Here is a 72,089-nt window from a genome sequence, read left to right on the forward strand (position 1 = left end):
TACAAGAATATAACTACTATAATACTGTCCCCTATGTACAAGAATATAACTACTATAATACTGCCCCCTATGTACAAGAATATAACTAGTATAATACTGCTCCCTATGTACAAGAATATAACTACTATTATACTGCTCCTATGTACAAGAATATAACTACTATTATACTGCTCCTATGTACAAGAATATAACTACTATAATACTGCTCCTATGTACAAGAATATAACTACTATAATACTGCTCCTATGTACAAGAATATAACTACTATTATACTGCTCCTATGTACAAGAATATAACTACTATAATACTGCTATGTACAAGAATATAACTACTATAATACTGCTCATATGTACAAAAATATATAGCAATCCCTGAAATCCTGAAGAAGACATTCAGAGGCAACTTTTATTATATAATATTTATTATAAATTCACATTTTGTGAAATAATGTTTTCCCTTTATCTTTCTTGGTATTTGGTGAAATAATTCCTGGAAATTACTATGTACATCATAACATGTAAGAGATAGTACCTGGGAATATATTTACTAAACATTTTCTGACCATAAATTGTATTAGCTATGTTTAGACTCAACAGATGCCATTTAGGGAGAGGTCATCGGCCAACAGGAGGTAACCATCAAAACCCTTATTATTGGTCCTCCTAATCTGCCCCTTATCTTATAACACAATATGTTACATCTGGCTGCAGACTGGTTATTGCCGGACAAGTCATGACTCTGAACTGAAGAAACCCCAACTCATGTAAATTGGAAATCAAACTCAATGAGGCAGGAGAAATAAAGCCCCAGCACTTAGAACGCATTGAAATATCACACAGACATTGCTGAAATAATTAGCATTTTAGGTAAAGTATATGAAATATTTCTTTCTGGTCAAATGTATATTCTTATCCATAGATGGGCAGTATTATAGTAGTTATATTCTTGTACATAGGAGCAGTATTATAGTAGTTATATTCTTGTACATAGGAGGCAGTATTATAGTAGTTATATTCTTGTACATAGGAGGCAGTATTATAGTAGCTATATTTTTGTAAATAGGAGCAGTATTATAGTAGGTATATTCTTGTACATAGAGGAAGTATTATAGTAGTTATATTCTTGTACATAGGGGGCAGTATTATAGTGGTTATATTCTTGTACATATGAAGCAGTATTATAGTAGTTATATTCTTGTACATAGGGGCAGTATTATAGTAGTTATATTCTTGTACATAGGGGCATTATTATAGTAGTTATATTCTTCTACACAGGGGGCAGTATTATAGTAGTTACACACGTGGTCAAAATTATTGGTACCCCTCGTTTAATAACAGAAAAACCCACAATGGTCAAAGAAATAGCTTGAATCTGATAGTTTAGTGCCAGGGACCAACGCAGAAACGCACAAATAAAAAGAAAACCTGGAGTGTGTGGTTGCGGAGGTGACTAGGGACGTATGCATGAGAAACCCTCTGGCACAGGCCAAGGATGTGGCCAGGGGTCGGGGTAAAATGAATAAAGCTCCCGCTGGACAGTAGCATCGGAAGGCTCGCGTTCGGGTGCGACGTGGTACGGATGTATGCCCAGAGTTGCCGGGTCAGACCTCGGTGTTTCGGCGGGACATAGTCATCGAGGCAAGGGTAATGGTACAGAGGAAATGGTACCAAGGTCACGAAGACAGGCAGGTACTTAGGTGACAGGATGAGCTGCAAGGGTTAGTGTGTAGGGGGGTGGTGCAGTTATGGACAGTAAGGAACACGATGCCACTTTAAGAGACAGCACCCCCTTGTCTGGTGTGATGGAATGTTCTGTTCTCTCCTGCAATAGACTGTGTTAATGAAACTGCCCTGTGCTCAGGGAAGGGGTTGAGCCTTGAGACCGTGTGAGCTGAAGCTGTTGCAGGGGAACGTCTGTGCGTGTAGCTGTGAAAGAGGTCCCACAGCCTGGGACGGAGTGAACTCGTGAAATTGGACAGACTCTTCGGGTGTAGCAAGGGTGGCGGTCCTGTTCTAGTTTGAGAAGCCACGAAGATACTGAGAAAGGGATTTACAGTTTCCATGAGCACCTCCCGGACCCAGAAGCAAGGAGGACCCAGGAAGCAAGGAGAAGACCACGTTTCACAGAGCTGGCAGAGAGCCGTGCGCACCACCATACTAGACTGTTGGGGGCCCCCCGGGACTGGATCTGAGTTCCCAACATCACCGTGAGTTTGTTCCTGTTTTGTGCACATGTCAAGGCCTAGTGTAGGCTTCAACAGACAGAACACAGCATCCGTGTGGCCTGCTTAGTAGAGGCCAGGGAGGCTATACGTAGAGTAGCATCATTCTATGCTATTTGACGGCCCAGCTAAAGAATACAACTCTTGTAAATTATCTTTTGCCATTGCATACCCCTGTTTGCACCTTCCTCATCCACTTCAATCCTTGCCTTCCAATAAATTTACTCTTTGTTGTTTGCAACTCATCTTGTGTACGGTAGTCTCCCTGCACCGTGCTGGTTTCTTGGCCATCACTTCAGTGAACCCTAAATAAACAATGTCAAGACCACCCAAAACTGTCCCAAATCTACTGTTAGTGAGGAAAGTGGGTGTGTCTTCTGCAACGGAGAATGGGGAGGAGGGTGGTCACGTAACTAAGTATAGAGGAAAAAGGCACAGGGGAGGGATGCTTGCGTCAACCAATGGTTCCGATCCCTACTTTGGGTTTCTCAGTAAAGTGTCGGGCGGGGGTGTCACAGGGTCATGCAGATGCCCTCTCACGTGCCCATGTGGGGTGACAAGTGTTCAACACCACAGGTTTCAACAGAGAGAGGGGGTATGTGAGGCAGTGACTGGTGTTAAATGTGAGGGTAACTGTGTGTTCCATACAGGATGTGCCCAGAGGTGTATTGAGGCCATGGGAGTGCACTGCAGTCACAGGTGTAGCAGTGATTGCAATGCGGAATAAAAAGTTGAGTATAGGTCTTGGACATGCTAGTTGTTCAAGGCAGATTTAGAGAAAACCTGCTTTGAGCTTTTGTGTTTTTAAACCGACTACAGAATGGTAGTGGTGCAGTCCGTTTCATTCTCGGCCCAGGTTTTCCATGTGGCCTACGGTCACAGTTTCCAGTTAAAAGCCCTGTAGTAAAGGGTTTGGGTGCGTCAGGGTCAGTGTCAGTTTGGTGTTTGCCAGAGTGCAGAGCAGAAGGCTCTGCAGAGCTCCACTTGTGTGCGGCAACACAGGCAAGCAGAGCCAAACAGCCAAGGGAGCTGAAAGGCCAGGCAACCACAGCGTACACGGTGGTGCAGTCGGCCACGGCAACAGGTCTAGAAGGTGGACTGTCTTGAGCCCAGCTGTGAACCGGAGGTAGACTGTCCTGTGCCCGGTTACGATACAGAGGTGGACTGGCATGTTTATCGAGTGTAATCTGGAGGATATGGTTCCTGGCTGCGATGCGGAGGATAATGTGTGCTGTGTATTGCTGTGAGTCGCGCATTAAAGAGATAGGGACAGTATTAAAGTAGTTATATTCTTGTCCATAGGAGCAGTATTATAGTAGTTATATTCTTGTAGATAGGGGCAGTATTATAATAGTTATATTCTTGTATATAGGGGCAGTATTATAGTAGTTATATCCTTGTACATAGGGGCAGTATTATAGTAGTTATGTTTTTGTACATAGGGACAGGATTATAGTAGTTATATTCTTGTACATATGGAGCAGTGTTGTAGTAGCTATATTTTTGTATATAGGAGTCGTATTAAAGTAGTTATATTCTTGTACATAGGGGTAGTATTATGGCAGTTATATTCTTATACATAGAGACAGGGTTATAGTAGTTATATTCTTGTACCTAGGGACAGATTATAATAGCTATATTCTTGTACATAGGAACAGTATTATAGTAGTTCATTGTAGAGATCCACCACATGAGTGGACGGGGATTTACTCGCTTGGCCGGTCTTTGAGGCATACGCGGGGACACTCTGGGTTAAACAGTTCATTTGGTTAATTAGACATCAGCATAAACCGCTCTTCATGAACATAATAGCATGTAGCTTCCAGTACAACGTCCGTTAAACATGCAGCATTACCACATAAAGCACAAAGTCTCTTAATGACCCCGGTCAGCGTTGCTCACAGTTCATTCATCACGGGATATCAGGGAAGCAGCCGCACTGGGATCACCGTTCCGGACAGAGCCTTGCTCACTAGGCCGTCTACAGTTTCAGACCCGCAGCCGGGCAGTAGCTCCCCTATGCAGAGCCGTCACGGACTCTACCAGGTCTGGGCCTTTCCATGTGCTCTTCCAGGAAGTTCAGTCCCCGACACTTCCAACACACACAGGCCTTCCAGGACCTTGCACTCTGACCACTCAGGATCAAACACACAACCCATGTGACCAGACCTCAGTCACACTATATGGTACGTGACCACACCCACATGTGAGGTATGGATCACATGGTCATGACCTCACTACAGGTCCTATTTCATACAGCCACACATACAGGCTTTATCCTGGGCATTCAGACACACGCCCACATGCATATTCTGAGTAGCATATACAGCGCACCCTAGCTTTAACAGAGGTTACCGCACCACACCTTGTACATAGGGACAGGATTATAGTAGTTATATTCTTGTATATAGGGGCAGTATTATTATAGCAGTTATATTCTTGTACATAAGGGACAGTATTATAGTAGTTATATTCTTGAACATAAGGACCAGTATTATAGTAGTTATGATCTTGAACATAAGGACCAGTATTATAGTAGCTATATTATCCACAGGTGGCAGTATAATAGTAATAGTTCCTTTTTTTTTTTACATATGAGGAAGTATCGTTTGGTAGTTGTGTAGAGATAACAAATTGTGCCTTGTGTATAATTCAGACTAATATTTATACCATTGTCGCTGTCACAGGAATATAGCATAAATCTAAAATGACAGCAACCGTTGTAACGTGCTATCTGTTCTGGTATATAAAAATTACATCCAATTAGTTACACAGGTATGTAATACACCCGGACTTGTATTCATAACCAATTTATTTAAAAAATATTCACAATACACCACTGGATATTATAGCAGGTTAGCAGGTAAAACATGCCAACAGTAGCACCAACCCAGGAAACTTTCACATATACAGTGCTGCTATGATGGACTTTCTACATTCTCCAACTAGCTGGTGGTGGTATCTCATGACCCTACAGTCTTCTGATATAGTTCCATGATATACAGTATAGGGAGATAACATAACTCAGAGATTTCTGAAACTGATGATATTATTAATAAACTTTGACCTTTAATAAAACTAGTTACTGTTCTTATCACACAAAATTATGAAGCAATGCTTCTTCCTAAGTATTTATAGTTCTGACACAATGTTATATTATATTTAATCACTTTTTATTACTTTTTTGTGTTTTGAGAGAAGGCGATACAAACAGGTCACACAAGACCTAGCTATGGGAAGAAAATTACATAAACAGTTTACAAATCCTGGGATCATCAAATGCAGGCAGGGTAGAATCCAAAAGTATAAGGATGAAGTGATGATCATCTACTGGCTGCCAACTGGGAAATGCTTCTCTGGAAAGGCCTGAGGGGAATGCTGTGGTGAAAAATATGGTAGTAAGTGGTGTAAGGTAGCGCTGTCATTCAAGTAGGGGATGCTCGCTTAGCAGCCACAAAACCAGATCCAGCACGGGTTTTCCATAAAACAATCATAGTCCATGCGGTTTATTAGGCATCATAAACCCACAGCAGTAACATAAACTTCACTTAATCAGCATAGCGTCCATGACAGGGTTCAGCTCTGTAATCCCTGTGGTCACACAGGTTGTGCATACACAGGCTCTTCAGCCTGTTATCTCACCCATCAGGGTTCACTCATGGTTCCTTAACCAGGCTGCAGACGTCCATGACCTCCAGGGAGTTACCAGGCACGTGCAGCTATTCAACACAGCGTTCACTTGCTGTCAGAAGGCAGCCCCATCTCTCTCAGATGGAACCTTCCAAAACGGACCAACCAGGTCCAGGCATTCACTCCATGTGACCTACCCTGGCCACCTTATATGGTCCGTAGCCACGCCCACCGGGTCACATGGCTATGACCTCATCACAGGTCCTTCAACCACTCATACACACTTTACAATAGCGTACTTAAACACCCCCTGGGTGGGTTTGTAGGTAACTGGGTCAGCCCGTCTCCCCAGCTACCTGGAGACTTCTCCCTGATACATTGAAACAGCACCTCAGCAGTATCACTGCTGATCAACAAACACATAAGTCTCCATCTCAAGGCCATCCACCTTGAGATACATAAAGGCCATTCAGGAATCTGCCATTCATCCTCTCTCCTAGGACATCCACACAGCACCCCCTAGCGGACAGAGTGGTCACTACACAACAGTGGATTATATATTTTGTGGACTGTACTAATTTATCCTAAATTTTAGGGCAAATTTCAGTAACAATGCATAGTGTTTTGTAGTTTGTCAGCAGGTTGGATCCAATTAAAGTTTCTTAATGGGTTTGGGGTCTTCTCCAGTTCCAATACCACCCATTGTTTTGTTTTAGTGTGAAAGTGCTAGTCTAAAGCTGGCCATATACATTAGATCATTAGATGGGTCTTTGGCCAAATGATGCTTCGGCCGATTGTCTGATAGCCTTCTCAGCTGACTCTCCCAAACACTGGAGTACTTGCTCGGCTAACACGAGCCATCGATATCTCTCCCGAGCATCAGTCGTCTGGCACCTCCATACACATTAAACCATTGGCTGAACCCAGGTACAGACTGGGACTGTAATACAGCCCTGGCATTCGTAATCACACAGGCCCATGTTGTCCCCGTTTCCAAGCACCAGAAGGGGATTTATTACTAATATTTCCCTGGATGGAGGAAAGCAAGATTTACTGCAAGACCAATATTTATAATGATACCTGGGGCATGCTGGGGTAAGTGACGGAGTCTGCGACTTTGTGCTCCGTCACAACTCTTAACAGTATGGGTGTCTTGAGGACACCGATTCTGTTAACAACATAGGAGACAAGGCATCCCACGACCAGACAGGCACTTCAGGCATTTGCCAGAATTGCCAGATGGCCAGTCCGGCCCTGGCTGAACCTGTTGATATTAGCTGGTTTAGCCCACATTAGTCTAAAGCGTGTGGAGGGCCCTAACAGGAATACGAAGATCATGGCAAGATGGGAAAACTTTAGTAAATGAAAGGGTCTGTAATCTTTTTTTTTTGGTCAAGTCCATCTCCATATAAATTTGGTTATTGTGTAGCATAGGAGTTGGAGGGGAGAACATATCCTTACAATCAGTGCTGATTTTGCCAGGACAGTTCTGTAAACAGAGCCACAACAGGGTGCAGTTTGAGTGGGTGTTCCTTTATTATTTAGGGTGGTCATGGGCATCTTAGGGTTTGAATGTTCAGATTTGGAGCATTGACATGTTGGTAAGTATTCAGTTGGAATATGCAAAAATATTGAGACAGAACATCTCTTTTGAAGGACCTTTGTCTTCCTAAACTACAACAGTTTCCTTCTCTCATAGGAAACACACTAGGCTTTTTTTCAGTGTTTTTTCTCTGTCTGCAGGCTTTCCTTTCTGCAGAAAAGAAGAAGCTGCAGAAAAAAAACTGTGTTTCCTTGGTTTTTCTCTCCTTTTTTGTGTTTTTATTTCCTGCGTATTTGTCATGCCACATTTGTCTCTTATGTATGCTGATAAAGTTTAGTGTAGAAAAAAATCTCATTCTACTTAATAGGGCTTTGGACCAAAAAAAAGCAGCAAAACCTGATACCTGCGTTTTTTTGGTGCGGATTTTCAGCACTATTTTTTACCATGCATTACTTTCAAGGGGTGAAAAATGCTGGAAAAACGCTGAAAGAAGTGACAGGTTCTATTGTGCAAAAAAAACAAACATGAAAAGCACAAAATACTGATGACAAAAAAAAACAAGGTGCGTGCATGAGATTTCTGAAATCTCATAGACTTTGCTGGTACTGTAAAACGCAGCTGAAAATTTGCATTAAAAAATGCTGTAAAAACACCTAGTGTGAACATAGCCTTAAGTGTTTGTTCAAGAAATAAGGGTATCTGACGCATATAATTCAACATGGTCTAATTATATGATAATCCAAAATATTGGAAGGCATTTGTCCCTCTCCGAGTGGCCAACTGACACAGAGTCTGATCTCTAGTGGGTCAATGGAATAGTTTCTTAAACCTTACATTGAGGTTGCAATTATTCTATGTTGACTCAGTGGGATAACATGCCATGGCTGGTGATCCAGTGGGATGATGTGAAACTTACAGTGACTCAGTAGGATAACAATTATTTTCAGGCGACTCAGAAAGCATGTGATAGGAACTATTCTCTAAAAAGCTATTGAGATGCTTTATATTCCTTGAATAACTAGTGGGATAGTTGTAAACCCTTTCCAAAAATCCCCTCTAAGATAGAGCATCCAATACTTCCAGTTTGTGCTCCTTAATGAACCTAGGGCTGGACTTTGACTCCATATCTCACATAGAGATGTAGAATCTACATTAATCTTGGAAAACAATCTCATTCTATTGCATTTTCCACCTTACCTAATGTTTTTATCTTTTATACATTTGGCAATAGCTCCAATCTCTCATTCTATCTGTAATGTAACCAAACATAAAACATAGCGTTATTGATGTGACATCAGATAGACGTGATATAAAACGTATTAACCTCGTAGCTACGGCCATGACAGCACTCACGGATTTTTCTGTTTAATACACATATCATAATGTAGAAACATTTTACTGCTTTACTAACAAAGGTCAAATCGGAGAGTATTGGAAAGTCTTAGCTGAAGCTGGCTGTATGGGTCGGAACAAGATAGGGTCACTTTTAAGGGGATATGCAGCTAAAAAAAACCAGACGCAGGTTCAGTTTCTGCACTGGCAGAAGCCTGCCGCTAGGGCCCGGTGAGCAGAAGAGACTGTGCTCGATGCGGGCCCCCTCTGATCATCGGGCCCCATACGCCAGTCAGGGCAGTAATGCCCTGATACCTTGATATCTGGCGGCGTTACCAGTGAAAGACATAGATGAGCAGACTGTCAGTCTTTATATGTCTCACACTGGTAACGTCTCATAACATTTAAAATAAGTTCTTGAAGCAGATTCTCAGGGAGATCAATGTCCGGCTCAAAAGATCTTAACAGCACATTTACGTATTATGCAAAATTATGAATTACTCTGGAATAAGACATCAGATAGCACATTTCAAAGTATCAATCTATTTAGCTTCCTATGACCTACATGCCCATATAGACGGGTTGATCCTACTGACAGATTCCCTTTAAAGAGTAACTGCAGTTTTAATTTATATTTCTTAAATCAATAGTATACATGAAAATAAAAAGCTTTGTAATATATCTTATCAGAATAATTTGCTTCTTTCTCCTCCTGGATTGTTCTTACACTCTCAATTTATGGCTAAAGTCTGTTTTCATTGAAGACAGATTTTATCTGTGAATTGATAATTTTTAAAATAAATGATCAGTCCTGGAGGAGAAAGAAGCAGACTTCACTGAGAAGATATGTTACAAAGTTTTTTATTTTCATCTCTACTATTGATTTCTGAAATAAATATTAAAATGATGGTTACCCTTTAAAGATGTTAAAAAAGTGACCACAAAACAGTGGATATTGCACACTTTGTAAATTCCCTCACAAGATATCAATGCAGCTCTTGTGGTCTTGCCAATTTAAGATTATCATACACATTGGATAAAAGTTGTTGAAATCCGCCAATTTTGGAAGGATCGGTCAACAATCATATGTTTATGGGGATCTGCCAACCCTTCACCAGCAGATGATGTTGGCTCTAATGGTGAATCCAGGCTGTTGAATAACTGGCCAATTGAGGGATCACTGGACTGGCGGCGCTGGATCTGTGAGAGATTCAACAAGTGAGTATACCGTAAGTTAGTTTGTTTTCATGCCTTTTTTGTAGCAAACCCTGCCATTTAAAAGCACAATATTGTGGTATTATTTCCTTTCCAAAAATATAATACGCTGGTGCTGCCACCATCACCATACGTGGGAAAAATAATATACTGTACAGTGTCACAATATAGAGCTCAAATAATGCCAACATACCGTGACCAAATAACAGCCTCATATGTAATGCTGCTGTGCAAAATCTAAATAAAACTGCTATGCAATGAATTTTGCTATTCATAGTGGTTTTAAGTATCTGGTAACAGGGACATTTATGCGCCTCCTACATCAAGGGCAGCTGACTCACCCCATGAAATCACACACCCCTAATGCTCGCCCAGATTTTTGCTTCACAACTTGCATTTTTTGCAACACAGAAAGGTTAGAATCTCAGCGGAAAAAATAGGAAACTATCCAATAGAGACAATAACAATTAGACACTGTGTGCTCGGACTCACCTGGTGAGGTGGATTCACTAAGCCGCAGGTAAGGGTGAACACAGGTACCGAAAGTGTTGGCACAACGGACAGTACATGGAGGATGGCATGTGGAACAGCGAGGTCCAGGACCACGGGGTAAAGCTGGATGGCAGGCAAATGGAGTAGAACACACAGAGCCGAGGGTGTGGACAAACACTGGAACTGAAAGTCTAACCAGTCCAACATATTGCTGCAGCATAATAAGAACAAATCCTGAGGGAAGTTCGTTAAGCTTATAGCAGACGAAGGTTTAACCAGCAAACAAAGGATCAACAGGAGCATAACACTGTGTCGTTGGATCTCTCAGAGAGGGCACCATCTCCACCAGAGTAGACATCATCCAGTTGAGTCAGAAGAAATTGGAGACAGCTTTAATGGGTTACCTGAGATTGGAGTCATAATTATAGAGTAACCAGAGAGAGTAGACTCTGTTCTAGTGAGTCAACTCAAAGTAGACATCATCCCATTGAGCCATGAGAATGTGAACACAGCTCTATTTGTTTACCCAGAATGGGTGGCAGAATTGATGCACCAGAGAGTAGACTCTATTTCAAACTAGTCTCCTGAAAGTGGCGATCACCCTAAAGAGCCACAAGGAAGTGGACAATGTTTCATTGGGTTAACTGGGAGTATGTGGTGCGATAACCCCCCCCATACAAACTAGACTAAGATCAGCGTCCATTGACAATATCTATTATATATTAATTAATATATTAGGGATTGGCCATCAATCCAATGTGTATTTGGACAACTGATTTTCAGGGGAGATGTTGATTGGGTATGTCTAATTTGAGACTGCTGATCGGTTTGTTATCACAGAAATAATCCACCGTGAAAGATTTTTGACGAAGGCTTTATCATAGCGAACATACGAGCGCTTGGCAAAACATCCAAGTTTTCTGGATGAAATTCTCACAATTTTTTTTATATACTCGTCTTGATCAGGCCTTTGAAGGACTCTTCTTGCCACATTCACCACCTGCACAAACGTATCTTCCAGAAGTGGAAGGAGCAAGTAGAGATACCTCGGCTTCATATGATCGTGGAAAAAAGAATTTGTCATGTGAGAGAAGGATACGGTCAATCTTTCTGTAACCCAGTAAGACCTCAGAGGAGTCTGTCAGCGGCTCTCTGAGAACACAACGCTCAGGCAAGCCGAGCATTTCTGTGTATGAGTATGGGTGCCCTTAGATAGCTGTCCTGCAGTGACGTCCAGATGACCTTCTAGTGCACACGGCAGCCATCGCTGGCTTCAGTGGTCACGTGTCAATACTCCAATGACCAGTGATTGGCTCCAGCTACTTAGCATTCCAACAATGCAGAACAGTAAATTAAGACCCATAATTGCTTTGAACAATTTACCATGTGAGCCTGTAATTTAATTTTTTATTACATTCGCTGTTTTAAGGTCTTTTTCAAAATCTTGAATGGCCCTTTCAATCATAAGCATTGTATTGCGGTATTATTTATTTCATAACTAAAAATGCAATACACTGCTGGCATCACCACCATACACGGGAAGAATAATATACTGTACAGTGTGTCATGACGGCGTCTGCTGCTGTGAGCACAACCCCCATCTATGGACGTCCGGCCCTCAGACCATCCTCAAGGAGTCGGTTTCTAACTGTTTTGCAGACACATACACATTTGTGGCCTGCTGGAGGTGATTTTGCTGGGCTCTGGCAGTGCTCCTCCTGTTCCTCCTTGCACAAAGGCTGAGGTAGCGGTCCTGCTGTTGGGTTTTTGCCCTCCTACGGCCCCCTCCACGTCTCCTGGAGTACTGGCCTGTCTCCTCATAGCGCCTCCAGCCTCTGGACACAACACTGACAGACACAGCAAACCTTTTTGCCACAGCATGCATTGATGTGCCATCCTGGATGAGCTGCACTACCTGAGCCAATGGTGTTGGTTTGTAGAGTCTGTCTCATGCTACCTCGAGTGTGAAAGCACAACCAACATTCAAAAGTGACCAAAACATCAGCCAGAAAGCATTGGTACTGAGATGTGGTCTGTGGTCCCCACCTGCAGAACCACTCCTTTATTGAGGGTGTCTTGATAATTGCCAATAATTTCTATCTGTTGTCTTTTCCATTTGCACAACAGCATGTGAAATTGATTGTCAATCAGTGTTGCTTCCTAAGTGGACAGTTTGATTTCCCAGAAGTTTGATTTACTTGGAGTTATATTCTGTTGTTTATGTGTTCCCTTTATTTTTTTGAGCAGTGTATATATACCTCTATGCAGCTAACGTGCCCTGATTTCTAGCTCATGATATGTTTTTTTCACTATCATCTCCGATTTCTCTCCTGATATTTTTTAGAAATTCACAATTTTTCAGATTCCCCTAAAGCTTGTCAGGCATCAACTTTTGATTCCACCCAGTGTATAACTATTGTACTCCACATCTGAGTACTACACATATGGCCAACAATACAGGCCGCACCCCTGTAATCCAGCAGTGAGGTGGAGCCGAAGGACTGACAAAAATCTCAGAACTGGAAAAGAGTTTATCAGATGAAGCTGAGACAGAGCTCCACATGTTCCTATAGTGTGACAGCGGAGTCAGCGCTCAGGTGCTGTATACCACATTTCATAATGTATTGTACCTGCCTACGTTTATTATGTATTATCTAATTAATTAGGCATTTTATGAGGCTCTTCTTTTTTTACCATCATGAATACTTAAAATTTATTTTACATTTATTATTTCTATTGTTCTTTTATTTATATATTTTACTGCAAAAATTTATCATTATAGTTATTCATTATAATAATTTGTATCACCAGTTTACATCGTATTGTTGTAGTTATTATTATTACACATTTAGGTATGATATTTTAATATAAAGGAAACTATATATACAGCTATTCTTTTAGTATATTTGATTGCAAGTGATATATTATTTTTTTAATTATAGATTTAGTCAATATAATTTACTACAACAAGTTACATAAATATTTTATCTTTAATTAACATAGCAAAAAAAGTTTAGTAAAAATAGATTTGTAATAGTTAGGAATAATGAAAATTATATTTTTTATTGTCATTAATATATCATTTAAATAATAATTGCAATAAATTTAAATATTATTTTTGTAGTTTGTATTTTCATTACTATTATTAAATTGTTAATAATAATCATTATTTTGATATGAAGCTAATATCTCTCACATTTACAGACTGTTACTAACGTTTTGCTATTACGCCAGAACATCCAATAAATAAATGCTTTTCATGGCAGTCTGTATTCTTGTTATTCTTCTCAAATGGGACTGATGGTTCATTGTCAGAATACAAGCTGCTATAAAATTCATCTATGCGTTACTGATGTAAGAGACATGATGCTGGGAAGGATATACAATTTTCTTATAGTGTCTTTAAAGTGGCTCCAATAAGCAACTAAAAATCAATTGCCCCCCAAACTTCAAGTACTACAGACGTTGAGTTTGTCCATTTACTTCAGTTTAGGGTTAGGGCATGAACCCAGCCAGCTATGTATATGGTGGTCTCGCATTTCTCAGGTTATGTCAGGGGTGAGAAGGCTTTGGTATGTTTAGTTTTAATGTCCAATCCTTTTGTTCTCATGGAAGTTGAACCACCACCAGAGATATATGGCAGTAGCTTATTGCTTTAACACATGTGTGCGTGACTCTAGTTGGAAGTAATATCTATCGGATGAGCAAGAGTTGGTATGACACCTCATGAAATTGTACGAGCACTTTTAAGGCTGCCACTTACATTAGGCTAAAGACAGTAGAACCCGCCTATATCTGAGGGATCGGCAAAATTCTAATGTCCTCCTGACTCTCCCACAACACATGATGTTGAGAGAAAGATTGGCCTGGTCCCTTGGATTTCTAATGGGGAACCTCTAGTATGCCAATGTACACAGATTAATGTCGGACAAACACAACAATTTGCTTCTACTGTCAAGGGAGATAAGGATTCAACATGACTGATTTCATACTTCAATATTTTGTTCTTCTTGAGATAAGCCACCAACCAGAGGAGTCTGGCAGCTGTCCCACAGAGTGAGCTCTCCTGTATATAAAGGAGTCAGGAGAGAGAGAGCCATCAGCTGATCTTCTGAACCATCACTGGGCCAACATTAATCTATTGATCTAAGTAACTGAGACTTTCTTTATTATCCATGATCAAATAATGTGTGTTCCTCCTCCAGAAGACAGAAACCACCCAGCTTTGTGATGTTAATTTTGGTTGACTTTCAGCTCACTGCTAAATTGTCCTTGGGAGAGGATAATATAGAGGGTCGGGATTAACGATTGTACCATTGTGAATTGTTAGGAGTCGTTTCCTGTAGATATCTTTTATACTGCAATGTTTATAGTACATCCACTGTTATCATGAGGTACACATTGTTACTTAGCATGTTGTTATTAATATTATCCTTAATCCTCCTCAAAGAAGGAGAATGTGAGACTTCTCTGAAGTCCAACCGGAAGAACTTCATCCATGTTCCTCACATTGTAATTTCTTTTAGCTTCGGGTTAACGTTACACTCTAGGTTTCTGATACTATTATTGTATGTGGAGTTTTAGACACATGGCCTTGATTATTTTTTAAGTGATGATTCACTGTAAAATTAGTGTTTTGGCTCAATAGTTGATGAATGGTTCTGGAACGTTGCCTAATCATGTGGCACTTACTAGACACGTACATGAAGGAGTTATTACATGACAGACCATATGTCACTCTACTCTCTCCACTATTATAACTGAAGAACCAGGGTTTTTTATCAGTGGATTCTTTGGAGCGTTTTTTTCCCTGAATATTGACAGGAAAAACGCTACATAAAGTTTGCGTGTTTTTGCTGTGTTTTTGCTTGCATTTTTTACCTATTAATTAGAATATGTGCAAAACACTGCAAAAATGCTGAAAGAATTCACATGCCGAAGATTTAAAAAAGCGCAAGGAAAAAAAGCGTGTGCATGACATTTTTGAAAATACATTTACTTTGTAAAATGCAGCGTTTTTGCCACAGAAAAAAATGCAGCAAAAAAAGAGCTGTAAAATTTCATGTTTGAACATTGGACCATCAAAGGAGGTAATTCTTAGGTAAGCCATCTGTTTGCCTCTATACAGTATGTTGTTTTCGGTCTATGACATCTTTCCATACTGTCTCTTGAGTGCCAGCATTTGACTCTCTTGAGGACTCTCTTTTCATTCTGTGACAGGACCAAAAGGAGGTCATAGAAGTTTTAACAATTTTACTAATGCTTGGACTGTGAAGTTTTGATTTCTGCATAGTCCACCCGTGTCAATAATGAAATGGCTTAAGGGTTCAGTGGGTTGTCTGCTTTGAAAAAACCCTTTACATGAGGTCCTTACCGCAGAAAAGGTGATCTGTTAATCATTGCCCCTTAAAATTGATGTTTGTTATTGACACCAGAGAACTGACTCTACTAAAAGAAGTTCTCGATCAGGGAAAATCGCTGTTATTATTTAGGGCATATGGAAAGTGGTTATTGAAAGTAGTGACAGATAGTTTTTGTTCCCATATTCTCTTGGCTCAGATGATATGGCCTTGAGTAGTCCTGGTGGAAATCTCTTGGGTGTCTGGGGCAATATTCAATATATAAATATATAACGTGGCACAACTGTGGAGGTGCTCAAGTAGGTTACCCAAACCCAGTAAATAGCAAGAAATACTTGGCACACAACTTACAGTATATCTTATGGATAATCTTTATTCTGCAGTCTGTAAAAGAAACGTTTTGGTCCCACATGGACCTTCTTCGGTTTGACTGCTTGAAGTAGAATAAGTGAAGATGTGAACGGAGATGGAGAGACAAAACTGATGGAAAGTATTCTATTTCCTGATGTAATCTTATATAATACTAGCTGAAGAGCCCAGCGCTGCCCGGGCATAGTAACTAACTACAGTTAGTTATAACAAATTATAATGATTATATCTATATATAAAGCTGAGTGTAGAGCCCCGCCCACTCCGCATAGCCACATTCACTATAATATCCCACATCATCCCATCAGCCAGAGCTACCGGACTACTACCCCTAATATCCCACATCATCCCATCAAAGCCAGTAAAAGTAGAATAGTGAAATTGCACAGAAACATGGTTCACTAAGATCCCAGGTTTTCTACTGATCAGGCTGATATTCTCACTTATCTGCCACCATAAATATCACAGTCATGCTTTTCACCAATGGACAGGCACAAACCTTATACATTAGTACAGTAGAGAAACCTTCACACACATTTTCATGCACCGTCAACTTGTAATTTGTCCGGCTGAGTTGCTTATGGATGTACAGCATCTGTATGCAGTATAGTATCATATTTAATGGGTTGTTATGGGAAAAGCATTTCGTGTTATATGGGTATATTCAGGTGAAATATGGGGAAAGTAGCAATTCAAAAAAACTCACAGCATCAGAGCACAGTAACACATCATCTATAATAATAAATGCCCTAAGCAACTTCCGGTTGTAGCAACTTCCGTCCAGTTGTAACCGGTGACGTCACCGCACACCTCTTTCCATGTTAACCCTCAACACACACACTCCACTCACCTTTCACCATCTCCACTCACGTCCACTCACTTTTTCACTCCACATACGACCCTTTCTCTCACTCCGTCTCTCATACTCACGCCGTCATCGCCGCTGATCCACGATCCCCAACATCTTCTTCCGACGGCGCCATCCTGGATCCAGACGTCCTCCACGCCGGTGACATGTTCTTGCGGCGGTGCCATTTTGGATCGGCGAAATCCCGCGATAGTCAAGATGGCGTCGCTGCAAGAACATGTCGCCGGCGAGGACGACGTTGGGATCCAAAATGGCGTTGGCGAAAACTTGCGAGATTTCGCCGACGCCATTTTGGATCCCAACGTCGTCCACGCCAGCGACATGTTCTTGCGGCGACGCCATTTTGGATCGGCGAAATCCCGCGATAGTCAAGATGGCGTCGCCGCAAGAACATGTCGCCGGCGAGGACGACGTCGGGATCCAAAATGGCGTTGGCGAAAACTCGCGAGATTTCGCCGACGCCATTTTGGATCCCGACGTCGTCCACGCCGGCGACATGTTCTTCCGGCGACGCCATCTTGACTATCGCGGGATTTCACGATACTCAAGATGGCGTCTCCGCAAGAACATGTCGCCGGCGTGGACAACGTCTGGATCCAGGATGGCGCCGGCGGAAGAAGATGTCGGGGATCGTGGAGCAGCGGCGATGACGGCGTGAGTATGAGAGATGGAGTGAGAGAAGGGGTCGTATGTGGAGTGAAAGAGTGAGTGGAGATGGTGAAAGGTGAGAGGAGTGTGTGTTGAGGAGTGTGTGTGTTGAGGGTTAACATGGCAAGAGGTGTGATGCTATCGCATCCTCCCGATGCGATAGCATCGGGCCATAATCTAGTTAATACGTAAAAGTGTCTGTGAGAAAATATTAAATCCACATGACATTTAATATGTGCACTCTCCTACATTCATGTGTGTCACTTAATGATACCACACGGGAGGGGGGATTCATTTCTGTCATGTACTCACTGCTCCTTTCTGGGGGACAGACGATGGCTGGAGCTTATGTTCCTGGGGATGCTAGATTTCTCCCACCATGTCAGTGTCTGCTGAGGTGTTGTCAAGTGGGAAAACTTGCGCATAGCAACCAATCACTGCTCAGCTACTTTTAACCAGCTCTGGTGAAATGAGAGATGCTTAGTGATGGGTTGCAAGGAAAACTGTTGGTAATAGCAACCAATCACAGCTCACAGCTTAGCTTCTTTTGAGCAGCTCTGATGAAATGAAAGATGCTTTGTGATTGGTTGGTGACACACACACACACCACACACACACATTGATTTTTATATATAGAGATAGACAGGCAACTGTGTATGTTCAAGGATTAATAGCCTGTGCTCTATGTTAACTGTGCCCTCTGTGCTTCCCAGGATCGTCCTTTCGCAACTCTCCTCTATGTTAACTGTGCATAATTTATCCACGGTTACCATAGAGTTAACATCAGTTTTGTCTCTCCACCTCCGTTCATATCTTCACTTATTCTACTTCAAGCAGTAAGACCGAAGAAGGTCCAAGTGGGACCAAAAAGTTTCTTTTACGGACTGCAGAATAAAGTTTATCCATAAGATATAAGTTGAGTGCCAAGTTTTTCTTTCTATTTACTGGGGCAATATTCATGACCTCCTAAAAATGTGCTGTCATGTGAGCATTTCTTTGCCCCAATTCTTGTGATAAACCCTGTAATCTTGCTTCATAGTATTCTCTTTAGAAACTCATCTCCTCCTGAGATCACTCTCCATTCTGCAACTTCTGTAGATTGACCCCCCTACACACTATGGTGGATCCTCGGCTGCCACAGTGTGGGGTCTATGTGAATGGGATGTCTCAAAAACAAAGGTGTAACAGAGATATCTCACCATGTACTATTGACTTTATCCAGTGGCTCTCCAGCTGTGGCCATAGATATTGAGATGTCTCAAAAACACTAATGGTTTTTTCTAAATCAGTCCAAATTTTATGATAAAGGCACCATGTGGTGCCTCTCACTCTGATCTTTCATATTTAATGAGGTTAAGGTGTTAACTTTGCTCTTCATCACTGAAAAGGGTTTTGCTGAGATCCATGTCCAAATCTAAAAATCTCCAACATAACCAACATAACTAGCTAAAAAATCATTTTATCTAGGTACTGTAAGGGTACCGTTACACCTAGCGATGCACCAGCGATCCCGACCAGCGATATGACGCGGTCATGATCGCTGGTGCATCGCTAGGTGGTCGCTAGTGAGCTGCCACACAGGCAGATCTCACCAGCGACATCGCTGGGGACGGGGATCGCTACTTATCTGTCACACGCGGCGATCCTGTGCCCTCCCGCCCGGCTCCACGCGCTGCTCGTCGGCGCCACAGGAAGCGCCGCAGGAAGTGGCCGACGAGGAATGGTCCAGGAGCTTCTCGCGCGACCAGCGATAACCAGCGGGGGAGCCGGTCGGAGGTAAGTATCACATGCAGCGATATCGCTAGCAATATCGCTGCAACGTCACAAAATCGGTGACTTTAGGCTATGTGCCCACGTAGCGTTTTAAAACGCTCACTAAAAACCGGACTCCTTCCCAGAAATCGCGCGTTTTTTTCCGCGCGATTTTACCGCGATTATGATCGTGATTTTGCCGCGATTTTCGCATGCGATATTCAAGCACTTTCCAAGCGATTTGAAGCATCGCTTGGAATGTGATTGACAGGTTGTTCACACTCGTCAAACATAGTGTTTGACAAGTGTGACCAGGTTTTTACTATTGAGGCCGCCTATGCGGCATCAATAGTAAAAGATAGAATGTTAAAATGCTAAAAAAAAATAAAAAAATCGGTGTATATTTACCTTCCGGCGTCCCGCGCTGCCATCCCGGGCCACAGCGTTCCCAGTAATGCCTTGCGAGACATGTGATGACGTAGTCTCGCGTTGCTATAGCGATCTCGCGAGACCGCTAGAGTCACGCGAGACTACGTCATCACAGGACCGTGCCGCAAGGCATTACTGGGAACGCTAGGACGGGAATGCAGCGTGGGACATCGGAAGGTAAATATACCCCGATTTTTTATTTTTTATTCTTTTTTTTTACAGGGGTATGGTACCCAGGGCCTGGAGGACAGTCTCCTCTCCTCCACACCGTGGGTACCAACCGCACATGAGACGCTTCACTTCCCGCATGGTGGGCATAGCCACATGCGGAAAGTAAGCGATTCTCATGCATTCCTATTGGTGCGGAATCGCGGCAATTCTTTGCGATTCCGCACAAAAGAATGAGCATGCTGCGATTTTTTCCGCGATGCGATTCCGCCGCGGAAAAAAGCGCAGCATTAGCACAGCATGTGCGGAATGCAATAGGAATGCATGGGGGGCGTTCTGTACACGATTTTTAAATGTTTTCGCTGCGTTTTCGCGCCGAAAATCGCGGAAAAAACGCTTAAAAATCGCTACGTGGGCACACAGCCTTACAGCGATATTGCTAGCGATATCGCAGTGTGTAACGGGGGCTTAAAACTAGCCCTCAGCTTTATTTGTTTACATTATGATAATGAGGGCTGCTTTGTCTTTACAAACTATACTTCCCATCAGTCTTTTCCTTCTCTGAGTGCTCTCATCCCACCCCCAGAACTTCTTCTCTGACCAGTGGAACCTCTTCTCCCGACTCTGCACATCATCTGTTGTGTGATTGCATTACTTGTCTAAGGGTCCCGTTTCACATAGCGACGCACCAGCGATCCCAACAACAATACGACCTAGATAGGATCGCTGGTGCGTCGCTACATGGTCACTAGTAAGCTGCCAAACAGGCAGATCTCTTCAACGACGCACCAGCGATCCCGACAATTATACGACCTGGTAAGGATCGCTGGTGCGTTGTCACACATCAGCTATTCTGAACGATTCCAGCCTGCGTCCTGAGTTCTGCGTCGCCAACGAGGTCGCTCGTCGGGGTCAAACACAGCGATGCATGCTGGCCAGCAGGACGCCGACGATGAAAAATTGGCCCAGGACATTCGAGCACGATCAGCGATATTCAGCGCGGGGGGGGGGCGGTCGCTGCTATGTGTCACATGTAGCGAGATCGTTGTTGCGTCACAAAATCGGTGGCGCATTAGCGATCTCGCTATGTGAGATGGGGCCTTAAGGGTATGTGCACATGATCTCGCAGCGCTTTGGACACCGTGCATACTCACTGCATCCAAAGCACTGTCTATTGAACATAGATGAATCCGCATGTGTTCACTGAACCGTGCGGATTCACCGCATCCAATACATTCTCATACCTCACAACTTTTGAAGAAGGGAAAGAGGGACAAAGGTTGGTGTGCGCGCAGCGCGCCATGGCAAATTTTAGGCCATGTCCCCGACCACACCCATTTCACAACTAGTCACACCTATGTCCACACCCAACTTCACCCATTTAGCACTGCTGATCATACTGACTGGTACTGAGGGCACAGTGGCTGGCATTATGGGCACAGTGGCTGGTACTGTGGGCACACTGACTGGTACTGAGGAAAAGAAAGAGAACAGAGAGAGAAAAAATAAAACAGAGAGAAAGAAAGAAATATAGAAAGAAAGGAGAGAGAGAACAGAGAGAGAGAGAAAGAAAGAGGGGAAAGAAAGAAAGAGGGGAAAGAAAGAACAGAGAGAGAGAACAGATAGAAAGAAAGAAAGAACAGAGAGAGAAAGATAAAGGAAGAACAGAGGGGAAAGAAAGAACAGAGAGAGAAAGAAAGGGGAAGGAAAGAAAGAACAGAGAGAAAGAAAGAGGGGAAAGAAAGGAAGAACAGAGAAAAAGAAAAAACAGGGAGAGAAAGAAAGGGGACAGAAAAAAACGAACAGAGAGAGAAAGAAAGAGGGGAAAGAAAGAAAGAAAGAACAGAGAGAGAAATAAAGAGGGGAATGAAAGAAAGAGGGGAAAGAAAGAACAGTGAGAGAAAGAACAGAGAGAGAAAAAAATAAAGATTAGAGCGAGAAAGAAAGAACAGAGAGAGGGAAAGAAAGAAAGAAAGATTAGAGAGGAAAAGAAAGAAACAGAGAGAAAGAAAGAACAGAGAATGAAAGAAATAGAGAGAGAAAGAAAGATACTATAAAGATACTGTAGCAGCCCGGCTCCCATTGTAATGCCTACCTGAGCCTCCCGATGCAGGACATATCATGATCCGCTCACATGGCCGGCATCCCCGATTCCAAGGCGATCCTGATGTCCGTGCTGTCGGAGGAGGATGTGGTGATGGATCTGATGCATTCCCTGAAGTGCCTCCATGGTTCCGTCACACTCTCCTCATGAAATTACCTCATTTATGGTCAGCTTCCAGCACATCACTTCTGGTGGACCGTCATGTGTGAGTTTTAAAGTGCTCCTCGGGGCTCCGCCATGTACTCCTGTGTCCGTGGGAAAAGTAAGCTTCCGGCCGGGACAATGGGGCAGACTCTCAAAATAGGGACTGTCCCGCTGGATCCGGAATGGTTGGGAGGTATGAATGCTCCCCACCATACACCTTGTACACGTACGGCTTCGCACACCTCATACACACATGGTTCCGCATGGTATGCCTCGTACACACAGCTCCACTCCATACACCTTGCACACACGGCTCCACTCAGTACACACATGGCTTCACTCCGTAAACCTCATGCACACACGGCTCCACTCTGTACACCTTGCACACACACGGCTCCACTCAGTACACACATGGCTCCAACCCATAAACCTCGTACACACATGGCTCTGCTCCGCTCCGTACACACACGGCTCAGCTCCGTACACTTCGTACACACAGGGCTCCGTTACGTACACCCAGTACACATGCGTCTTCGCTCCGTACACTAAGTACACACATGGTTTCACTCCATACACCTTGTACACATGCCGCTCCGCTCCGCACACTCCATACACACGTGGCTGCGCTCCACACACCCTGTACACATGCGGCTCTGCTCCGCACACCTCGTACACACGCAGCTCCGCTCCGCACACCTTGTACACACGCGGCTCCGCTCCGCACACCTCATACACACGCGGCTCCGCTCCGCACGCCCCGTACACACGCGGCTCCGCACACCTCGTACACACGTGGCTTCACTCCGCACACCTCGTAGACACGTGGCTCCACTCCGCACACCTCGTACACGCGTGGCTCCGCTCCGCACGCCTCGTACACACGCGAATGGGAGGCCATGCAGTGATGCCGGCAGGGTTGGTACACCCTCCAAACAGAATAGTGGCCTCCACAAAGACCTGCAAACAGTATGATGGCCTCAACTAAACCCTCCACACTGTATAATCACCCCTACTAGCCTTGCAATGGAACCCCACATAGACCAGCAAACAGTATAATGGTGCCAACAAAACCCTCCACGTTGTATAATGGCCCTCCACATAGATCTGCAAGCAGTTTAATGGTCCCCACATAAACCTGCAAACAGTATAATGACCCCCCACATACACAGACCTCCAAATAGTGAAATGGCCCCCACATATCCTTCCATATAGTATAATGGGCTCCACAAACCCCTCCATACAGTATAATGGGCACAACATAGCCTTCCATACAGTGTAACGGGCCCCACGTTGTCCTCCTTATACTATTATAGGACTCACATAGTCCTCCATACAGCATAATGGGAGTCATATAGTCCTCCGTACAGTATAATAGACTCCATAATGTCCTCACTGATTTAAAAAAATACTTACCTTTCCTCATTACCCCCGCTTTGGTTTCCATAGCATGTGTTCTGAAGCTCTTCACTGCTCGGTTCAGTGACGTAGTAACGCTATCTGCGCTAAGAAGTCAGAGCTCAGACGCAGAAGGAAAATGATGGAGGAGAAAGTGGATGGCCCCCTCTACCATCATTACTTTTAACTGGTCCTCAACCAAGGATTAGTTCTTCTACTGTTATGTTGTCAGATCTAGAGGTGTTACACGCTAGTGGCATCCCCTGACTCCTTGTTTAGAGTGCTGGCCTTGTTCTCCTTTGTTAACTCTTCCGGAATGTCTAGAAGCGTCTAGAAAGAATACGGGAGATCTTCTGGAGATGATGGTAAATCTCCTGGTCACCAACTAACCCTCCCATAATCCTCATCAGAAAAATGTGTTACCAGAAAGTGCCTGATGCTGGGATATTTCAGCTTTAAAGAGAGCCCCGTGTGTTCTGTTATGTATTTCCGGTCAAGGATCACACTCCTTGGATATCTCCAGGCTTGCTTATTACATGAGACTTGTGATACATTCCTCCATTACAAGATGTCTGCTAACAACAACTCACCAACAAGTTCTTACACTCTATAGTACACACATCAAAGTAGTGAGACCCCTAGAGGCCACATCAACATATAACATATCGCTACATCCTTTCTCTTTTAACTGTAAGAATAAAATTAATAAACAATGTATACCATGACCAAGTTAGAGCTATAACATAATAAGTCAAGTTAGATATAATCCTTGAGGTGTGCCGGCTTTCTGATAATTCTGCCAGCTCTAGTAACATAAGATGTGTCACTGTCTACATCTGGTAGTTCTTCTGATTCTGGTAGTATGCCTTCTGATATTGCCTGTCTCTGGCCAGAATCCTCACCCTGATGGTCAGCTGTCACTGTTGGTACTTGACTTGTACTTGCTGCCTCGTTGTCTTGGGTGTCAGGATACTGCTCAAAAGGCCATGAAATTGAATTATCTCTTTCTTGTGATTTCCTCAGGTATCTCCGATTTCTCCTTAGTCTTCTTCCTTCCTCTGTTAGAATTTCGTAGGACCGTCCTAGTTTCTGGACAACTTTTGCCTTTTGCCAGTGTTTGTCAAACGAGCTGCTTGGCTGCAGCCGAGTGTTGTCATTTCTCTGGAGCTCAGGCAGATCCTTTGCAGATTTATTGTAATAGAAAGCTTGCCTATCTTGATTCTGCTGTAATTTAGCTTTGATGTTTCCCAGCAACTTTGGCTTTAACAGATGACTAGCAGTTGGTAAGAGTGTCTTTGTACGCCTACTCATGAGCCTTTGTGCCGGACTGCTGTCTAGGCCTTGAGTGGGTGTGTTTCTATGATCCAGTATAGACAGATATACATCAGTACCTGCTTGTTTTGCTTTCTGCATGAGTCTTTTGGCTGTTTTTACTGCTGACTCTGCTTTCCCATTACTCTGAGGATATGTGAGAGAAGACGTCTGGTGTTCAAATTCCCATTTCTTGCTGAAGGTTTTGAACTCTTCCGAAGTAAACTGCGCCACAATGTCCGAGAAAACGACATCTGGAATGCCATACCTGGCAAAATGGGCCTTGAGTTTTTTAATCACTGTTCCCGCCCTTGTGTCCTGCAACAAATCAACCTCCCAGAAGTTAGAGAAATAGTCCACTGTAATCAGGTATTCTTTGTCATTCCATGTGAACAAGTCCATTCCTATTTTTGACCATGGCCTATGTGGAATTTCATGTGGTTGCAATGTCTCCTTTGGTTGTTTATCACTGCAGGATGCACATATTTCACATTGTGCTATATAATTTTTAATGTGGTCATTCATACCTGGCCAATAAACAGATTTTCACGCTCGACGTAGACATCCTTCCATGCCTAAGTGGGAAGAGTGCAATGTTTTCAGTATGTCTCTTCTGAGAACTTCTGGTATAACCGCCCTGTCTCCTTTAAAGGGAATCTGTCACCCCTTTTTTGAGCTATCATATAATGATATCATTCAATTGTGTGTCACATAAGGATTCTCTTAGTACTTTTGCTTCCCCCTGACCCCGCACCTTTCATGCATAAATACCTTTTTTATATCGGTTCAGATGTATGTAAACTGCCGCTGTCCGGTCTGCTGGGCGGGGCTTATTCACCTGCTCCCCCCCTTCCTGTCTTGCTCTATGCATTTCTTCTTGTGTAGAGCAAGACAGGGAAGGGGGAGCAGGTGAATAAGCCCCGCCCAGCGGACAGGACCGTGGTAGTTTACATACATCTGAACCCATATAAAAAAGGTATTTATGCATGAAAGGTGCGGGGTCAGGGGGAAGCAAAAGTACTAAGAGAATCCTTATGTGACACACAATTGAATGATATCATTATATGATATCTCAAAAAAGGGGTGACAGATTCCCTTTAAAGATGGATTCCTTGCTGCACTGACAATTCATCTCTTACGTGGAAGAATGGTGAAACTTCCCTTGGAGCATGTTGCTTGTATTTTGGCCAGCCCTGCAAGATGACAGTCTGGAGACTTTTATCCTTCTCTGTGAAAGTCTGGATTTTCTTCAACTTTTCTATTGACACTGCAAGATAGTTACACATATTGATGGTTTCCATGTCTTCCTCCTCATCATTTGTGATAGGAAGGTAAGCTCTGCTTAGCGTATCTGCAATCAGTAAGTCTTTTCCTGGACAGTACCCGATGTTAAAATCATATTTCTCAAGTCGTAACAGCATACGCTGTAGTCTCTTTGGGGCATTCAGTAGTGGTTTCTTTGTAATGCTCTCCAAAGGTTTGTGATCCGACTGTACTCTTACCCGTCGACCATAGGTGTATTGGTGAAACTTCTCCAACCCAAATACCACAGCCAGTAGTTCCTTCTCAATCTGAGCAGATCCATGCTCTGTTGTTGTAAGGGCTCTGCTTGCAAATGTGAGTGGCTGTTTGTTCTGCATTAATGTAGCTCCAAGGCCTTTTTCTGAAGCATCACATTGTACCACTACTTCTTGATCTGGATCGAATGGTGGGCACTGATCTGATTAAGGAAAGTGCCACTGACTGGGTGTGCCTTTCCTACCCTCCCCTTATCCCTGATTGGTTCGGGCATGACAGCTGCCCTTCTATGATTTAGTGAGGTGGGGTTTAAGTATGGGGGAGCCAATTGGGATAAAGAAGGGATTAGCACAGCCCCTTCCTACGTATACAAAGTCCTTGGATGTTAGCAACCCTTCCTCTTCCTCCGTTCACTGCGGTCCTGGAAGTGCTTTTGTAGCACTGTCTGGTAGGAAGATGGCAGACCCTCTGATTGAGGCCCTGCGAGCTCGGGTTCTACAGGAGGGTGAGCCCTGGCTTCGGTCAGTGATGGAAGGGATCAGCGCTCACCTGTCCTCGGCGGTTATGCCCCATAGCACGGTTCAAGCGGCGGTCGCCCCTGCCGCGGCCGCTGCGGCTCAGTGTGTGCGGCCGGCGGCGGGGGGGCAGGGAGTAGGCAGGCGGTCCGGGCGCCGTACCCGCCCTCCTCTGCGTCTCCGGGAGGCCTCACCGGTGCCTGTTGGGGTGAGTGGGCGGCGGGCGGTGGGGCGGAAGTCGCCGCCCCCTCACTTCCGGTCTGGCGCCGATGCACGTGAGGAGGCGGCGGCACAACAGGACGTAGTGACCAGGTCCCCGGCGGCAGCGCGCAGCAGTGGTAGCGTGCGTGCATCACGGGCGGTCCCCATAGAATCGGGCACAGGGAGGGAGGTGTGGGGTCAGGGCAGTGGGGAGCTGTCGGTCTCAGCGGTGGGACCCATTATGGGGGGCAGGAATAGCACCTCCTCCGCAGGGTCGGCGGAGGAGGCAATTCGAGCACAGGCCACGGTGCCATTTGGGGGGGGACAGGGACAACTACCAGCTTTACAGCAGCAGCCGGGGTCAAGCCCGGCACAGCCGCCCTTGATTATGTCTGTTAGTGCCACAAGGGGTAACTTAACTACGGATGACACTGTGGCTATGTTTACTGACGCCCAGTTTTCGCAGGCCCAGAACATGGTGGCTGCAGAAGGGGTTGCAGGGGTCCATGTGGATTTAAGGGGTTCCCCAGGCAGGAGGGAGGACAGGCGTAGGCGCCGGAGATCCTCGTCCTCTTTTTCGTCGTCCCCACAGTCGCGGCGGGAGCGTCGCACATCTCGGAGGAATCGGAAGAGGTCCCGGCGGTCGGGGCGCATGGAACCTTCTCGTGGTCGTCATCATCATCGGTCCTCGAGGCGTGGCTCCCCATCTTCGGTGTCGGAGGTGTCCAGCACGTCTGCGAGTCCTGAACATGGCCAGGGCCCTCCTCCTAGTCATCGGGAGTCGAGGGCGCGGTCAAGGGCTTTCAGCCTGGTCGAGATGGCCGTACCTCCCAGGGCTACAAGTCGCAGCACGTTCAGCCAGGAGAGGTGTCCAGGAGCCGGAGTACCTCCATCGATGGGAGTCCCTCCTCCATCAGCGGACGCGGGTGAGTGTTCCCTTTTGGGACTGCAAAGTGCGGATAATGCTGTGGTTCTTTCAGCTCTGAAGGCGTTGATTGGGCAATTGCCCTTAACATCCGGTGTTGTACAAGACAAAGCAAAAGTTGATACCGCGCCAGCGGGAGTATATAAAGATACCATGTTTTGTGGGGTGAGTGCGCTTGGGTCGCACATCGACGAGGAAACTAAAACAAAAATTTGGAATAATGGTTATATAGATATTTGGTCGCTAATTTCTGTGGATCAACATACGGTGGATAAGGAGAGGAGAACGTTTGAGAGATTTACGGATAAAGGGCGCCAGAAGGTGGCAAAAACGATGAACAATTGGTTGCAGGCTTTTGCAGTGCTGGGTTGCATTATGGGTCAGAAGCATCCGGGTCGTTGTTCGGATCTTTTTATTTACCAAGATTTGATTTACAACTCTTATAAGGCTCATGGTGGATCGGCATGGTGGCGGTATGACGAAGAATTCCGGAGGAGATTGGCTCTCCATCCAGATATTGGTTGGGGGGTGAAAGCGACCGAGGTTTGGTTAAGGCTGATGATGACACAAAGGCCATCTCCCTTTCCATCAGCGGCTGCTGGACAAAGCGCAACAGGTTCAAGTTCAGTGGTCGTGCGAAGACCCGGTGCCTGTTGGTTGTTCAATGAAGGGCACTGCAGATTCTACGGCTTTTGTAAGTTTAAGCACGAATGTTCGGCATGTGGCGGTTCCCATCCAGCATGTAAATGTTCGCGGCCAGCAGGAAAGTTGCCAATTAAGCCGCAGCAAACTGATAGGAAGGACGCCGGTGAGCGTAGTCGAGATGGGACCGTGGTTAGACCATTATCCTAATAAAGAAGCGGCTGGTCAGCTGCGTTTTGGTTTTTCTGAGGGTTTTTTCATTCCGTTCCGACTGCAAAGATGCAGTGGTTTCCCGGCGAATTTGAAATCAGCTCGGGAACATCCAGAGGTTCTTGTCGAGAAGATACAAAAGGAGGTTTGTCTTGGTAGGATGGCTGGCCCCTTTTCAATACCGCCGTTTTCGGAGTTTAGAGTGTCGCCGTTAGGGGTTATTCCAAAGAAGGAGCCGGGTTAGTTTCGATTGATACATCACTTATCGCATCCGAAAGGGTGTTCCGTCAATGGCGGGATTTCGCCCGAAGATGCATCGGTGTCTTATGCATCGTTTGATCGGGCGGTAACGTTGATCAGAACGGCGGGAGAAGGTGCTTGGTTGGCAAAATCGGATATTGACTCTGCGTTTCGTTTGCTGCCAGTGCACCCGGATTGTTTTCATTTGCTAGGTTGCCGAATGGATGGCGAATTTTACTATGACATGTGTCTTCCCATGGGATGTTCTATCTCTTGTTATTATTTTGAGCTTTTTAGTTCATTTTTGGAATGGGTAGTGAGATGGGAATCGGGGAGCAGGTCCGTTACCCACTACCTTGATGATTTTCTTTTTGTTGGCCCAAAGGGATCTGAATTATGTCACAGGTTGCTTGTGGCTTTCACGACCATGGCAGACAGATTTGGTGTGCCATTGTCCCAAGAGAAGACCATCGGCCCGGTGCAAGTTTTATCGTTTTTGGGCATTGAAATTGATACGGTCGCAATGGTGTACCGTCTTCCCAGTGAGAAGGTTCAAAAATTGATGTCGATGATTGATGGATTCATGTCAGTTAACAAGGTGACTCTTTTACAGATGCAATCGCTGTTAGGTCTCTTGGTTTTTGCCAGCAGAATCATGCCAGTGGGCAGGGTTTTTTCGCGGAGGCTATCATTAGCTACTAAAGGTGCGTCTAGCCCCCATCACAGGGTGCGGGTTACAAGGACTATGAAGGCAGATTTGGAAGTGTGGCGGTCGTTTTTGGAAAAGTTCAATGGTCATACCTGTTTCATGTTGCCCCGCCGCATGGCTCGTGATTTGGGATTACGTTTCACAGGAGATACAGAGACTGGTTTTTTGGCGGTTTTCGAGAACAGAACGTGTAGGGAGCCGTGGCCGGAGGTTTGGCGGAGTTCGGAGTTATGTCGTGATGGGACATTATGTGAGATTTTTGCAATTGTCGTTTCAATTGAACTTTGGGGTGAGTTACTCAGTAACCAGGAGATTCATATGCAGACCGCTGATTTGCGCGTTGCTAGATGTATCAATCATATGTCGTCCAAGTCGCAGCCGGTATTGAGCCTGCTGCGCCGGTTGGCTTTATTGAGTCTGAGATTTAATATCTGGCTTCGAGCTCAATTGGTACAAGAAAGTGATCTTTGCATGTCTAACTTTTCCATTCACCCTGATTTACAGGTGCTATCAGGTTCTTGCCCCAATGCTCTCCAGGAGGTTTTTCGATGTCCGCTGCACCTGTGGGAGGTGGTCGCGAACAGCTGATGTCGCTGGTTCGCTCGTCGGTGACTGCGTCTACGTGGCAAGCTTACGGTAAGGCGTGGAAGGAATGGTGTTTATTGGCGGGTTCCAGGCCGGTGCAAGTCTGCGGGGAGGCGAGATTGCAAGTGGTAATAGAGTACCTCTGCCATTTGAGGGATAGGGGTTTGTCGGGGACATCAATACAGCAGCGTTTGTCGGGTATTGCCTTTCATTTTCAATTGTTAGGTTGGGGGGATGTGACGAAATCCTTTATTATTCGGCAGGCCATTAAAGGGTGGAAGAGGATTCATCCTACTAGTGAGTGTCGGCGTCCTATTTCGCTAGCCTTACTGGGCCAGCTGATAGAGATTTCGCAAAAGGTCTGTAGTTCGAAGTTCGAAGCGACTCTCATATCCGCGGCGTTCAGTTTAGCATTTTTTGGAGCGTTAAGGGTTGGGGAATTAGTTCCGCGGGGAAAACACGGTTCAGAATGTGGATTACTAGTTGGGGATGTGGTTTTCTTGGACACAGCGGTGCGGGTACGCATAAGGAAGTCCAAGACTGATACGTTGGGACGGGGCTCTTGGGTGTTGCTGAATGCCTCAGACTCCCCAACGTGCCCGGTTGGTTTGCTGACGGCATACTTGGATATTAGATGCGGGGGTGAATTTTTCTTCACGCACGCAGATTCGTCGCCATTGACGAGATACCAATTCCAGGCGGTGTTCAATAAATGTTTGACGGGGGTGGGAGTGGCTGTGCGTGATTATGGCACATATTCTTTTCGCATTGGGGCTGCTACGGAAGCTGCTAAGGAAGGTTTGCCTGATGATGAAGTTCAGCGGATTGGGAGGTGGCGTTCAGCGTGCTTTGCTAGGTACATTCGTCCGGATTTATTGTACTAACGCTTCAATTCTTTCTGCAGATCCGGTTAGACCAACGGTATGGCTGCTGGGACACTCGTACATATTTTGGGCAGCGCAGCGAGCGGAGTGCCGCCCTGGTGGGAGGCACTTAGGCTTTCGAGATGTGTCCTGCATGTGGAGAGGCATAAGGGGGTTGCAATGGCCGCAAGTTCTCCCGGAAGTGGTGTCGATTTCAAGAGGAACCAGGGGTCCGACAATTTTGGTTTTGCATGCAGGGGGAAATGATTTATGTTCCTACAAAATGGCGGAGCTCCTTACGATGATGCGAGCCGACATGGAGCGATTTCATGGTTTTTTTCAAGAATTGGTTTTCGTATGGTCAGAAATTGTTCCAAGGGCGGTGTGGCAAGGAGCGAGGGATGGTATAGCCGTGGAGCGTACCAGGAGGAACATAAATGCTCGGATTTCTAAGTTTGTTCGCGAGCGTTTTGGGGTAGTGGTTAAGCATAGACAGTTGGAAGGGGACAATGCTGCATTGTTGAGACCCGATGGGGTACATTTGAATGATATCGGGCTCGATATCTTCCTCTCTGGTCTCCAAGATGGCATTGAGCAGGCATTGCTGTTGATGGGTGGGGGTCGGAGTCCTGTCTGAGGTCAGGATCCTCCGTGGCGTTGGAGAAGTTATGGCACGAAGCTACGGCTTGCCGGCTGACTTGCCTGCGTCTATGGAGCGGGGCATTGAGCGGCTAGCGCGTTTTAAGAAAGCTAAGTGCCTGTTTACAAAAGGCTGTTAAATTTTATAAAAGAAGTTTAATAATGCTGTGACCGACTTTCACCCATCATTCGATCTCAGTGTCTAATTAATAGTGGTTAAGAGGGGCTGAGGAAATGCGTTAAGGGGTTACCTTCCCCTCCTTTTAGGTCAACACAGTCTGGTGGGCACTGATCTGATTAAGGAAAGTGCCACTGACTGGGTGCCCTTTCCTACCCTCCCCTTACCCCTGATTGGTTCGGGCATGACAGCTGCCCTTCTATGATTTAGTGAGGTGGGGTTTAAGTATGGGGGAGCCAATTGGGATAAAGAAAGGATTAGCACAGCCCCTTCCTACGTATATAAAGTCCTTGGATGTTAGCAGCCCTTCCTCTTCCTCCGTTCACTGCGGTCCTGGAAGTGCTTTTCCCACCCTCCCTCCCCTTTTTGTTACAGATTTGCTGATGTTATGTTATTTCGTTCTTTTATTCGTAGTTATTACAAGTCACGGCGTTGGAGAAGTTATGGCACGAAGCTACGGCTTGCCGGCTGACTTGCCTGCGTCTATGGAGCGGGGCATTGAGCGGCTAGCGCGTTTTAAGAAAGCTAAGTGCCTGTTTACAAAAGGTTGTTAAATTTTATAAAAGAAGTTTAATAAAGCTGTGACCGACTTTCACCCATCATTCGATCTCAGTGTCTAATTAATAGTGGTTAAGAGGGGCTGAGGAAATGCGTTAAGGGGTTACCTTCCCCTCCTTTTAGGTCAACACAGTCATACTTTAGGGTTGCTGCATCTGCAATAGTTTTCTTTACTGATTGGAAAGCAGTCTCCTGGATTTCCGTCCATTCCCAGAGCACATCTTTGTGGGTTATCTGTCTCAGTGGCTCACACATGTCTGACAGATGACTGCAAAATTTGGAGAGATAATTTACCATGCGCAAAAATCGTTGTACTCCACAAACATCAGTAGGGGTAGGCAAATCTTGTATTGCACTCACCTTTTCAGGATCCACTTTTACACCGTTTGAAGTCAGCCGATGTCCAATATAGGCCACTTCTATCATTTTCAGTTTGAATTTGTCCAAGTTCAGCTTTATGTGTTTTGCTCTGCATCTGTCCAAAGATTGTATCATCTTCTGATCGTGATCCTTGATTGCAGATTCCATATCGTCACCTTCTCCCACTATTAGTATATCATCTGCTATATTGTCTTCACTCCAGTAAGTCCTTCCAAAGCCTGCATTAACATCTGCTGGAACACCTCTGGAGCAGGTTTTAGTCCCATGGGCATTCTCAGCCATTTAAAACGTCCAAATGGTGAAGAAAATGTTGTCAATAAACTTCAGTCAGTGCCACATGCCAAAATCCATTTTTCACATCACATACAGAAAATATTTTAGCTTTTGACAGATCTGGTAGAACATCATCTAATGTCGGCATGGGGTAATGATTTCTTTTCAGCGCCTTGTTGAGTGGCTTAGGATCAATGCATATTCTTAACTTGCCAGATGGTTTCTGCACTATGACCAAACTGCTGATCCAATCTGTGCTCTGATGGACTGGTGCTATCATGCCTCTTCTCTGTAAATCTTGCAGTTCTACTTTCAGCGGTTGCATTAAAGCTACAGGCACTCTCCTTGTAGGCTGCACGGTGTTGTCATTTTCTAGCCTATATTTACCTTCAAAGCACCCATCACCTTCAAATAAATCAGCATACTTCGTTTTTATTTTCTGAATATCCAAGTTGTGCTCTGCATTTAGTTTAGGATTTTGTATATCCTGGGAAACTTCAACAGACATAATATTCTGTGACTGTACTTTTATTAAGTCCATTGCCTGAACAGCTTTTACTCCCAATAATGGTACATGGTTACCACCACCCAACACGGTAAATTCAACTCTATAACTCTTTCTGTTACATGGGTTCCGTATTTTGAGCTTACATGTCCCCATCGGTTTCAGAACACTTTTGTTGTACATCACCAGTACCTTGTCAGTTGGCTCAATAGAAACCTGTTTGTTCAGCAGAGCTGATGGAATTACATTGCAGCTTGCTCCACAATCCAGCTGAAATCTAATGGGCTTTTCATCCAACAAGAAAGTTGCATAAAGCTGCTTGGCATCCTTGCCTACTGACTGCCTGACTACATTGACTTTCTCTGCTGCAGGCTGCAGTTGAAGCCATGTAATGTCCTCTGCACTGTCAGTGTCTGGTGTCACAGTGTGGAGCTGACTATACTGTTTGCCTGTTCCTTGCCTGCAGACAGCTGAGAAATGATTCTTCTTTCCACACAATCTGCAGGTTTCACCATATGCTGAACACTTGGTTTTGCCTCTCTCATGTCTTTTCCCACAATACTTGCAGTGGACAGTGCTTATAGGGGAGCTTGGTCTTGTCTTTCCTTTCATAGATACTGCATGTACCTTATCATCATCATTATTACTGGTGCCTGCCATCATCTTCAGGCTGTGTTTTGTCAGTTCAGCAGCCCTGCAAATTTGCATGCATTTCTCTAAAGTCATGTCTTCCTCTCACAGTAATCTTTCTTTGAGATGACTGTCTCTTATGCCACACACCATTCTGTCTTTGATTAGACTGTCCCTGATCTCTCCAAAACCACATGTTGTTGCCAGCCTCCTCAGCTCTGTCAGATATCTGTCCACATTTTCACCATCCTCCTGATGTCTTGTGAAAAAGTTATATCTTTCCACTGTCTCATTCTTCTTTGGGTCACAGTGTTTATCAAATGCCTGCACAATATTTGCTAGAAGGAGGTTGTCTGTGTGTGGGAGTAAGGTGTGGGCTAATTGTCTGCCATTTTCCCCAATTAGGTAATAAAACAGCTTCACTTTCCGTTTGTCATCACTGGGGGCCACTGTAAGATCCACATACAGTGTAAACTCTTCATTCCAATGTCTCCAAGTCAGGGACAGATTACATGAAGTCACATCCAGTCCCTGAGGGGGCTTCAGACCAGTCTCCATTTTGCAGTAATGTCAGGGAGTCTGTACTTACAGGTGCTGTGATTCTCTGTGATCCTCTGTACAGTCCCAGCCTCACACAAGCTCTGAGGATTTGCAGGTTCTGTGCCTAGCTGCCACTATGTTCTGTTATGTATTTCCGGGCAAGGATCACACTCCTTGGATATCGCCAGGCTTGTTTATTACATGAGACTTGTGATAAACCGTGTCCAATTGCAATTTTGATGAGAGAATGGGTGGGGAGGGGCATAGTTTCAAAAATGAACACAGCTGCATCAGGCACAATCCATCTTGTCCCAGTCAACTTGAAGGGTGGGTCAAAAATCTTAAAAGATGGGTGTTCTCAACTAAAGCATTTACAGAATATCTACTTAATCAGTGCCTGGTAGGTGTAGCTTCATATCTATGACTTGATTTGAGAGAAACTAAATGCTTTGGAAAAGCACTTCGGCTGAGAATCTGTGAACAAGGGTCAACGGTCTCTCATTCTTTATGTTGAAGAGTCTAGAAGACTTCCCGCTGGAGCCCCCTTTAAAGTCTGTAGTTTTATAATGCAACAAACTCTACTCGTCAGTGACGTCAGGTGCAGCTTTAGCAAATTCTTGGAGGAAATACTCACAAGTGAAGACAACATGAAAAGATTTTTGTGGCATTATTCAGATTTTTTTTTGACATGGTGCCAAACGATACAATGAGAGTCAGTGTTTGCTCGTACAAACTGGGCTATCATAACAGGGAAATACTTTTCAAAACCAGTGACTATTGCATAGTTTTCATTCCCTAGTTAGCCCTTAAAATAGATTTTAATTAATAGACCTTGTAATAATAATATGATCCACAGTTGAATGTATTAAAAAAAGGTTCCTGTGCTGAGATAATCTTATAAATGGGCCCCTGCTATGCACTGTCATATTTGCTGTGTCTGACCATGCAGGAACATGGTCTTCGCATACCACAGCTCCTGGCCAGTGGAAGAAGCATAAGTCATTTATGATAACTAAGTATACAGACTTCACAACACCGGCTTTCAGGTTTTTTTTTCTGAGGTAACACATTTTCCTGCCTATTTTAACACAGAAGCAAGTGTTTCTGCTGTGTCTCCAGCACTCTGAGCTCATCATAAATCAAGTCAGTGAGGTAGAACCTCCAGGGGCCGCTGAGCTTGTATGTCATTGTTTTGATTTATGAAGATCTCAGAGGACTGGAGAAACACTCATTCCTGTGATAAATCAGGAAAGAAAATGTCACCACAGTAAGAGGCAGCTGTCAGCCCTTGCTGTGATGTCTGTATACTCACTTATCATAAGTGACTTATGATCCCTCCCCTGCCCAGGAGCTGTGGCATGCGTCTGAATGGTAAAATACAGAAAATAAGATAGCACATAGCAGGTGCACACTTATATTTATAAGATTATCTTGGCACAGTAACATTTTTTATAAACACATCCAATTGTGGAACTTATTATTATTATTCCAAGATCTATTAATTAAAAGGTACATTGCTTGTGAGACAATCCCTTCAAGACTCTTTAAGAAATTACTTTTTGGCCTAATCGGAAGCATCAATATATGTTTAGTCTAGAGCTAACCTAGGTAATAACCACTAGGGGTCGTAAAGTTAGATTTTACTCAATCCTTTGGATAAAAGTAATGATGGATGTGCCTTATGCCCGTTCTCTTATCAATATGACTGTATGGGTTTAATGTGACCATATGTTCAAGGTAAAAGTCTTTGCTTAATAAGACCCTTATTATAATACCCTATAAGCAAGGGTATAGCTAGGGGTTATTTTCTCTTGGTGCTGGGGAGGGAACCAATGAGTCAGTAGCTAGGCTACAACAATCTGAACCCTTATCCCAGGTGAAAGGGAGCACTTGATCAGGCAGAAATAGGCAGAGATTTGTACTCTGACTTATAAGTCATCCCACAACTGACCACTCCAAAATCTATTTGACTTTGGATACCTTTAAAAATCTTAAAGGGTGGTCCAAGTGTCACGTGGGGCTTAGTCCCACTAAGGCTGTAATACCCGGGGGCCCTGTGATGTCCCTATAACTAGGGAAAACCCTGTCTGACCCTCAACCCAGGGTTTTTGCTGATGGTGCAAATGCCTGAGCCTCCAACCTTTCCTTGTCTCCTGCTCAGCCCTGCACTTAACCCTCCACCCTCCACCCAGTGAGGAGACACACCACCAAAGCCCCCACACAAATAAAGACAGACAGGGAGAACTTAAACTGCACTGCGCCACACACACACAGGAATATACAGTAATGTGAACAGGGCACAACTAAACACAAATATGGGAAGGAGAAAAGATAACGACGGATCATACGACACCAGATACGAATCTCTCTCTCTGCAACACCTCCACTCCAGACCGGAACCACTTGGTATGAAACACAAGCTATAATCGGCGACGCCCATAGGCCAGCATGACTATTTAAAGACCGTGGGCGTGACTAACCATCCAACCTGGTCTCCAGCAGGATTAACCCCCGAGAGCCTGAAGATCAGGCCGGCGCCACTGAGGCTATAGTGGCTGGAGGTGGAACTACCTCTGCCTGCCGGACGCTGTGGTGTGAACAGCATCCGACATGACATTACCCCGTCTTCTACGAGGGACCTCCGGACCCTCAAGACTCATAGGACCCGGCTTGTCCGGATGACGACGGTGAAAAGAACTGACCAGCCGATCCGCATGTATGTCTGAGGCTGGAACCCAAGACCTCTCCTCCGGACCATACCCCCGCCAGTGCACCAAATACTGAAGAGTACGGCGTACTACTCGAGAGTCCACTACCTTGGCGACCTCAAATTCTAAATCGCCATCCACCATGACTGGAGGTGGCATCGGCGTCACGTCCACAGAGCCTACCACCTTTTTCAATAAAGCTCTGTGAAACACGTTGTGTATCTTGTACACCGCAGGAAGTTCCAACCGATACGCCACTGGGTTAATGATGGCAGAAATCCTAAAAGGCCCAATAAACCTTGGACCCAGTTTTAAAGATGGAATTTTGAGTCTTATGTTCTTCGTAGCTAACCACACCCATTCACCTACACACAGGTCCGGACCTGGCACACGTCTACTGTCAGCCACCCGTTTGTACCTGGCACTCATGCTCAACAAACGCTGTTTCACCCGCCTCCAGACTGATGACAATTGGGCTCCTAGCTGATCCTCCTCCGGGACACCCCCCGAGTCACCCTGACGTAAGGTACAAAACTGAGGATGTTGACCGTACACACAAAAGAATGGAGACTCTCCCGATGACTCTTGGCGGTGATTATTTAACGCGAATTCGGCCAGAGGAAGGAAAGTAGACCACTCCTCCTGGTTGTCGGACACAAAGCATCGTAAATATTGTTCTAGATTTTGGTTCATGCGCTCAGTTTGTCCATTAGACTGTGGATGAAATGCCGATGAATGTGACAACTTGATCCCCAAACGTGAGCAAAAAGCTTTCCAAAACCTCGCTACAAATTGCTTACCCCTATCAGATACTATGTCCGATGGTACTCCGTGGAGTCTGACCACCTCCTTCACAAATACCTGAGCCAACGTCTTAGCATTGGGCAACGAAGACAACGCCACAAAATGCGCCATCTTTGAAAAACGGTCAACCACCACCAGGATGACCGTGTTCCCAGCCGAGGCTGGCAAGTCAGTGATGAAATCCATGGAGATTTCTGTCCATGGCCTATTGGGTACCCCCAGAGGCTGTAGCTTGCCAGCAGGACGGGTACGGGGTGACTTAGCCCTAGCGCACGTGATGCAAGCTGCCACATATGAGACCACGTCCTGCCGGATTTTGGGCCACCAGAAACGACGCGACACCAGCTCTAAGGTGCCCCTCACCCCTGGATGACCAGCCAGTACCGAGTCGTGGTGTTCCTTCAACACCTTAAGCCGAAGATGCAGGGGTACAAATGATTTGTTGGCGGGAAGTCCTGGTGGTACCTCCTCTTGGGCCTCGGCAATCTCCGCCTCTACCTCCGTCGTGAGAGCAGAGACCACTACCCCTTTCTGGAGGATGGGTACCGGCTCTTCCCGAGGTTCTCCCCCCGGAAAACACCTAGACAAAGCATCCGCCTTGGTGTTTTTAGCCCCGGGACGGTAAGTCACCAGAAAATTGAAATGAGTAAAAAACAATGCCCAGCGAGCCTGCCTAGGAGACAGACGCTTGGCCGACTCCAGATAGAGCAGATTCTTATGGTCGGTGATGACTGTGACCTGGTGAGCCGCCCCCTCCAAGAAGTGTCGCCATTCCTCAAAAGCCAGTTTGATGGCCAACAACTCCCTGTTGCCGATATCATAATTCCGTTCGGCCAGCGACAGCTTCTTGGAGAAGTAGACGCATGGATGCATCTCGCTCAAGGAAGAGCCTTGAGACAGTACTGCCCCCACTCCCACCTCCGACACATCAACCTCCACCACAAAAGATTTAGACACGTCTGGTTGCACCAGAATGGGGGCAGAAGCAAAACTATTCTTCAGACGCTCAAAGGCACGTATAGCGACCTCAGGCCAGTTCGGCACCCTTTTTTGTCATGTCCGTGAGCGGTTTGGCGATAGTCGAAAAGTGTTTTATAAACTTCCTATAATAATTCGCAAACCCAAGGAACTGCTGGAGTGCTTTCAGACTCTCCGGCCTCTCCCACTGCAGCACCGCTTGCACCTTAGCGGTGTCCATTTTAAACCCGGCTGCGGACACAATATATCCCAAAAAGGGTAACTCCTGGACAAAAAATAAACATTTTTCCAGCTTAGCATAGAGCTGGTTCTCCCGGAGCAACTGTAACACCTGCCTGACATGCTCCAAATGAGTGTCCCGATCGCTAGAATAAATGAGGATATCATCCAGGTATACAATCACAAATCTCCCCAGGACATGAGCAAATACATCATTAATAAAATGTTGGAAAACGGCAGGTGCGGTGGTCAACCCAAACGGCATAACCAGACTCTCAAAATGACCCTCAGGAGTGTTAAACGCCGTCTTCCACTCATCCCCCTGACGGACCCTTATGAGGTTATACGCCCCCCTGAGGTCCAGCTTGGAAAACCATTTCGCCCCCGCTACCTGGTTGAACAAATCCGGGATTAACGGCATAGGGTAAGGATCACGGATAGTAATCTGGTTTAACTCTCGGAAATCCAGACACGGGCGTAACCCCCCATCTTTCTTCTTAATGAAGAAAAACCCCGCAGCTACAGGCGAGGACGAAGGCCGGATGTGTCCTTTGCTCAGACTCTCCGCGATGTAGTCTTTCAGAGCTTGTCTCTCAGGACCAGAAATATTAAACATCCTGGCCTTAGGTAATTTGGCCCCGGGTTTTAACCTGATCGCAGTCATAGGCTCTATGTGGAGGCAGTTCTGAGCAACCCTTCTCAGAGAAAACATCTGCGAAATCCTGCAAAGCCTCCGGCAGGCTGGGCGTCACGGCGGACACACATGTGGCCAAGCAATTGTCTTGGCAAAAACCACTCCATTGTACTATGTCCTGAGTTTTCCAATCAATTACCGGGTTGTGTCTGGACAACCATGGAAAACCCAGGACCATTTGTGCTGGGAGATTACGGAGGACCCTACATGTAACCGACTCAGAATGTAGGACCCCAATGTGGAGTTTCACCTCTGCCACAAACTCCGTAATCTCCCCTTGAGGGAGGGGAACAGCATTAATGGTCACCACCTGTATGGGGTGAGGAAGTTTTTCAATCTTAAACCCGGTGGTGTGTGCAAACTCCTCATCTATGAGATTGGTGGCGGAACCGCTATCCACAAACACTGATATTGGTAGCTCTCTGCCCGCGATAATAACCTTGGCAGGGAGCATACATTGAGATACCATCATGGAGGATATGCATACGCTCAGTTGGGTCTCCTCCATACCCTCTGAGCTTAACAGTTTTCCGCCGATGTGACCCTCTTAGGTAGTACCGGGCAAACGTTAATATAATGACCTCTTTTACCACAGTAGAAACATGCTCCGGGCTTCCGGAATCCCGGAGCGCGACGCTTAACCTGTGCCACGCCAGCAATCTGCATAAGTTCAGGGGACTCATCTACTTCAACCACACTTGCACCTCTGCTTTCCCCCAGAGGTAGCGTCTCCTGTGCCCCCTGACGAAAACGGCGATCAATACGTATCACCAAACTCATGGCAGACTCCAACGATGCCGGAGTCTCATACATCAGGAGGGCCTGTTTAACCCTCCCTGACACCCCATGCATAAACTGGCTCCGCAGCGCTGGGTCATTCCACTGTGTGTCTATGGCCCAGCGGCGAAATTCCGAACAATAGTCCTCTGCCAAGCGCTCCCCCTGGCGGAGGGCGCGGACTTTAGATTCCGCTAGAGCCAGTCGGTCAGGATCATCATAAATGAGTCCGAGGACAGAAAAAACATTATCAACAGAAAGAAATGTAGCAGAGTCAGCTGGTAAGGAAAATGCCCATGCTTGGGGGTCACCACTCAGTAATGACAACACCAACCCTACCCGCTGGGCCTCATTACCTGAGGAGATAGGGCGCATGCGGAAGTATAACTTGCAGGCCTCCCGAAATACGACAAATTTGCTGCGATCCCCTGAAAAACGTTCTGGCAGCGGAAACTTCGGCTCTGCACCGATACCTGCAGATGCCGTTTGCACCTTCGCTACTACCAGGCCCTGCTGCTGAACTGCCCCTTTCAACTCGGAGACCTGTAAGGACAGCGCCGCCAACTGGCGGGTTATGGAATCTAATGGATCCATGGACTCCTGAAAAAATGTGGGCCGATTATAATGTCACGTGGGGCTTACTCCCACTAAGGCTGTAATACCCGGGGCCCCTGTGGTGTCCCTTTACTAGGGAAAACCCTGTCTGACCCTCAACCCAGGGTTTTTGCTGATGGTGCAAATGCCTGAGCCTCCAACCTTTCTTTGTCTCCTGCTCAGCCCTGCACTTAACCCTCCACCCTCCACCCAGTGAGGAGACACACCACCAAAGCCCCCACACAAATAAAGACAGACAGGGAGAACTTAAACTGCACTGCGCCACACACACACAGGAATATACAGTAATGTGAACAGGGCACAACTAAACACAAATATGGGAAGGAGAAAAGATAACGACGGATCATACGACACCAGATACGAATCTCTCTCTCTCTGCAACACCTCCACTCCAGACCGGAACCACTTGGTATGAAACACAAGCTATAATCGGCGACGCCCATAGGCCAGCATGACTATTTAAAGACCGTGGGCGTGACTAACCATCCAACCTGGTCTCCAGCAGGATTAACCCCCGAGAGCCTGAAGATCAGGCCGGCGCCACTGAGGCTATAGTGGCTGGAGGTGGAACTACCTCTGCCTGCCGGACGCTGTGGTGTGAACAGCGTCCGACATGACACCAAGTGGATAAAATGCTAAACTTTTAGAAGTTGGTTTACAAATATTCAGATTTTTTTATGGGTACATGCAATATGTTTTGAGTGTATTCTGAGCAGTAAGGCCATCTATAGGGATCTGCTACAGTGCTAAACTCATCAGGTATCTGGAGCTGGCACAGTAATAAGCGAATAAACCAAACACTTCCGTCTTGTCTGTAAGCTCAGTTCAGGTCAGCTACACTATTACATTTAACCGGGCATGGGTCAGCGGCCGCGGCCTCCGCCTGGGCAGCAACTGCTGTTTGTATGTGTGTGTGTATATATAAATATATACATATATACATATATATATATATATAATATGGATTCCTCTTCATGTTCGTACATACATTTGATTTCTCAAGGAATGTGAGCTCCATTCTTTCAGAGCAAAGCTATGTGGGGTTAAGGAAGCTTCCAAAGCATTGTGCTGGGTTGTGGTGAGGGTAGAGATGCTAGCTGAGTCAGAAACCAGCAAGGCTTGGGGAAGGGAAGAGAAAATGTGTGTGAAGATGCTCCATGTCTAAAGGGAAGCCAAGTTAATGTACAATAAAATACTGTTTATTTTAGACTGAACTTCCTAACATCTAGCCCTGGTCAACTGAAGTCATCGGTATCATGCGGCCTGCAAGGACATAGCGCCACCCTAGCCGCAGAACTTACACCCCTAACTTCATGTAGCATACCGGGGCGTGGATACCACCCCACCCCAGATTACATGTTCATAAGGATCAGACCCCCTTGGCTAACACAACTATATTTATAGGAAAGGAAAAAGGGGCCATATCTCAGGAGCAGAGAGGTGCAGGAATACAATTAAAACAATGTCAGATTCAGGAGGACAGTGGTATTTAAACCAGATAAAGCAAATACATATTATTGGCAAGTCTCAGGTCATCTTTAAAGGAAGCTAATAAAAAAATTAGAATTCCCCACGTTTCAACTAGTATTTTACATCCCCAAAAATTTGCAGGTATTTACAAAGCAAAAGTCAATTCACAAAGTGGGTCTCCATCATCCAGTGCAATCTGCAGTTGTCACCTAGACAAGTTCTTGTCTCTTCCTGTCCGCTGTAAATGTCTTCCTCCTTGCGGAAGGTCTTTCCTCACAAGAAATGGGAAAACTTCCTGCATAGAAACTCCTATTAAGGGCATGTCACACTAAGAGATATCGCTAGCAATATCGCTATAACTAGTGACGTTATAGCGATATTGCTAGCGATATCTCTGTGTCTGATACTTACCTACGACCGGCTCCCCCGCTGGTTATCGCTGATCGCGTGAGCACGTTCAGGACTGTTTCTCGTCGTCAGCTTCCTGTGGCACTTCCTGCTGTGAGGACGAGCGACGCGTGGAGCCGGGCGGGAGGACGCAGGATCGCCGCGTCTGACAGGTAAGTAGCGATCCCCGTCCCCAGCGATGTCACTAGTGAGATCGGCCTATGTGGCAGCTCACTAGCGACCACTTAGCGAAGTACCAGCGATCCTGACCGCGTCATATCGCTGGTCGGGATCGCTGGTACATCGCTAAGTGTGACAGTACCTTTAGCCAATGTCGAGGAAGGCCCTTAAAGAGTTAATTATATTTATTACTTCACTAAAGACTAGATAATCACTAAATTACTCCTGACTTTCACTAGAATCTACATACAGTAATCTCGCTCGTTAATTGTCTTCAAAGCCGTGATGCCCAGGGCTACACTAATGGTGCCTATGCACCTTCAATAGCTAGCAGTCAGATGAATGTTCATTTGGAAGACACCTATACCTTCAGATATCCCCAATACACATGTCTGCTCAGCTCGGCCAAGAATACATGTACTGGCAATGTGCAGAGGGAAGTAAAGGTGCCCATGCGTGTTCAATAACTGTTGACTGAATGCTTGTATGGCCTTTGCCTATCTCTCCCAACTGGGCCAAAAGATTCATGTGTTCTTTATAGAGAGCGGAGTAAAGCTCAGCCATACACATTAGATGGCTGTCTGCAGAACAAAGCTTTGGCTGATTGTTCGTTTGACACCCATCTCATCTGACTCTACCATACTCAGGGGCACTTGCTTGGCCGAGAGCTCTTGAGTTCTCTATGAGAAAGCCTTATCTCTGGGAAACCAATGTGATCTCAAGGAGAACAATGGGATCCGCAGTCCAATCCAAATCGACATCTCCCTTGATGATCAGTTGGTCGGTTCCCCCATACATATTAATCTGTTGGCTGTACCCGATGATGTTGGTGGGTTTGGCCAACATTAGTCTAATGTGTATTGGGCCCTTAAGATTCTTTTGCCTGCAGCTTATTTACCTGAAGTACACAAGGACATCCTTATCTCCCCATCTGTCGGAAGACAGTCACACATTAGATGTTCAGTCTAGCCTACCAGTATCGTAAGGCTTGACAGGTTATAATGTAATGTTCGTCCCTGAGAACAAAAGTATCGGGCATTACAAGTCAACATACCCAATCCTTCTTTTCTCTGATGGTGGAGAGTCTCGAGGGCACTATACTCACGGGATAGTTGGCTGGTTATTGTTGTGTCACTTGACCATTGTCTCCTCTCCTTCTTTAGAGCCTTCTTCAATAGTGTACCCATAGTCTGTAAGTAAGCCTTTGCCATCTATTTCCTATCTGCAGTCCATCAGTTGGTCTTTACGGAGCTCTGTAAGTTAAATGTACTTCTTTGGCTACACTTGTAATTCTTCAGACAATTATGGGCCTTATGCCAGTCTCGAGCAAAACTAAAAAAGTGAGTGACCAGCGCAAATTCAGGTGATACCAACGGAGCCACGTTACTACATGGCCTGGAAAGATGGATAGACTCCCAGTTCCATGCCAAACCCAGTAGGCAAAAAAACAGGTTAAGCAGCATTCAGTGATTATTCATGTCAGTTCAAGGGATCGCTGTATTGGATGATGAGGAAAATGCCTTTCATATAACGTAGAAAACACCCTGTTCACTTTCAGTCGTCTTCTTCTGCTTTCAGCCTTTCCAGACGGAGAAGACGTTGACAAGGAGAACAAACCTTTGGCTTTCTGGAGCCACAACTAGTAAGTCCCTGTATTAATGATTAACTGTTGACCAGTCATGTTTCGGCTGTACGAAAAGAACTTACCTAATATGGAATATTTTTAGAGACAACATTAATGATTTTACCCTTTTGATGTCTGACAGTGTTTTATGCTTTTTTTTATGTTTGTTTCTTCACATTATGTTCTAGATATAGTAACCTATATAGGATATAGTAAATTGTATACAGTGTCACGCAGCATAGGCTTTACATAATGGGGGATGTAATTTTGGATGGTTCTTTAAAATTATATCACACGTCATAGGCTTAGATACATCTGCTCAGCAAATAGTTACACACATGGTAGGCTTAGATATATTAGATAATGATAGCAGAAGGAGCTCTGTGTCGTTCTTTAAAACGGTGTTACATATTGAGGCTTATATTCATTGAAACAGTAAATCGTATCGCACATGGTTGGATGAGGTACACCCACTCAGTAGATAAGTATCACACATGGTTGGCTTAGATATGTTAGTTCATCATTACATGATAATACAGTTGGAAAGACTGTATCACACATGGTAGTCTTAGTTGAATAAGATCAGCAGCATGGCCATTACACATGAAATGCTTAGATACACCAGCACAGACATTTGTATCACATGCTGATTTAGATACACTTACAAAGGATGCAGCAGCACACCAGGAACACTGCCACATATATAAACACTGAATATATGAATTGTTAATTGCATTTCTGCAGCACAGACTATACTTATAAATCTGAAGCTTGAAAAGTATATTTTGAGCAACTTGTGTGAGCCCATCTGCAAGTGACAAAACGACCTTCTAAGGCCTGTTTCACACTTCAGTTTTTTGCCGTCAGTCAAAATCCGTCACTTTTGGAAAAAAACGGATCCTCCCCTTTTTTTGGCGGATCCTTTTTTTCCCCCATAGACTTACATTAGCGGTGGATTTTGACTGATGGTCATCCGTTGCTTCCGTTTTTTGACAGATCCGCTACAATTTTAGCGGTTCCCGGGCGGAGCAGACGGACAATGAAATGTTTTTTCACACTGGCAAACCGCTTTTTCTGACTGCGCCTGCCTGGGAGAATTTATCGGTGATGCTTATTAACCCTCACGGCGGTCTGCAAGTAGCGAAAAATTCTCTCTCTCTCTCCCTCTCCCTTTCCCTCTCCCTCTCCCTCCCTCCCTCTCTCTCTCCCTCTCTCTCTCTCCTTTTCTAGAGTCTTATCACTTTAAATTTCAGGAACTTAGCAGCTAAAACGGATCCGTCAAAAGACGGATCCTGTGCCAACCGTTTGTGACAAAATGGAAACGGATCCGTTTTTTTCGCACTCTGGCGGACTTTGACGTCAAATAACTGAAATGTGAAACAGGCCTAAGGCTGCTTTTTTTTTAAAAAAATCCGGCAAAGGATGCCGCCGGATCCGTTTTTTTCTCATAGACTTATATTAGCGACGGATGGTGACGGATGACCTTACATTTCATCCGTCGTTCGCCAGATCCGTCGGAAGTCGCAGTCCGACAAATGATGGAATCCAGCGACGGATTCCGTTTTTTTAAACTGAGCATGCTCCAATTACTATTACCAGGTAGGGCAGTCGGATCCGGAGAAAAAACGGATCCGTCGCATCAGTTTTTCACAATCTGCAACGGATCCGTCGAGCCGACGGATTGTGACTGACGCCAAAAAAATGATATGTGAAAGGGGCCTAAGATGAGAACTTTCACTATCAGACATACTTCTCTTAAAAGGGGTGTTCTCAAGTTTGAAAGTTATCTCCTATCCAAAGGGAGCGGAGGTCAATCATGCGCACTGACTCTTCATTCATTCTAATTAAAACACTTAAGATCAGCCAAGCACTGCACTTGGCAATCTCCAGCGCTTCCATTAAGAATGAATAGAGCAGTACTGCGCATGATTGACCTCTGCTCCATTCAATCAGGAGAGCCCTAATCGGGATAGGTGGGGGCCACGGCAGTTGGACCCCCCCAGGGATCGGTAAGTTATCCCCTACACTAGGTTTAGGGGATAACTTTTAAACTTGGGAACACCCCTTTGCACATTAGATAGCTAACGGCTGTCTCTCCCCTTTCTCCCATGGGGCATGGGCACACGTTTAGTATTTGCAGCAAATCTTTCTGCTGCAAAAAAACAGTGTGTTGACAGGAAAAATGCTAAATAAATTGAACTAGATTTTGCGTACTTTTTTTTTAAATGCATTTTACTTGCAAATTTTTTCCGAGGTTAAAGGGGTTGTCCGGTCCAAATCGATAAGTCTGCAGTCACCCTGATTTGCCGGTTTCTGAGTCGGGAGCAGGGCATTTATGTGTTATACATACTCCTGGCCAGGGCCCGTCTAGAGGGTTTGTCATAGACAAAAGACCTAAAATTATGTTTATTAGATATGTATTAAAATGATGGGGTCATCCAAAAACAGACATACATACACACAAAAAAAAAGATAATCAATGTATAAATCAAAAGGGCTTGCTACCTATGCCCTATACTAGATCTTGTGCTTTTGCCAACCTACCAGGGGAGGTTGGCACCCTAGGGGATACAATACTGGTGCCCCCGCTCCAGCGACTCTTCCTGTTAGCCCTAGATGACCCTGATAAAGGGAAGGAGCAGCAGGAAGAGGAAAAGAAAAATATAAATGGTTCTTAGGTAGCATAGGATACTAAAAAAATGTCAGTTGGACCACCTGTATTAGGCTAGTGTAGTATTCTACACAGCCATTCTTGCAGCATCATACCCCTCTGCTATATTAAGCCTCCTGAAGAGCTGGCAGGCGAAACGCATTGTGTCAATGTGGCATCATATATCAATCTGACTGATAAGTACCTTCTACCTGTCTACTATTTCACATTTTGTTAATTTTGAGTCTGCAGCTTAATATTATATGGCTGCAATTGGAGAATAATGGCCTTTGTCGCTCTCTTTTATTGTGATAATGTGTGGGGGTGATCATAGAGGATTCTTCTGTGAACAGGGGTATTAAGCTGCACATCTAGAAGCCAACTCTGTCACAAAGTAATTGATGGATTTAGACACCACTACATAGTTAGTTGCCAAAGACCACCCTATGGTTAGTTGGTCCCTTCCATTTCACGTATGCATTGACCTTACATTTTTCACTTTTTTCATTGTTTGCCACACGGTATCATATCCCACATGTGCTCTCTATACACATAGCCATCACTGGTACGACACTCCTCTCTTGTGTGTCCTGCACATTAGTCCACAAACTTTTGACCCCCTATTTACTCCATTTTTTATCATGTTGCTTTGTTGGGTATTTGCCCTAGAAACCAGGGCCTTGTAGGGACAGTATGGGTAGCCGTTGATGAGTGAGGTTGCCACTGACGCTTCTGATAGGGCGCCAACCTTCGCTGGAAGGCAGGAATAAGCCTCAGGGTGTATGTAGGGCTAAGATTGCCGGATATTGAGTTTGTAAATTCTTTATTTTAAAGTTTTTCACAACACCATTAAACACAACACCAGTTCTCAGGTACAGTTGGCGCAATGTTAAATAAGGGTTGGTCTAAGGCGTGAAGGAAGGAAAAAATGAAGGAGAAGTATGTAGGGGAGAAAAGAAAAGATAAAAAGAAAGGGGAGGGGAAAAAAGGGTACATAGGGGGGGGAAAAAAGGGTACATATACATGTACAGTATCAACAACATTAACATCAACATCATGTGGTTGACAACAAGAGCACAAATATTAGATGGGTGCACTTTTGGAAAATAATGTATCGCACTACATTACATTTGGGCTATCTAGTTTGAGGCAATGAGGCTAAGAGCCCTAGAACAGAAGCCGTCTAATTCAGTTAAACTTAAACTTGATAAACTCTAAAATGCCCTTAAAGAGGGTTGTCTTCTAAATACCTATTCCAAGGGGCCCAAGTCAACACGTAAGCCCTATGATTATAAATTTCCCAGCTAGACAGCTCCTCTAAGCGAGAGATTTGATTTATTTTAGTATACCATTCTCCCAACGTGGGAGGAGCTACATCTTTCCAATGGTCAGCTATCAACTGTCTCGCCGCACTCAACATCAGTGGAAGAAGCCCATGTTTTTTTGGTAAAAAATCTTTAGATGGGCATGAAAGGAGAGCCTCTGTGGCTCTAAGATCAGCCTTTATTAGTTTTAATTTTTTGAGAACTAGTTCAACTCCCTCCCAAAAAAAACCGCAATCTAGGGCAGTCCCAGAATATATGTGAATGATGTCCTCTAGAATTGAGGCATCGCCAACATTTATCGTTATCTACGAGGCCTAACTGGAATAATTTAGCTGGAGTTAAATGCCACCTAGTCAATATTTTATAAGAATTCTCCTGCAGAAGTATACATCTAGAGAAACCCCGAGCATTTGACAGCATTCTAGATATTTGGTCTTCTGTAAACGTGGTGTTAAGTTCCATTTCCCAAGAGTGTATAAACGAGGGTTTAGAATGTACAGTCGGAGAGATGAGATGCGAGTAAATGCAAGATATAATTTTTAGCCGTGGGGACGGACGTTTAACCATAAGATCTAACCAGGACCAATTAGATTTAGACGGGAATCTCCGTCCAAACTGTAAAAGTGTACGTCTGATGTGTTGTTTTTGAAGAAAATTTGTTGGTTGAGTCAACGCACCCTGTGGCCAAGACCCCTCCCGCAAGGTGCTATTACCATAAAAACTATTCAAAGTTTCTCTAGGGAGGTTGGACCATAAATTGTATGGGTCTTGAAAATCTAGCTCTAACAAATAGGGAATTGAGCCGATCGGTGTCAATATTGAGGGGAAGGTATCTTCCGGGAACTCTCCCATTACCAATCTTTTAATACGCAACGTAGTTGTAGTTATGTCATCCAACCTAAGAGAGGCCGGTGGTGTAGCCCTAGTCCAAAGATACGGCAAACCCCTCAAGCCCAATAAAGCCCAGTCGACACTATCCCCCTCCTCTCTTCCAGCACAGGACACCACCTTTAACCATCTACTGAGATGAATAGCCTTATAATATAAAAGAAGGTCTGGGACCCCAATCCTCCAGAAGAGATAGGGCGAGAGAGAAACTTATATGGTAACCTAGCCCTTTTAGATTTCCAAATAAATCTTCCAATAAGGGATTTTAACGTACCAAAAAATGCCAGGGGAATCCGAATCGGAACCATATTCATGGTATATAGTATAATAGGCATTATATATGCCTTGAACACATTAATACGACCCATCCAGGATAAAGTGGGTAAGCTATACTTCTGCATCAGGCCTTTAATCTTTTGAATTAAGGGAATGTAGTTATTTTGGAATAGGTTGGCGGGATCTCTAGTTATCGTTATTCCCAAATATCTAATAGAACTAGTAGCCCAAGAAAATGGAATCTGCGTACGAATAGTGGAGGTCTGAGAGTGAGGGAGACCAACGTTCAGCACTTCAGACTTTGACAAATTAATTTTAAAATTGGAAAGGAGACCAAAATGATGAAAGGCCTGAAGGATAATTGGGAATGCTCGGGATGGATTGGAGATAAGGAAAAGCAGATCATCCGCGAAAGCTAGAGTTTTGAGTGACCCTTGACCCACCGACAACCCCTCTATACGTTGGTCTTGTCTGATGCTTTGTATCAAAGTTTCTACAACTAAAATGAACAGAGATGGCGACAAGGGACAACCCTGTCTAGTCCCGTTATTAATCCCAAAACTATCTGACAGGGTGCCGTTGACTCTAACCTTGGCCGTCGGTTGGGAATAAAGCGAGAGAACCGCTGTTATATATTGAGGGGGGAAGCCAAACCTAATCATTACTTGTTCCATGAACCTCCAGCTCACTCTGTCGAAAGCCTTCTCAGCATCCGTCGACAGAAGCATCAAAGGTATACCCCGAGTCTTAGCAAACATTATAGACTGAATGACTTTAGTAGAATTATCCTTCCCTTCCCTGCCTCTTACAAAACCAACTTGATCTGCATGAATCAGCTTAGGTAAGAAATTACTTAATCTGCCCGCTAATATTTTAGCCCACATCTTAATATCTGCATTAAGCAGTGATATTGGTCTGTAGCTAGCGCACAGGTTGGGGTCTTTACCCTCCTTAGGGAGGACTGTGATGTATGCCTCTAAGGATTGTCTAGGAGGGAGCTGGCCTTCTAGATAGGAATTAAACAGAGACACCAGGCGAGGCAACAGTGGTTTTATAAACTTTTTATAATAGATAATAGGAAGACCATCCGGACCTGGTGTCTTTCCGTTCGGAATAGTAGAAAGAGTGTCTAAAATTTCTTTGGGGGTAACTGGAGCAGTCAGCAATGACTGGCCTTCAAGAGTTATTTTAGGGAGATGTAGTGAGGTCAAGAATTCTTTTATTTTTGCCAAGGCTGTGACTGGCTCCTGCATGCTATCCGGTGTATTTAAATTGTATAAATTTTCGTAAAAGGTTTTAAACTCCCTGGCAATATCTGCAGTCCCGAGAATTGAAGAGCCATCCAAAGCTCTGAGTTGTCTAATAAACGTCTTTTCTTTTTGTTTCTTAAGTAGGGATGTCATAAGCTTACTACTTTTATTGCCATGGAGATAAAACTTCTGCTTACTCCTCATATAAATTTTCGCTGATTGAATGTTTAAAAGGTTTTTTAATGAGGTTCTCAAATCTGTCAGTTCAGATAATGTTTTATTTACCTGGGATCTCTTATGTAATCTCTCAAAGGAACTAATTTGGTGTAGAATAGACACAACCTTTTTTGTTCGCTCTTTTTTCAAATGGGAGCCTAGGGCTATAAATTCCCCTCTCATTACTGCTTTATGTGATTCCCATACCATAGGCAAGGGCGGGCCTGAGTGCAAATTATTTTGAAAAAAGAAGTCAAGAGTGTTTGTCAGTTTTTCAATGTGTGAATCCGAGTCCAACAGTGTCTCATTCAGTGACCATGACCCATCCGGCCGTGGTAAAGTTTTTATCTCTATGTCAAGAAAAATGGGAGCATGGTCTGAGAGAGAGATGATATCTATATTAGCTTTTTTAATTAATTGGAGATTAACTGCTTGTATCAATAGGTAATCAATTCTGTGATAGCTATTGTTCGGATGGGAATAAAAAGTGTAATCTCTGCCCGAAGGAAAAAGTGTTCTCCAAGGGTCTATCAGATGCAATTTTTGTAGTGAAAGGTGTAATCTTCTCAGCGCCCTTTGAGAAAGAGCCGACCTGCCCGTTGAAGTATCTAAAGTTGGGTTTAAAGATACGTTAAAATCCCCTCCCACCAACAACAGACCCTCAGCAAAAAGTTCTAGAACATTCAATGTTTTACACAGCCAACCTATCTGGTTCCTATTTGGGGCATATAAATTACATAGGGTAATCTTAGTGTTGGCCAAAAAGCCCTTAATTATAATGTACCTGCCTTCTGAATCCGATAAACAATCACTCAAAATAAAGGGAACATTTTTCTTTATAGCAATACTCACTCCACATGACGCTGAACCGCCCGCACTGTGATACCAGGTCGGGTAGCGAGATCTAGACATATCTGGGACTCTCCCTTTTTTAAAATGTGTCTCCTGCAGGAAAGCTATACTAGACTTCTTTGAATGTAAAAGATTCAATACTTGGCTTCTCTTACTTGGGGATCGTAAGCCCTTTACATTATATGAGGCCACTGTCATAGTAGCGAAGGTTACCTTGTCACCCATAGTTTGGTAAAGGAAGCAATAATAAAGATTCCTCTGTCATCAAACCACCGAAATTAAAAAAAAATAAAGAGATGAAAAAAAGAACAAAAACCTTAAAAATTATTAAGATAAAACAAGAAAAATATAACAAGAACCAACTACCTGCCTGTAGCAGAGGTAGGGGGTCAAACATACCTCCCATAACAGAGCAGGAAATAACATTTCCGACACACAAGTGGCACATATTAACTTAAACGGCAATTGAATGATATCAACACATGAGTAAATGTCAAGCTTAGCAAGCTGAAATAAGATAGAACATGTCCGAGTGGATCAAGAGGTCTGGCTCCAGTATTGGAAAAATGCAACCGAGAGAAGCACAAAATAGCTCAGGGGGGCATCTCCTTTTCCATTCCAGATTTCCCTCTTTTAGGAGTCGAGCGTTTCTTTCCCAAGACCCAATCACCCTGCCCTCCGGTAAAGGCATGGACAGGGGGAGGTGTGCGATGATCCATGTCCAGAGGTAGCCAGGAAGGAATATCTATAGGAGCAATGCCAAAAGTGTCCCATACTTTGGTTAAATCTTCAGGGGTCCGAACCATTATTTGCCTACCATCTCCTTGTATAGATATACCAAACGGAAACAGCCATTTGTATAAGATTTTACGTGAGCGTAACACCTCCAGGAGGGGCCTCAGGACTCTTCTTTTTGCAAGGGTTGACGGTGCAACATCCTGATAAAGATGAATAGCAGATCCCTCATAAGAAAGATTTTTAATGTCTCTTGAGGCAGACAAAATAGCATTTGTATCCAAATAGCTCAATAGGCCGCAAATCACATCCCTTGGAGGTTCCGCTGGCTTCGGCTTTGGTCTAAGTGGTCTATGCACCCTTTCTATTATAATTCGATCACATGTTTCTTGTGGGATTAGAAGGGCGAAGATCTCTTTCGTAGATTTTTCTAATATTTCTGTGGAAACACTTTCAGGTAAGCCTTTTATCCGTATGTTCTTCCTGCGACTCCGATTTTCCTGATCCTCGAGAGCCAGAAAAGAGTTGTTAAGTTGTGTTCTGTGGTAGTCCAGATGCTCTCTCATGGCATTGGAGTGGCTAATGATAGAAGACTGAGAGGACTCCAAAGACTCCACTCTATTACCAATGTGTAGCAAGTCCGTTCTCATACCAGATATCTCATTAACTAATGGTGTTATAGCTTGTGCTAATAATTTTTAAAAAAATGATCTAGAAAGCTTCCCAGAATCTGATTGAGTGACATCGCTGCCTGAAGCATCATCACTGGAGTCTGAGTCCTCGACATGCTCCTCCTCCACAACCTCTGCAGGGAGCCTTTTAGCATTAGGTTTAGACGAAGCAGATTTATTTCTCAAAAATTTATCCATTTCACCCTGTTTGCTTCTATACGCCTCTGCGGCCAACGGTTTTGCACGCTCTTTGTTAGTTTTGACCATTTTGCTTGATTGAAGCGCGCCTTTAATTTACCACCTGTGCGTCAAGAAAAGTCTAGTACTGCATTTTTCTATATGAAAATAGCCCCATGCAACTTGGAGGGCGAGGGGTTAATATATGGAAACATCCGTGGGGATCTGCTGGGGCCGGTAGGGATAAGGTAACACCAACTCCCCACCGTGGCGCTTCAGAAAAGACACAATGTCCTCCTCACCAATGGCTCATAAATCTGCTGACAGCAGCTCCTCTATGTGGGGAGAGCGATACCCCCTGTTCAAAAAACAACTCAGTCCCTGGGAAATGTCTCAGTGAAAGTAGGGGGCCGCCAACAACCCTTCTGGCCCAGAGCCAGCACCCTCCTCCACCGCACGTACCAATAATGATCCCCGCAGGCCCCACAGACAGCTCACCGGGGGCTCCCTCTCACCGCCTTTTACTCCAACTGGCGAGACCGCTCCTTATTCCGTGGTCTCACGTCTCTATCGAGGGTCTCCTGCGGTCCGGTTTCCAGGCCCCGTGCTCAGGGGTATGTAAAGATGGCGCCCGTCTCTTTCCAGCGCTGCAGCACCCCCCACGAGGCCGCTCTGCGCTCCGGTGTCACGGCAGAGATCAGCAGCCCCTCTCTTCTCCCCACCGCCCCTCACCTTCTCCTCCAAGCCCGGGGTACTTCAAAAATCGTTTTTGCCACTTTCGTCTGGGCCAAATAAAGTGGATTTGTGGCTGGAAGCGGGAGCTGCCATAAAACACGTCCTCCCTGTGTGAGATCCAGGCCACGCCCCCCGCCGGATATTGAGTTTGGTCAACTATTATACTTTCATATATTCACTACCGATAGTTAATCCCTCTCCCTGCTCCTGCCTACACTGACTTTTAAGTAATTGTTTTGTTTTTTCACTATATGTCTGTTGGACGTATTAATACTACACTAGCCTAATACAGGTGGTCCAGCTGACATTTTTTTTAGTATCCAATGCTATCTTAGAAATAATTATTTTTTTCTTTTCCTCTTTCTGCTGCCCCTTCCCTTTATCAGGGTCATCTAGGGCTAACAGGGAGAGTCCTCGAGGAGCGGGGGCACCACTGTTGTATCCCCTAGGGTGCCAACCTCCGCTGGTAGGTTGGCAAAAGCATAGGCTCTAGTATAGGGCATAGGTAGCAAGCCCTTTTAGATTTATACATTGATTACCTATGTTTTGTGTGTATGTATGTTTGTTTTTGGATGACCCCATCCCTTCTAATACATATCTAGTATATATAATTTTAGGTCTTTTTTTCTATGACAAACTACTATATGAGAGACTACACTGATATTTTTTTCTGATAACCGTCTAGAGGGTGCGGCCTTGCTCCATACAAGTGTATGGAAGCGAGGCCACATCCAATGTCTAGGAGTATGTATAACACATACATACCCTCCAGCCCCGGCCCTGAAAACGGTGAATCCCCGCAGCGCACAGTGCGTCTGCTGGAGGGATTCATAAGCCTGCAGTCATACAGAGTGACTGCAGACTTATCAATTTGGACCGGACAACTCCTTTAAAGCACAGGAAAAATGCAATTTGTAAATAAGCGAGTGCACATGAATGCTTGGCTTGGCAAAGTGCTTATTTGCCCTGTATGACAGAGCCGCTGCCAGGATCCTCTGGTGGTGGCTTTAACTGCAAGAGATAAAAAGTATCTGCTGTTGAAATTCAACTAGCCGGATCCTTCTCTCCTCCAAATTCTTCTGCCAGAGGGAAAATCAGGAAGTCCCTGTACATATTAGACTGTTGGCTGATTCCACCGACATCAGTGGGTTATGCCGACTTTAGTCTAATGTTGGTTGGATCTAGCCATCCACAAATATCCCAATATCCCATACTTCACCTGACAGTGTGCATTATATCAGAAAATATGCCAAGACTACAATCTCATCAACATTTTTTCCTTTTTCTTTGTAGGAAATATTTGAGAGCCATGTCAGGTGAAGAAACTGGAAAGGAGACTCCCACAAACGAGTGTCCTGTGTGCTATGAACGTCTACAGAACCCCAATATCTCGGAGCGGAGGTTGAGCTGTGGTCATTCCTTCTGCCATGACTGCCTGGTAAAATATCTCATGACGGCCAAAAAAGAGGGTTCAATAAAGAAGAATATCATATGTCCGCTGTGCCGCTATGTGACATTCCTCAGCAAGAGGGGACTTATTTTGCCACCAAAAACTGGAGAACTCAATCAGATTCTAGAGGTTTCTCACAGTCTTTCCTGTCTTACGCATTCTACCATAGTAGGGAACCCTAACACATTGGTCATACCCATTCCTGAAACCACCGGGCCACATAGTCCTCAAGACCCATGCAGGTGTACATGTTCTGAGGATACCAACCCAAATCTAATAGGTCATAATTGTGGCTCTCAAGTTTTTATCATCAGTGATCAAGGCCAACCCATGGAGAGCAGCGAGGACATTGTCACCACCAACACTGAAAACCACCGTGTTGATGCCCGGGCGAATTGTTGTCGTTCTCCATCTTTAATAATGATCCTATTATTGATATTTCTCGTGGCTGTTTTGGCGGCAGTACTTCCATGGATATTGTTGGTCAAAAAAACATGAGTATGAGGTTGCCCTTCTTCCGAGGTTTCAGACCAGGAGTAAAATTGCACCATCTAAAATGTGGTGACCATCACATGAAGACAGGTTTTGCCTCCAGATATAGATATGCTGTGAGACGCATTTCAAAGGGATGGACATCTTCTTTGACACTTAAGTTCGTTGGATAAACCTAGACTGGATTTTGCTGCAGACAAAGATAGAGGTTTGTGGTGCAATGAAAGATACTTCAATAAGACATGACACCTTCTGGGTTTAGATTTTGGCTACAAGAAGATCATTATAAGCCTTGAAATAAGTCAACCAAGAATGGTCTATAGTGCCATTAGAGAACTCACTACTGACCCATTTTTACTTGAGACTGCGTGGTTGGCACCAAATATGAAGGACTATAAAACAGATTATTTAACGCAATATGTAAAAAAAAATTGGAAACACCATACTAATATAATTTTAGAAAAATACTCATTTTGTTTCTCCTAAATTATATGTTTCTGTAAAAGACTAGAGGAATCTCGAAATAATAAATGTGAACAAACTGTGAAAATGAATGATGGCATCTTTGATTTTTTTTTCCAGGAACAACACCACATTTGTCCACAGGTTGTGTGTGGTATTGCAATTATTAATTCCAGTGGAGCTAACCTGAAATTCCAGGCATACCTACAGTAAAGACAGGTGTGGAGCTGTTTATGGAAGGGAGCAGTCATTGTTTTCTACTACAGTGTAAAGGCCCCGTCACACATAGCGATCTCGCTACGAGATCGCTGCTGAGTCACAAGTTTTGTGACACAACAGCGATCTCACCAGCGAGATCGCTGTGTGTGACAGCGATCAGCGAGCGCCCCCCCTGCCGGTATCGCTGATCGCTCTGGGAAATCTCTGGACATTTCTTTCGTCGCTGATCTCCCGCTGGCCAGCACGCATCGCTGCGTGTGACAGGCGGGAGACCAGCGATCAGCGATAAAATAATAAAAAAAATTAAAAAAAGTATTACTATTCTCACCTTCCGACGTCCCGTGCAGTCTTCCCGCCACTCTGCATGCTCCGGTCCCAGTAATCCTTTGCAAGAATGACCGCGAGACTTCGCGATCCCGCGAAGTCGGAAGTCATCGCGGTCATTTTCGCAAAGGATTACTGGGACCGGAGCTGGAGAGAGGCGGGAAGACAGCACGGGACGTCGGAAGGTGAGAATAACAATATTTTTTATTTTAATTCTATTTTTGACATGAATCAGCGCTGAACACAGCGATGCAGCGCGCGCGGCGTCGCTGTGCTAATCGCTGGTGAAGTTGTCTGTGTGACAGCTCACCAGCGATCACATAGCGATTCACCAGCGATCCTGACACGTTGATATCGTTGTCGGGATCGCTGGTAAGTCGCTTAGTGTGATGGGGCCTTAACCACATTAAGGGGTTTATCAGGTGGAGGAGGAGATATTGATGAGCTATCTTGATTGCAGAAACTCCTGCACCATTTCTGCATCCCTTGACAAAAAAATGCAGCGTCCAAAACATTGCATTTATGGCTCGACTTTTTTCAGCGCATTCAATGGGTGATAAATGTAGGGCAAAAACGCACAGAGACATGACATTCTGCAGATTATTTTCTGCACCAAATCTGCATGACACTTCAGGTTTCTCATTTACCATGCTGGCATCAGGTTTTGCCACAAATCCAAGCAGATAAAACATGAAAAAAACGCACCAAATCTGCAATGTGTGCACATAGCCTTATAGTGTAGAGTCAGAATACTAGAGTGCTGTACACGGAGTAATGGCCATTATCGTGTTCTGCAACTCCGATAACATTCAATTCAGTGGGAGCTGAGCTGCTGTACCCAAGAATGACCACTGCACAGAGCACCTAGTTACGGTTTTCCACCTGCTGTGGGACTAGGTAACAGCTGATCATTGGGTGTGCAAGGTGTTGTGTTCCTATGATCTGATATTGATGGATTATGATAAGGACAGGTCATCCATAGACTATGGAAAAATTCTGGTTCTTAGGAGTCACGTGATAACACCTCAATCACTTGGATATATGGCCATGAGGGTTTATCGAGGCCTTCCCATTCTCCTTATGGGCACACCTAGAAGCTAGCTTATAGTTCTCAGCCATCCCTGCATGTGGGCTATATAAATACCACATCCCATGTAATTGTGGCGTGCTAACCTTAATTTGGCATGGGAGGCTGGGTATAATTGAGAAAAGGGTGGTGCCACCTTCCCTGAGACCAAAGTGGTTATTGATTTAATTTTATACTGTCAAGAAGTGAATCCGGAAATAATGGAGTAATTACAAAGCTATGTTATCTTTAGCATGGAGCTATTGAAGCCTTTTGGGAACCAGTTCTATATAATTGCACTCAGATTTGGTTTGCAAGTTTTTAAAGGGGTTGTCTAGGATCCTCATTTCTTGAACGGAGTGTAGAGTGGTTACGAAGCGTATCTCCTGCCTTGAAGAACTTGTCCTGTCCTGCATGACACAGACAACGCACTATTTGGTGTACAACTTAATTTTACCTATGGTGGCACTGCAGGAACACTGAACACTTCAGGGTCTATCCACAGATCGCTGGCCATCTCAGAAGGAGGAGACTTAGGCTGGAGACACACCAGCGAATTTAAAATCGGTCCGATTTTGATGCAGGAGAGTCGGAGGAGTGTAATGCAAGTGTCATGCGTTTTTTATGCGAGTACAATCCTATTTTTCACACCTAGCATCCGATTTACATCCAAATGCAGTGCAATTGCTGTCAGACTGCAATGTGATTTTAACATGAGCCACATGTACAATTTATAAGAATTTTGTGCAAATAGACTGACAAATAGAGAGCAAAAAAAATTGCAAATGATGAATTGGGGCCTTTAAAGTTTTTATTTAGAGAAAAAAAATAAGTATTGTTGTGAAACAAATATAGGGCACAAACTAGTTCTCCATGCAGGTAGTTATTAGAATACGTAATTTTTTTTCTTTCTAACAACATATATAAAGACTTTTTACTAAAGACAAATAAACGCAGTTAGAAATGTTCCCATGGCACTTACGCTGACGTTAGTAAGGTGAAGTGAGTTCATTGGCCGTGAACTCCCAGGAACTTTCTGTCGGCATCGCGAGCATGAGAACTTTGTCACGCTCATGGTGACATCAGACAGGTAATAGGAGTTAACCGCGAGACACTGAGCAGCGGTAGCAGACGCTGCTCAGTGTCTCTGCTGGATCACAGGCTGTATGGTTACATCATGCCACCATTAAGCCTGCCATCTAGATGTAGCAGAGCTAGACCCATCGTGGGACAAATGGATTATCATCTTCTCAGCGAACAAGCGAGGAATATTGTTGCCTGTTATTTTAATTCTCTTGCAGGGGACAACGGCATCACTGGAATGGGTGATGTAGTAAGTATGGTTTAATTAAGATTTATTAAAGGAGCCTGTGTCATTCTTTCAATTAAAGGACTTTATTCTGGGTGTGTGTTTTTTATACAATATGACTATGGGGTTAGTAATGGGGGAGCCTTATTGACACCTCTCCAATACTAACCTCAGGGTTTGATGTCACCTGACAATGCAAAGGTGACATCAACCCCACCAACTATTACCCCACTTGCCACCACATCAGGGAAAGTGGAATGAGTGAGGCTTAGTGTCAGAATTGGCAAATCTTATAGATGCGCCTTTTCTGGGGCCGCTGAGAGCTGATGTTTTTAGTCTGGGAGGGGGGCAATATCCATGGCTCCTTCCTAGGCAGTTAATATTAGACCGCAGCTGTCTGCCTTACCTTTGCTGGTTATTAATTAATTTTAATAGCCAGTAAACGCTAAGTATGCAGCTGTAGGCTGATATTACTAGCCTGGAAAGCTCCATGAGTATTACTCCCTTCCCAGGCTATAAACATCTGCACCAAGCCGTCGGCTTTCCATCTGCTGGTTAAGAAAATTAAGCGGAAGCCCACGCCATTTTTTTCAGAACTATAATCTTTTAACAAAACATGTACAGTGAGCTGCACACACACTGTAATAATTGTATATGTCACTGGCATCTATATATCTATCTATTCTATGTGTATACACTGCATGTAATTTATTTTTCCTGTCGAGTCCTGATGTGATTTTATTGTACTCGGCACATGAAATGCCGGCTTTTCAAGGGAAATTGCTGTGTAAAAAATCGGACAGCACTCGCATGATCTAAGTGTTGTGCGATTTTTTGCTTGTACCCTTTGACTTGCAGTGGCAAGTCTCCTCTGAGATATGCGTAAAATCGCAGCATGCTGTGATTTTTTGCTCAGTACGATTTCAGCTGAGAAGAAAATCGCAGAACATTGGTCAGAGTGCAATCCGATTTTTTATCGGATTGCAATCATCCTTTTTCTCGCAAATGAGTATGAGCCTTAAGGAGTATTCCAGTGTGTGGTGAAGGGTTGCTAATAAGATGGAACCATTGTCTTACGCGCCTCCACAGTATGACGTAGTGGTGACAAGTGGGGCTGAGTGTTTTTAGATTGTGGCATGGAGGGTTGTTAGACCAGAAAAGAGATTATCTAAGGGATAAAGGGGGTTTTGAGGTGCAGGGCTGAGTATCTGCTACTGTCTCTGGTGTCTGTTATTGTCTGTAGCGCTGATGTCACTTTGACAGCACTGCAGCCTATCAAGGAGCTCAGCGGCTCTGCCCCAGTTGACATCACAAGCTGCTTAGAGCCGCTGAGCTCACTGATCGGCTACAGGGCTGGACCTGGGGAGGGTGTGTAAATCAGAGTTATAAAAAAAAAAAGCCAAAGAGCAAAAGGAGTCAAGGCTTTAAGTATGGAGGACTCTGTATTTACGCACATGGGGGAACCTCAGAGTGGCACTTATAACTATGAGCTGAGCCAAGTGAAGTTCTTTATTAACTTAAGCAATTAAATAATTCAGTTTAATCAAGTTCATCATATCAAGGTAATACACAAGATATTTATTGGGGAGAGGGGTGGAAAAGCACAGGCAAGCTCCCCATTTTGGGGGGAGTTTTTATGTAGCAGATAATTTGGGGGTAATGTTTGCCTATTGTATTGGTGTAAGTAAACTTCTCTGGGATGTATCTCATACAATGCAAATATATTTTTTAGCCCTGATACTACTTTTTTTAAAAAAGAGTTACCATCTAAACTGTGCAATACTTATTCATTTATATAAAAATATATTTATTAATTAAGTCTTCATTTCTGACCAATCAATACATATTAGGCTAAGTTCACACGTACCGGAACTCTCGCGGAAATTACCGCGAGAATTCCGGAATTCCATTCCTCGGGAAAATCGCATTTTAAATTCCCACGATTTTCCCGCGGAAAAACTAGCATTTTGCAAGCGTATTTAGCTTGCAAAATGCTAGCGTTTTCCAAGCGATCTGTAGCATCGCTTGGAGAACTGATTGACAGGTTGGTCACACTCGTCATACATAGTGTTTGACAAGTGTGACCAACTTTTTACTACTGAGGCCGCCTATGCAGCATCAGTAGTAAAAGATAAAATGTAAAAAAAAAATAAAAAATGGTGTTATTCTTACCTTCCGACGTCCCGCGCAGCCGTTCCCAGTAATCCTTTGCGAAAATGCCCGCGATGACGTCCGTTCTCGCGGGATCGCGATGTCTCTCAGTGATTCGCGATGACGTCGCGCGAATGACCGCGAGACTTTGCGATCCCGCGAGAACGGACGTCATCGCGGGCATTTTCGCAAAGGATTACTGGGAACGAGAGCGTGGAGAGAATCGGGAAGGCTGCGCGGGACGCCGGAAGGTGAGAATGGCAATGTTTTTTATTTTAAATTCTATTTTTTACAGGGATATGGTACCCAAAGCCCGGAGGACAGTCTCCTCTCCTCCGGACCGTGGGTACCATCCGCAAATGTTCTGCTTACTTTCCGCATGGTGTGCACAGCCACATGCGGGAAGTAAGCGGAACAATGCATTCCTATGGGTGCGGGATCGCCGCGATTCCGCAAAATTAATGAGCATGCTGCGTTTTTTACCGCGAAGCGATTCCGCCGCGGTAAAAGCCGCAGCATTAGCACAGCATTGCGGAATCCCATAGGAATGCATGGGATGCTTATTTTTCACGTTTTCGCGGCAAAATCGCGCGGTTAAAACCGCCGCGGAAACGCGAAAAAAAGCCACGTGTGAACTCAGCCTTACAGTTTACTGCAGTATGTCAAGCTGCTATAGACAGTACTCTAAAAGGCAATATACATAGTAGTTAAAAATTACAATACTGTGATACAAAAATAAAGTGAATTTTAAATAATATTAATTTAACTTTTTTTTTTACATGTTCAGGGTATGACTGACATTGATAGGCTATTTGCACATGGAGTTTTTTTCAAAAATACTTTTTGGCAGGTCCATTCCAAGAAACGTCTGTAAAAAATTAAACCTGTCATGTCCCCAAACAATACAGGGTTACCCTGCAGGTTAACATCGTTACAATGCTGTCCGCCATGAGCTGCCGGCTTTCAGTCACAGAGGTGGGCTCAAAGTGGCTTCACTTATCGCTCACGGTGTTGTGAGCAGCGGTTGTACGTATACCCCGGGACTCTGATTGACAGATGGCTTTTTTTCATAGATCGATTGTCAATCCCAGTGTCAGGGACTTACAGTCGCTGATCAGAGTGTCCTGAGCAGGTACTGTGACTGCTCCGGGCACGACTCTATGACTGAAGGCCCGTGGCTTCCATCCCATTCTCATAGTCCTGCAGTAGGATGCTATGCAAGCAGATGTAATAATTACACATTTATTTGTGGAAAATTCCCATTGGAACATAGCTTTCAATTTCACCCACTAACTATTCATAAAAAAAGTAAAACAACGCATCAATGAAATCCCAGAAAAGTCGCTCACTGCTGAGTTTCATATTTCTGCAGTGCCCCCCACAGGAATAATCAAGTATTACACTACACATTGTTGATTCAGATGAGTGAATTGTCTATATAACCCCCAAGCGTAGTGATTGATGAATTCATGTCTGGGGCGAAACAGGCTGAAGGAAATGTCATTATATAGTGACATCAGACCTGGAAGGAACTGGGAAGCAGTCTAGTATGGTTCGGTCCGGGCGTGTGCTGCACAGAAGTGACAAAGAAGCAACCAGAAAAAACAGTGCATAAACATCCAAGATAAGTAGAAATCTCATAAATCTTTATTGCAGACACAGATAAAAATTGGCATGACAGAAGTGACACAAAAAAAGCGCACAGAGATACATAGCATCCCTACGGTATACAGATATGGTAAAATGTGTCTCCATATATAATGTACACAAGCTGACCAGTCATAGCAGCGTAAAGGGTAAAGTCCCCAGACCGTCAGGCAACCCAAAAAGGGGTATAGGAAATCAAAATAAAGATATAGTACTCATACCTAAGCGGGACACTAGACCTCTGGCGCAAGGAAAACAGCCCAACGTACGTTTCGGAAGCAAAACCGCTTCCTTCCTCAGGGGGTGTGTCAAAGGCGCCACTGTGTATACTTTAAATAGGGGTCCCAATAAACATAAGCGCCAATCAGGGGAGCGACCGACCGCCAACCCACCAACACATCCGGGCTGGCGCCGACAATACACGGGGCCCCGTGATGTCAGACGCCAGACCACGGGTAGATGGGGGTGGAGCATCTTGAATGGGGGCATAACAGATGGCAAACTGGAAAACATAGTATATTCAAAAAAAACGCAAATTATTTTCAAGCATCAGATTACTCACATAATAACTATGTTAAACATATTGGACAAATATCCAATATCATGGGTAGATGAGGGTCACCCGCGCATGCGCAGACGACCATAAAATGTTCGCGGCCATCTTAAATGGGGTCATAACTGATGGCAGACAATAGTGTACACCAAATATTAGCATAATTATATAAAAAATCATAAATTGCTACCAAACATCAAATTATTTTTGTGCTAAATATATTAGGAATGATAGTTTGATGACAAGAGATATAGGGTGACCTAACATATACCAGTTCTATAAGGACTATGATTATAGTACAGTACATAACATACATCAATTCTATCAAAAGCTGTGATTATAAAAATATACTCAGTCCCATTACAATCACAGTGGGAAGAGTTAAACCAGAAATAATGTTATTGCAATATTGTATAAGGTTTATTTAAATAGATGGTATATAGAACAATCTTAGTCAACCTCATTATTACAAATTACCCCTATATATATAATTAAATACACATGTACACAACAAAAAAAGACAAAGTTATAACAGAGGTATATATAGCTATATATTAAGATGTATACAGATGGCTACCACTTTAAAAATCCACCCATACAAAAAAGAAGAACTGGCAGCAAAAGGATCACATTTTTATCTTTATATAAAGGGAAATATCATCCTATTCATCAGAAGGACTGCCACATTCATCCGAAGCCTCCAAAAGATATTTCGGACCCAGACAACACAGCCAGGGAAAATGCCAAATCTAAAAAACTAAAATAAAAACAATGTTAAAAATGACACAACATATGTCACTCCAAAAGTGTAACAGCACCTAAACGGGGGAAGGGGGAAGAAGAACGAGGAAAAGAGTGAAAGAATTAATCACAAAAATGGGACGAATGAAAGACATTCGTTGAGACCATATGGATGGACTGTTTTCAATTTCCAAATCCATTTAGCTTCTAATTGACTCAGTCTTTTAGAGAGACCCCCACCTCGAATATCAATTTTCAGGGCCTCAATGCCCCGTACCTTAAGTAGGGTGGAATCACAGTTGTGGCGTTCCTTGAAATGTCTAGGTATAGTCCTCAGGGTGGAGGCATCCGTGTGGCCATGTGCCGCCTGAATCCCCAACACGTGTTCCCTGACTCGAACCTTAAATTGGTGCGTAGTCAGGCCTACATAAATAAGGCCACAGGGGCACGTAGCATAATATACGACATATCTAGTCGTGCAAGTAATGCGTTGTCTAATAGTGAAGACTTGGTCTCCACTAGAGTTATTAAATTCAGTACAACGCAAAATGTTGGGGCAGGCAACACAATGGCCACACGGATAGCAACCAACCCTGGGGATACAACCGTCCAGAAATGTAGTTTTAGAGCCCCCAGAATAGTGACTCATAACTAGATGGTCCCTTAAATTTTTAGACCGTCGGAACGCCATAGCTGGTCTCTCTGTTGTAATTCTATTAATGACTGGGTCAATGCGAAGAATAGGCCATGCCTTATCAAGGGCAGAACGAACAGCCTCTGATCTAGAACTAAAAGTGGTAATAAACCTAACAATTTGATTTCCCTTGGACACATTGGATATCCCTGGTCTATATAATAGATCCTGCCTAGTAGCATGCTTAGCTCGATTGAATGCTCTTTTGATGGATCTCCGGCTATATCCACGTTCTAAAAATCGTTGACGAAGCTCATCCGCACGATGAAAAAATGTCTCATCCGTAGAACAGATACGGCGCAGTCGTAAAAATTGACCGATGGGTACCGCCTTAATGACATGTTTCGGATGTGCAGATGAGGCGTGAAGTAAGGAATTTGTCGCTGTAATCTTTCTAAATATGTCTGTTTGCAACATCCCATAGGGATCCCTCCTTACAGTGACATCCAAAAAATCCCATTCATTGGCATTAGATGTAAAGGTAAGTATAATATTACGGTCATTGTTGTTCAACTTCGAGATAAGCTGTGCAAGGTCGACGGAGCTGCCCTGCCAGATGAAGAATATGTCATCAATGTACCGCGTCCAGAGGGGGACGCGGCACATTGATGCATCCTCATCTGACAGAAAGAGGTCCCTCTCCCACAGCCCCAGGAAAAGACCAGCATAGGTGGGCGCAAAGGCCGCACCCATGGCGGTCCCCTGGAGCTGAAGGTAGAAGGACCCCCTAAACACAAAAAAATTGTGTCACTTCTGTCATGCCAATTTTTATCTTTATCTGTGTCTGTAATAAAGATTTATGAGATTTCTACTTATCTTGGATGTTTATGCACTGTTTTTTCTGGTTGCTTCTTTATATATTATAGTCAGTGTATCCTATTATTGAATTGCGTTGGGCTTATTATTATTTAGATTTTCATTATATTTTATCTAAATCACATATACCTACTCTTTAGCCCTATGCACTGTCAATTTTGTTGCTTAACAGAAGTGACAAGCAAGGGAAAGATCAGGAAGCAAATAAATGTTATGTAACAACTGTGGATGTAACGTGCAAAATCCTAAGTAAAGAAAGGAGCAGAGCCAGACTCAGTGATGAGCGGTGACGTCACCGCTAGTTACTTAGCATGTGCAAGCTGCTTCATTCATTCCCCAGTCTTTTACAGTGGGGAGCGGCTGTATTAGCAGCGCTCCAACTGCAAATATATTAACCCCAGGGATGGATTTACGCCGTGGGACGTGACTGAGCGCCGGACAGGTAAGGTATAGATTTGCTTTATTATTTTCAACTTTGCTAAGGAATTACCAGCATAATAAAGTTTATAAATATGTGTGTGCTGTATTCTTTCATTAAAATAATTTATTCTTATTGTGTGAGTGTATTTATTTAACCCTTTATTTATTGTAGGATTAGTAATGGATCGGTGTCTTATTGACACCTCTCCATTACTAATCCGGGCTTAATGTCACGTTATAATAGAAAGGTGCCATTAACCCCTTTATTACCCCACTTGCCACCACTATAGGGTAAGTGGAAAAAACCGGGCAATGCTCCAGATTAGGTGCATCTAATAGATGCGCCTTTTCTGGGCAGCTGGGGGCTGCTGTTTTTAGGATGGGGTAGGGCCAAGATCAATGGCCCCTTACCAGCCTGAGAATATCAGCCCTCAGCTGTTGGCTTTAGTCAGGTTGGCTGTCAAAAATAGGGGGGAACCCACGCCGTTTTTTAAAATTATTTATTTAAATAATTAAAAAAACAGCGTGGGGACCAACCAAACTGGTTGAAGCGACAGCTGAGGGATGCAGCCCCCAGCTCTATGTTTCGTCTGGTTGGTTCAGAAAATGAGGAGGACCCCACGTCGGGTTTTCATTCATACTGCTCTTCTGCCGGCAGAGCAGGAGAGCAGAATGTCAGCCGCGGTCAGCACCAGCTGCCGCGAACAGCAGCTTACAGTAGCCGATTTTTCCCGGCGGCCTTCCGTGAGCACGGAGAACTGTGTGAACAGTTCTCTGTGTGCACGTGTGCCGCACGTGTTGCAGGCCGTGTGTCCGTGTTAAAGTGGACATGTCTCCGTGTTTTGCATACGGACACACGGTCTGTGACAAGACACTGACATCTGCATAGACCCCTTCATATGAATGGGTCTACGTGTGTCAGTGTCTCCGGTGTGTGAGAAAACTGTCACTACACGTACCGGAGACACTGACGTGTGAAACCGGCCTAAGATGCGCCAATTCCGGCACTTAGCCTCTCTCTTCCCACTGTCATGTAGCAGTGGCTTATGGGGTAATAAGGGGCTAATGTCACCTTTGCATCGTAAGGTGACATCATGCCCGGTTAGTAATGGAGAGGCGTCAATAAGACACCTATCCATTACTAATCCTATAGTTGTTAAGGGTTAAAAAAGACACAGTCAGAAAAAAGTCTTTTAATGAAATAAAACTCTACACAGTTTTGCCATATTTATTAGACGCCTAATCCATGCGACTCCTTCGATCTCCTGTAAAAAAAAAAATAAAACAAATACTCCCTGTCCCAACATAGTCCATTTAATAACGAGTGTCCCATGACAATCTCCGCTGTAGAACAGTGACATTGGGTGATGTCACTGCAGTACAGGGCCTCCCACGATGCACTAACAGGAGACAATGGCTCCTGCAGTGCATCACTGAGGTTACCTGAGTTCAGGCTCTCACTGTACAACAATGCTGCGTGAGATTAGGGTTAGGGTTAGGGGACCTCTTTCCTGGTGGCGGAGGGATACACAGCGGAGAATTACGAATTACCTCCACCTGTCATTTCATTGTGGGAGACCCTGTAGAGCACTGACATCACCTGATGTCAGTGTTCTACACAGGAGAACGTCGTGGGACACTCTCTATAAGAATACAAGGACAGAACAATGGAAAGGACACCATTGTAGGCATTTACTACAGGCCGCCTGTGCAAGCTGAAGCTATGGATGAACTCTTTATACATCAAATGGCCAAGTTCTCCAAAAAATATGACATAGTTGTCATGGGAGATTTCAACTATCCAGACATTTGTTGGGAATCTCTCTCAGGCAAAACTAACAGGTCAAGGAAATTCTTATCCTCTCTTGCTGACAACTTTATCTTCCAAAAGGTAAGGGAGAAAACAAGGGGAACTGCTACCTTGGATCTAATCCTTATAAACAGGGAGGAAATGGTTGAGGAGGTAAAAGTGGCTGGGACCCTAGGAGGTAGCGACCATGCTATTTTAGAATTTTGGATAACTAGAGGCGGAAGAACTGTGAAGACTCAGACGTCAAGGTTAGATTTCAGAAAGGCAGATTTTAAGGGATTCAGAAAGAGAATTGGAGGAATCCAATGGCTGGATATCCTTAAAGACAAAAATGTCCAGGAAGGATGGGAAATCTTGAAAAATGAAATTCTCAAAGCACAGTTGTTAACAATTCCGAAAAGAGGGAAGAATAGGAAGCAGTTAAGGAAACCAGGATGGATGAACACAGAACTTAAGCACATGCTAAAAAGGAAGAAAAAAATGTTTATAAAATGGAAAGAGGGAGGCATATCTAAAGAAGAATATAATGCTGTCTGCAGAACCTGCAGGGCACAAATCAGATTACTAAAGCTGAAAATGAATTGAGGCTTGCAAGAGATGTCAAAAGCAATAATAAAGGATTTTGGGGATATGTCAAAAGTAAAAGAAAAGTCAAAGATGCTATAGGATTTTTACAGGATGAAAATGATGAAATGGTAAGACAGGATGTTGAGAAGGCTGAACTTTTAAATTCCTATTTTGCATCTGTTTTCTCTCAGAAAGGAAATGTAACATCAACTGTTATTCACTGTCCTATTAAGGGAATAGAAGAATCCAGGATATCTATAAACAGAAAGATAGTGAGGAAACACTTAGCTAGCCTAAATGAATTCAAGTCTCCAGGTCCAGATGAATTACACCCCAGAGTACTGAAGGAGATAGCAGAAGAAATTTTTGAACCCCTCTCTATAATCTTTGAAAATTCTTGGAGAACAGGAGAAGTGCCAGAAGACTGGAGAAGAGCAAATGTTGTTCCTATCTTCAAAAAGGGGAAGAAGGTGGACCCAGGTAACTATAGGCCGGTGAGTCTGACTTCTATACCAGGAAAGATCTTTGAACAAATTATTAAACAACATGTATGTCAATACCTGGATAAGAATGAAGTGATTAAACAGAGTCAGCATGGGTTTGTAACTAATAAGTCATGTCAGACTAACTTAATTTCCTTCTATGACGGTATCACTGATTGGGTGGATCAAGGAAATGCTGTAGATATAGTATATCTTGACTTCAGCAAAGCATTTGACAAAGTCTCTCATACAATCCTTATTGAAAAAATGATTAAGTATGGAATGGACAAGGCAACTGTTAGGTGGATTCATAACTGGCTTAGTGATCGGACCCAAAGAGTGGTCGTAAATGGCTGCACATCCAGTTGGAAGAATGTCTCAAGTGGGGTACCACAGGGCTCTGTCCTGGGCCCTGTATTGTTCAACATCTTTATCAACGATTTAGATGAAGGAATTGAGGGTAAACTGATTAAATTTGCTGATGACACAAAGCTAGGAGGGATAGCTAATACTAGAGAAGAGAGAGAGAGGATTCAAAAAGATTTAAATAAACTGGAGAAGTGGGCAGCAACAAACAGAATGGTTTTTAACAGGGAGAAATGCAAAGTACTACATCTGGGCAATAAAAATGGAAAAAGCATATATAGAATGGGAGGAATAGGGCTAAGTGACAGCACATGTGAAAAAGACTTGGGTATACTAATAGATCACAGACTGAATATGAGTCAACAGTGTGATGCAGCAGCAAAAAAGGCAAATGCAATTCTAGGATGTATTAACAGAAGCATACAGTCTAGATCACGTGAAGTCATTATTTCCCTCTACTCCTCTTTGGTCAGACCTCATCTGGAATATTGTGTCCAGTTTTGGGCACCACATTTTAAAAAAGACATCAACAAACTGGAGCAAGTTCAGAAAAGAGCGACCAGAATGGTGACCGGTCTGCAAACCCTGTCTTATGAGGAAAGGTTGCAGGATTTGGGAATGTTTAGTTTGCAAAAGAGAAGACTGAGAGGAGACTTAATAGCTGTCTACAAATATCTAAAGGGCTGTCACATTGTAGAAGGATCAACTTTATTCTCATTTGCACAAGGAAAGACTAGAAGCAATGGGATGAAACTGAATGGGAGGAGACACAGATTAGATATTAGAAAAAACTTTTTGACAGTTAGAGTGATCAATGAGTGGAACAGGCTGCCACGAGAAGTGGTGAGTTCTCCTTCAATGGAAGTCTTCAAACAGAGGCTGGACAGACATCTGACTGGGATGATTTAGCGAATCCTGCTTTGAGCAGGGGGTTGGACCAGATGGCCCAGGAGGTCCCTTCCAACTCTACGATTCTATGATTCTATGATTCTATTAACTGGACTACGGCGGAAAGGTAATGTGTAGGTTGGTTTATTATTTTTATTTTTATTACAGGAGATCAAGGGCTTCGGGGACTAGGTGATTGGTGAGTATGTACTCTATGTTATATGTTGTATGTACTGTCTATAATGTATGTGTATATGTGTAGTATGTACTGTGTATATACATAGCTCCCAAGCATCCCGGATATGGCG

General features: G+C 44.2%; 1 protein-coding gene across 2 annotated transcripts; it reads left to right on the forward strand.

Moving 5' to 3' along the window:
- The first annotated feature begins 12,696 nt into the window (after window positions 1-12,696).
- RNF222 (ring finger protein 222) lies at window positions 12,697-57,820 on the forward strand. Of its 2 annotated transcripts, XM_073559696.1 has the most exons (3): window positions 12,697-13,030; window positions 45,504-45,567; window positions 56,618-57,820. In XM_073559696.1, exon 3 carries the CDS (start codon window positions 56,634-56,636, stop codon window positions 57,270-57,272), a length of 639 nt encoding a protein of 212 aa, XP_073415797.1. In that variant the 5' UTR covers window positions 12,697-13,030; window positions 45,504-45,567; window positions 56,618-56,633; the 3' UTR covers window positions 57,273-57,820. The 2 variants fall into 2 exon arrangements, with proteins under 2 accessions (XP_073415797.1, XP_073415796.1); XM_073559695.1 differs by lacking the exon at window positions 12,697-13,030 and having other exon boundaries at window positions 44,066-45,567.
- The last annotated feature ends 14,269 nt before the right edge of the window (window positions 57,821-72,089 follow it).

This window comes from Dendrobates tinctorius, unplaced genomic scaffold (genome assembly GCF_039654945.1).
Source record: "Dendrobates tinctorius isolate UK_male_01 unplaced genomic scaffold, ASM3965494v1 ptg000014l, whole genome shotgun sequence".
NCBI lineage: Eukaryota > Metazoa > Chordata > Amphibia > Anura > Dendrobatidae > Dendrobates > Dendrobates tinctorius.

Excerpts from the sequence above, each read along its gene's own strand:
- RNF222 (XM_073559696.1), top strand. The coding sequence starts at position 56,634 with ATGTCAGGTGAAGAAACTGGAAAGGAGACTCCCACAAACGAGTGTCCT.